The 64,648-nt window shown below is 56.1% G+C and overlaps 1 protein-coding gene and 2 long non-coding RNA genes across 3 annotated transcripts; 2 read left to right on the forward strand and 1 right to left on the reverse strand.

Moving 5' to 3' along the window:
* Nucleotides 1-22,688: 22,688 nt before the first annotated feature.
* LOC111772816 (uncharacterized) lies at nucleotides 22,689-45,960 on the reverse strand. The gene is made up of 3 exons (XR_011436958.1): nucleotides 45,677-45,960; nucleotides 23,386-23,931; nucleotides 22,689-23,146 (listed from the first exon to the last, which is right to left on the reverse strand). It is a non-coding gene; the product is annotated as an uncharacterized lncRNA (long non-coding RNA).
* Nucleotides 44,507-46,010, forward strand: LOC138923403 (uncharacterized). The gene is made up of 2 exons (XR_011436959.1): nucleotides 44,507-44,639; nucleotides 45,215-46,010. It is a non-coding gene; the product is annotated as an uncharacterized lncRNA (long non-coding RNA).
* Nucleotides 46,011-46,615: 605 nt separating this feature from the next.
* Nucleotides 46,616-51,459, forward strand: FOXF1 (forkhead box F1). Its single transcript, XM_023637446.2, has 2 exons — nucleotides 46,616-48,537; nucleotides 50,002-51,459. The coding sequence occupies exons 1-2, from the start codon at nucleotides 47,403-47,405 to the stop codon at nucleotides 50,160-50,162; spliced, it is 1,296 nt and encodes a 431-aa protein (XP_023493214.1). The 5' UTR covers nucleotides 46,616-47,402; the 3' UTR covers nucleotides 50,163-51,459.
* Nucleotides 51,460-64,648: the final 13,189 nt, after the last annotated feature.

Raw genomic sequence — 64,648 nt, forward strand, 5'->3', positions numbered from 1 at the left:
AGGGCCCCTCATCATTTTCTCGCCAGCAGGGAAAGGAACGTGAGTCCTTCGCGTGCTTGGCCCCAAGTAGAGCTTAAGGAGCCGCAGCTGCGACGCCATATGGGGGAAGTGTGTGGGTGGTTCCGGCCCTTCCTGCCTCTTTCGTTCTTGGTCCGGCCAAGTTCAGGAGCCCCCTCCCTCTCCCCCTGCCCGCGGATGGAGTCGCCTCCCTCCTTTCTCCCCTGCCCCTCGCTTCCCTCTTCCCAGACACCACGCAGCCTGCCCTCCGCAGCAGCCAGCCTCACTGTGGGAAGCGAACGGCCTCCAGTCTCGCTGTCGTCTGGGGGGTCTGCTGCTAACTGGGTTGTAAAAGATGACCCGGCCACACAGCCGTCTGCAGAGCTGGGCCCCAGTGCCACCGGACAAATGAAAGGCAGACGGCGTGGCGGGGTTACCTGCTGAAGCTCCGTGCACAGCCCAGACCCCGAAGTCGGACAGGGCAGCCTGGCACTTAGATGGGAGAGGAGCAGCGGGATGGCAATTAGGGACCCCTGGAGGACCCCCGTGGACTGCTAAGACCATCCCTCCTGGCAGCCCTCTTCATGCCCAATGGCCCCGGGGCCAGACCCTCTTTACCCCTCTCCAATCAGAACACCACTCCCCGAGCCACGGGCACACGGGGCCTGCAATCCCATGAGGTCCCCCAGGGTTGAGCCCCAGGTCCAGATCCCTCTGTCGGCCACTCATTCATTCACATACTCATTCAAGCATCACCTATTTACTGAGAACCTCCTGGCTTGAGACCAAGCATTAGGAATACACAGAAGGCAGAGACAAGATAGCAGCTCCCCTCCATGTCAGTCATCCCCGCCACGGTCCTAGAGCCCTGTGTTCAGTAGGGCGTGTAGCCACCCAGAATGAAAACTACATTTCCCAGCCTCCCTTGCAGCTAGATGTGGCCGTGTGACTACATTCTGGCCAATCAGATTAAGCAGAGTGTGGCTGACCCTTCCTTTAAAAAGCAACACAGCTGATCCAAGCCCTCTGCCCTTTCTTCTCAGAAGTCTTCTTTCCTGCTGGCTGGAATGCAGATGTGATGGCTGGCGCCCAAGTGGCCATCTTGAGCAAAGCTGGCTTTGGGCAAAGAGGCTCCATGTGGTAGATTAATCAGACAGAAGAAGCCATGTTCTGAGGACATTATGGAGGAGAGAGACCACACCAGCCCTCACCTGTCCTACTCCAGAATTTGATGGAGGAGAAAAAGGAAAAAACATCTGCCTTCTTTAAGCTACTGTTACTTTGGGTTTCTATTGTTTCCAGCTGTAATGACACTACATCGGGGGTACAGCATTGGCTCCACAGAGGGGCCCCCAGGCCTGATCTTGGGGATCAGAGGAGGCCTTCCCAAGGAGGTGGTGCATGGCTGCGACCTGCAGGGTGTGCTGGCCTGGGGAAGGCAGGCTGCGGGCATTTCGGGGAGGAGAAGGGCGAGGGGAAGACGGGCAGGTTGTGGCAGCCCTGCGTCCCTCAGGAAGGTGGGCCTCGCTGCTCTGAATTTACACAACACAAGCTAGGTCTTAAAAGATGTCATCCTTGATTCAAAGGGAGCGGCACTCTGCTTGGAACGAGAGGCGAGGCATTTTGCTGCCAGCCTTCAATGTGGCAGCTGATTTTAAAGACCAGTAAAAGCCCGACTTTGGGCTCCTGCAGAAATGCACAATTGTTGACCTCAGCCTCCAGGAGCAGTTTCTCGGCTCAGCTCAGGGCCTGAGGACTTACTCTCTGTCTCCTTAGCCCGGGGTTCACACGTTCCTTGCCTGAATGGTTAGCACCCTCCACTCCTTAGGTTCAGGTGGTCCCCTTCTGTCCTGAAGGCCAGCAAGTCCCAAATGCGCCGGGAACCGGAGGCGTCAGAGTGAGTCCACCCCACCGCCGGGCTCGATAAAACCAGGGGGAGTCCTCAGCCAAGTGCCAGACATGCTGTCCAAGAGGCCAGCGACACAGCAAGAGCAGGCTTCTTGGTCCTTGTGGTCCCCCCACGCTAGGCTCTGTCCCAGGAAACCCCAAGGCCTTCTGGGAAGGAAGAGCCTAGAACAGCATGGAGTGTGGGTGCAGGAAAGAAACTGGGGATTGGAGAGGAGAGGTCAGATGCTGGCCTTCCGAGCAGAGAGGGCTCCGCCCACAGGAGCAGCGGCTGTGGTGCACCCCGTCAGCAGGTGCGCTCTCCTCCTACGTCCTCAGCATATGAATTACTGAGGCCTGGATGCTCCCTTGAAGACCCGCGCAGGGTGCTGCCTCCCCGGGGGCTAAAAGTTGGTACCACAATCTCCTTTTTCCAGATGAGGAACTGTCCCACGGCTGCAGAGTGTCGGAGGGTGAGGCGGCCCAGGCTGTGGGACTGCAGACGCCCGTGCCGGAATTCTCCGCCGCTCGTCTGAAGATGAGAACAAGAATGGCCAGTGCGTCCCAAGCTCTCCGTGTGTGAGCCCCCAACACGGAGCCCCCAACCCTCCTGCCCAGCGAGGAGGGGCAGCTGTGGACTCTCCCTCCCTCGCTGGCCGAGAAATGCATGTAAGAACGCACGAGCTGGGGGCTAGCAGAGAGGACCGTGCTGACTGCCCCACAGCACACTCTCCCCAAAGAATAATCACGAGATTTGATTCGCTGTTCTCCTAACCAGGATTCCATCACACACGGTGACAGGTCAGCTCCCACATGGGAAGGGGCACGGAGGGCGCGTGCAGCAGAGTCGCAGTCCAGGCTGGCTGGATACCCAGCATCCGGGTACCAATCCATCCAGGGCCATCATCAGTTGCTGAGATAACAGAAGCTGCCCCGCGCTTAGAAATTCCCGAATATCGTGTACTTTCCCGTCACGTGCTCTGCTTATTGCCAGATGGCAAAGTTGAGTATTTGTGAGACCATTATAGACAGTCACTCCTCTGAAGATGCTTGAAGAAGCCTCTAGGAGTCAACACCATCGCCCCGTCCTGCGGCCCCCAGGGTCACCCAGTTCGGCAGACAGTGGCCAAGTGGTATCTAGGCTCCTGACTGGGGATGCCAGGAGGGCTCAAGATGACCACTGCCTCAAAGCCGTCCCTAGCCGGAGGGCAGCCAGCCACGTCCGAAGATAAATTCAACGCAACGCCGTGTGAGGCATCTGCAGGATGCTCTGCGGGCCGCCGCCCCAAGATCCTCCTTCATAAAGACGAGATTCAACACTGTCAACAAGCAAGAAGGTGTGGCTGTGCCCGGGCCGCCTCAGACGCACTATCCTTTTGCGGATTATTAAATTACATGCATATTTAACTGAAAACAATTATCTCCGCGCTGGTTTCTGAGGACGTATTTAGGGGAAGTATTTCAATTCTGTTGTTTAAAACTAAAGATCAAAACATCATTTTTGATGTTCAGGTCGTTTCTTCCGTAGAAATACACACTGTGGTGTGTTGCGATCATTTCTCCACCAAAGGCGCTTTGGATGTGCTTGTAGGTATGTTTATTTGCTTTTCGACTGCATTTTTCCCTTAAAAACCAGGATCGCATGTCTGATCTCAAAGGGGAGGATAATCCCAGCTGGGATGGGAATTTGGCAAACGTTCCAATTGGTTTAACGTCAACAAATGGCTTCCATGGGGGGAGCGAGGGCAATTGGAAATTTTATACTTTGCAAAAGATAGTTTTTTGTTGCATCCCCCATATTGTTAGGAACAAACTATTTTCTTATTTGAAAAAAAAAAAAAGAAAAAGCCAGCCCTGCCCTTTTATGGGAAAACTAGCTCAGCTCTGTGTATATTATGCCACATGAAAGCGGTTTTGTCTTCGTTTGTGGCTGCCTGATTACAAAGACAAGATCTTTAATTAAAATTGGTTTGGTTATGTGTATTTCTTTCAAAGAAAACCATCGAAATAGCATTTGTGACTCATTACGTTCTTAACGGGGATGTTATCCTATTTGCCTGGTTCTTTTGCCCGTTTTCATCGAGATGCCACCCTTGAATGACGGGGAGCGTGCCAACAAGAAGCCTGGTGCGCACCCTGAAGTTGCCCTTCCGGCCCTGGGGCTCTGCCCTGGGGAGTGGGTTTTGTCTGACGATATTTCAAGGGCGAGCAGGCCTCCGGGTCTTAAGCGCGTTCAGGAGGGCAGGGCTGAGGCTGGCAGCCCGGTGGGCGTCCTTTGGGCGGGCCAGGCTGAAGCACGGGGACGCCCCTGCTCTGCTCGGCTGGCGGCGAGGGGAGCAGGGGCTGATTTTCTCATTATCCCCACACGCCCAGGGAGGATTCGGGATCACACGGCTTTTGGGAACTGTTTCCAGCCGAGGAACAAGATTGCCTAGATCCGAAAGGCTGTCTAACATGTTAGCAAAATTAGTGCTTAGCCATGTTTTTGAGAATTCTGTGGTTTGGGTGTTTTGTGTTTTTTTCCTCTGCCAAAACAAGCTTGCTAACTTCTCTGCTTCTCTGTTGCTGCCACGAAAGGCAGAGGGACTCCAGCTCGCTTGCACAGCTCGTGTTGCCGGCGTCCTGTGCCAGCCCCATCCCAGAGGCACGTGCACGGGAGGCGAGGCTCCAGCTCAGCTTGTAATGACAGGGTGACCGGCGCTCACCCATCCGCTGGCATTTCCCACCCATCCCAGCAGCAGCTGCTCCCGTCCCCCCCTCTCCTGTGGACTGAGTACATTTAAAAACTGTACAGGGTAAATTTTCATCTTTGACTTTTCTAATTGTGCATGGTAGTTTCCAGGTCTCCTTCCACTTCATCTGGGCAAGACTAGCCATATTCCAATTCCTCAGGCAAGGGATGATGACAAAAGGCTCCTATCTCATGAGCACACTATGCACCAGATCCTTGTCAAAGAGCTGTATGTTCACTCATGCGTTTAACCCTCACAATAATCTGGAGCCAGATTGTTGGGATTGAATCCTAGCTCTGCAGAGCTGTGTGACCTTGGGCGAGTTACTTAACCTCTCTGTGCTTCAGAAAGATTTACCCAAGGGGAAAATAACGTGACCAATCTCAAAATGTCGTCACGTAAATGGGATTAAATATGCAGTGCTCTTGAGAGCAGCGCTGAGTCTGTAGTAAGTACCCCCCTCGCCACGTTAGCTGTCACCATCCAGTGTCCTAAAGCAGAGCAGCTGCCCAAAGGCGCACAGTAAAGTCGCAGCAGAGCTGGGAGCCCAGGCGTTGATTCCTAGACTGTAGTGCCGACTGCGGGAGCAGGCGCTGCGAAATGCCATCGCCATGTTCGGGGCATTTTCGCAAAAGGGCTCCTTTCCCTGACGCTCAGTGAGGAGTGTTTACCGTCACCTCGCCCACCTTCCAGAAGAGAGAGGGAGTTTTGTTTGCCTTGCTAGTTCCTGGGCTGCTGGGTGGAGAACGGGCCAGGGGGAAAGAAAAGTCTAGAAGCTGGACAGAGAGAGGCAGCACTGTGTGACCGCCGATGTGCGAACCCAGCCAGATGTCCCTCAGTGGGGTTGGTGCCATAGGCTGTGCTGGAATACCCCGCAGCTGTCTCAAGGAAGCCGGGCACAGCCACCAGGAAAGCAGAGCTAAGAGACCATCACGGGGAAAGTCAGACTGCAGAAGAGTCTGTGCAGCAGGCTACCTTTTGTGTAGGGGAAATGATGTCACATATATCTGCACTTCCTTTTTTCTTTTTTGAGGAAGACTGGCCCTGAGCTAACATCCATTCCCATCCTCCTCTATTTTATATGTGGGATACCCGCCACAGCATGGCTTGATAAGTGATGGGTAGGTCCACACCCAGGATCCGAACCAGCAAACCCTGGGCCACCGAAGCAGAGCCCACAAACTTAACCGCTACGCCGCTGGGCTGGTCCCCTGCACTTTCTTTTATGTACATGGAGAAATTCTGGAGGAATAAAAGCGGCCGTCTATGAAGGCAGCGGGGGAGGCGGTGCGCAAAACCGGACAGATGCGGCACAGAGATGGGAGTGAGCCGTGTGCATATATGTACATGTACCGTAAACATGTATCTATACTGCGTAAATATTTACATGTACAGTGTATCTGCCGCATTTCTATATACAGCATGCATGCTGTATATATATTTATGTACACAATGTGTATCACTGTATATATAGTATACGTGGTAAATACATACATTGTATATGTTACGTGTTATGTATAAATATTGTAACTTATAAATATATAATAATCTATGTGAATAGATAAATGTGTATACATTTAATAACAGTGTCAAATTATCATGAAGCAAAATTCTGTAGTTAAAAAGAGTCTAGGTAACAGGCTACCTTTTGTGTAGGGGAAATAGAGCCACATATATCTGCACTTTCCTTTGTTTTGTTTTTGAGGAAGATTGGCCCTGAGCTAACAAAGGAGAAACAAAAAGAGTCCACAGTCATAATTAGAGAATTTAAAATCCCTTTCTTAGTAATCACTAGAATAAATAGGCAAAAGAAATCAGTAAAAATGTAGAAGATTTGAACAGCAGTATCAACCACCTTGACCGCTGAATTTCTGGAATACTCGCGGCTGTAGCTTGCGTGCCCTTTTCGCGTGCACACAGATATCCCCACGACAGACGACACACTGGAGCACGAGACAAGTTGCACAACACCGTGGAGGACTGACAATTCATAGGGTGCTCTCCGACCACAGTGGAAGTAAACGAAAAATAAACAACAAGGAGATACTCGGGAAATATCTCAAAATACTTGGAAATTAAGGACCACATTTCTAAATAACCCGTGGCTCAAGGGGAAATTATAAAATATTTTGTAATGAGTGACGACGAGAGCAAGGCATACTGCGGCCTGCAGCTAACGTGATTTGTGAGAGAAATTTATAGCTGTGATGCTTACGTTTGTTGGTAAAGAAGAAAATTTGGAAGTTATTGGTCTAAAGATCCACGTTAGAAAGCTAAAAAGAGAATAAGTTAAACACAAAGTAATAGAAGCCTGAAATAATAAAGAGCTGAAATCAAGGAAATAAAAAACCAGTAACAGAAAAAAATTAAAAGCCAAAAGTTGTTTCTTTTCAAAGATTAATACAATTGATAAGCCTCTATCTCAAGTGACCAAGCAAAAAAATAGAGAAAACATATACTATCAATATCAATTATTAATATTGATTATTGGCGACCAATAATTATTAATTCGGTGGGGGAAACAACGATCTTTTAACAAACGCTGCTGGAACAACTGGATCTCCTTCGGAGAGAGAGGGAGCCTCGACTCCTCTCGGACGGCAGACGCACACCGGCCTGGAGCTGGGCCCTGCTCCTGAGGAAGGCGTGTGGGCAGAACACGAGGGCACGCACAACTGAAAGAAAAATTGCCAAATCGAACTGCATCAAAATCGAGAACTTTCACTCTTCGAGAGACACCATGAAGAAACGAGAAGGCAAGCTACAGATGGTGAGAAAACGTTTACAAAACATCTACCTAATAAAGGAGTGACATCCAGGAACAGGAACTCCCACAGCCCAGTAATAACCCAGACAAATGATTCGCTTTCTAAGACGGGGAAACCGTTTGAACAGACATTTCATGAGAGAAGATAGACGAGTGGCCATTTGTCACCTGAAAAGATGCTCAACATAATTAGTCATCAGAAATGCAAATTAATACCGTAATGAGATAGCGCTACACGTGCCAGAATAGTTACAATCGAAACGACTCACAACACCAGCTACCACCACTTGGGAGACCAGCCTGGCAGCGGCTTGTCAAGTAAAGCGGATGCCCAGCCTTCGTGCCAGCAATCCTGCTCCCCGGCATTTACCCAAAATAACAGATGTCCCTGAAAAGACCAAGACAAGAATGTCTGCAGCAGCTTTGTTCATAATAGCCAAGACGCGGAAACAAGCCAAATGTCGTCGACAGGTGAACGGACATACGTACGTAGCATATTTAAATTACGGGAGGAGGGGCGATAATATTGATGCACACAACGTGATGGGGGAAGCCCAAATGCATGTTGACCGAAAGCAGCCAGGCGCAGAGCACGTGCTCAGTGACTCGGTGACATGGGGCTCAGGACAGAGGACACCAAGCCGTGGAGAGGCGGATCAAGAACAGTGCTCGCCTCTGTGGGCGTCGAGGGAGGGCAGCCTGCAGAGAGGCGTGACCGAGATTTCTGGGATGACGGACGTGTTCTCTGCCTGGATACAGAGGTGATCGCAGGGCTGGAGGACACGTCCAACTTGTTGAACCGCACGTTTGAAGTCTGTGTATTCCGCTGTATGTAAAGTACAGGAATACTCGACAGAAAAAAACATCAGCAATAAAAAAGGTCCTTGGCCAAAATCCTTTGTCCCTAGTTGCCAGACGTTAAGGCCCAGAGACGGGGGTGGGAGGGAGGTGGATGTGGTTATAAATGGGCAACACAAGAGCCCCTCAAGGTGATGGAACTGTTGTGTGGTGGGCACAAACCTACACAGATGATAAAATTGCACAGAACTAAATACACACACATGCACACAAGTACAAGTAAAGCTGTGGAGATCTGAATTAGATTGGAGGACTACGTCAATGTCAATATCTTGGTAATATTCTATTGTTTGTCAAGGTGTTATCATTGGGGGGAAACTGGGTGAAGGGTACACAGGATTTCTCTGTATTATTTCTTACAACTGCATGTGAATCTACAAAATGTTTAAATTAAAAAAACAGCAACTGCTTTGCCTCTCTTTCTCCCTTTCTCTCCTGCTAACTGGAATGTAGATGAGATGGCTGGAGTTGAAGCAGCCATATTGGGCCATCAATCGGACTTTGGGAATGGAGGCTGCTCACATTAGAGCAACAAGACAGGAGGGGCCTGGACTTCATAGAGAAAAGCATACTGAACCCAGATTATCTCCAAGTGTTTTCATGGAAGAGAAACTTTTAATGCATTTAAGCCCTTGCTGCTCAAAGTGTGATCTGCAGACCATCAGCCTTGACATCACCTGGGAGCTGGTTAGAAACACAGAATCTCAAGCCCCACTCCAGACCTACTGAATCAGAATCGACATTTTTAGCAAGATCCTCGGCTGATCTACGTGCAGATTAAAATTTGAGAAGCGCTGATTTTAGCAATTGCTACTGTGCATCTCTGTCCACTTTAAGCCGATCCTAATTGTAACTATTCTAAGTATCTTAATACTAATACTCCTTAGAGGTTGAGCAGTACTTTTATGTCCTGAGAGCTCTCTTGAAGATTGAGCAATGGGAGTGAGAAAGGTCTGCAAAGAACCAGCATCTTCTCTGCCTGGTTGATGCGTCGGCCCTAATCCCCTTGGCCCACCTGGGTTTACCTGCAGCTGCAGGTGCACCTCTCGGCTCGTGGAGGGCGCCCCACCTCAAGCACCTGTGCCTCATCCTCCCCACCTGGGGGGATGTGGGGGGAGAGCTTTCTCTGGCCCCAAGGGAGTTGACGAGCCCCGTACAGGAGCAGCTGGAAAGTGTGGGGACACTAATGCCGCCCCCAGCGGGGGTGGATAATTGCCCCGGCCCTCCCACCTCCCGTGGGTGACTCCGCCAGGTGAACCACGCACCCAGGTCCTGTGGCAGCTGCCGCTTCCTGGGAGAATCGGGAGCCGAGCCCACGAAACCCGAGGCAGCTGGTTCGCTTCGCCGAGGCAACTACCGAGACCCGAGACCTGGCCAGCCGACGAGCCAGGAGCCGCTTCCGTCTCGAGGAGCCGGGCTGCCTTTGGGGAGACTTCACAGGGAGGTCACGCAGAATCCTGAGAGGCCCTGGCGAGCTGGCGTGTCCCAGAGGCCGCCCCGACGCCCCCAGGGCTGCAGCCCGTGCTGGAACCGCACGCCGAGCCGCACGGCCCCACCGTCGCGCCCCTTCCCTGCGAGCCCCAGGCATGGCCGGGCCCACCGCTTCCCCAAGGGGCCGGAGCCGAGACCCAGGCCAGGCCTGGGAGGCAGAGCCCAGACCCCCGCGGCTGCCGCCCTGCCGACCAGTTCCCACCACGCAGCAGCCGCTGGGCCGTCCGCGCCCATCTCACGCAGAGGCCGAGCAAAGAGGCCCGGAGGACCAAAAAGGCGGGTAAAGCCTCAGAAATCAAGCCGTTTTCTTTCTTTTCAAAAAGTCCTTTATTAAAGTCATCTTTAAAATGACAACGAACAGCAGAACAGCAAGGGGTCCAGCGACTCACCTCCCCCTTCCCACCTTTGTGTTCAGCCCCCTCCCGTCCCACGGGACCCTGCATTGACTGTGTCCGCTCACACTCTGCTCCACGTCGGCACAAACATGGACGAATATGCGGGGTTCCACTGAGGTTCGTGTCCACAAAATCGAGGTGGGGGCACTAGAGTGCAGCGGTCAGTGCACAGATCCCATGCTTCAAATCCTGGCTGGGCCACTTACAGCTGTGTGTCCTTGCCAAGTGACTTGGCCTCTCTGTGCCTCTGTTTTCTCAACTGTAAAATGGGATTAGGATCGTGCCTGCCCCATAGTGTGGTGTGGGATTGAGTATAGTGCCCGGCGTACACCGTACATGTATTTGCTAGTATTTTCATGGTGCAATTTTCCTTTCTCATTTCCAATACATTATGGCCATTCTTTCCAGGTTGATAGATCTGTATCTTATCACACACATCTCATTCCACCCTTGCAACATCTCTCCCAGAAGAGGTAAGTGTTATCGTCATCCATATTTTATATATTAAAAAAATAAAGCAGCTCAGAGACGTTAATTAATTTTCCTGAGGCCACTCAGCCAGAGGCCATTATGGGACAGTGAGAGGAAACAGAGAATAACTTTTTGAAAATTATTTTGAGGGACCGGCCTGGTGGTGCAGCGGTTAAGTGCGCACGTTCTGCTTCGGCGGCCCAGGGTTCACCTGTTCGGATCTCGGGTGCGGACATGGCACTGCTTACCAAGCCATGCTGTGGTAGGCGTCCCACATATAAAGTAGAGGAAGATGGGAACAGATGTTAGCTCAGGGCCAGTCTTCCTCAGCAAAAAAAAAAAAAAAAAAAAAAGAGGATTGGCAGCAGATGTTAGCTCAGGACTAATCTTCCTCAAAAAAAATTTATTTTGAAAATTAAGATGTTCCGAACCGTGCATTAGCCTTCTTTTTTATGCTGGGAAGGGAGAATCCAGTCCCTGTTCCCCCTCCCCACCCCGAGTCCCATTTCAAAATCCCTCCTGGAGACGGTTCGTCCTCTCTGTGGTCCTCGTGGACCCCGTTCCACTCAGGCAGCCTCCCTCCTGCCCAGCACTCCTTTACTTACATTTTGGGTCATTTTTATCATTTTTAATGATAAAAAGGGAGATGGATCAAACAGCAGGGACACCCGAGCCTCCAGCAGTGAAACATCGGCCTGGACAGTGTGTGTCCTGCAGGCGCGATGACCACTCGGTCCAGGCAGCCACACTGGCACGGGGCTGGGGCTGTCACCCTGGCAGGAGTCCCTGGGGCCTCTCCTCATCCTCGACCTCCCTCCTCAGCGTCCCGGAGAGCTCGGCTGAGCCAGCCCAGCGAGGCGGGCAGGGAGGGCCGCCCCCGTCCTGCCCTGGGAACCATCTTATACGGTGGAAATAAAGCCCCATTTATCCAAAGAGAGCAGCGTAATCAGCAAATGCACGTGAAATCACTTAACGGCCGGGAGCCCGCCGCCCCCAGGCGTCACGACAGCGGGGTGTGTTCTGGGGGAGCAGTTATCCCGTCGATGCCCTGAGCAGCACGCGCCCGGCCGCCGCCCTCGTGGAGCGGCCTGTGGCGGGATTCAGGGGTTTGAATGAGCTGTTTGTTCAGGTGGTTCCGTCTTCCAAGAGTCCAAAAGGACAGAGCGTGAAGGTCCTTCCCTCCCATCCTTTCTCCAAGCCACCACGCGCCCCGAACGCAGCCGGGGCTGTCGATCGCCTCTGTGTCCTTCTGGAACCGCTGACACCATAAATCCGCCCGTCCCCGTGGGGTCTTCCTTCCAGGAGGAAATGGCTTTTCCGACAGAGGGCCCTGTGAGGTTTCTGCATCATCTCTGTTGGCGTAAACAGCCAACACTTCTCTCCCCGACAAACAAGCTGGCCGCCGTCAGGAGAGCTCCCTGGTGGAAATGAAATAAAGCGTTTGTCTCCAAGGAAGGGCCGGTTCCAGGTACAGCACGGCGATCGTGGCCCCCGTGCCCGGTGCTGGCCAACGAGCAGGCCGTGCGGTCCCCGCCCTCCCAGATGCAGGTCCGCAGCCGTGAAAGGCCCCCTTTGTGGCGGGGAGGGGGGCAGGCACGAGCCACAGTGCTCCGTTGTCAGAAGGGCCTCTTGCAGCTGCCGTGGGGCGGGCCGCGCGGAGCAGCGCAGGAGGAAGCAGCAATTTCGTGCCGGTTTCCGTGGCCCGGTGGACCCGGAGGAGGCTCTGAGCTGGGGCGTGGGCTCCTCCCTCAGCAGACCCGGCCTCAGCCTCCCGGGGGCCAGATGTGCAAGGCGCGGGGATGCCACCCTCCCTGGGACACACACGCCAGACTCGAGGTGTGGGGGACGCTCTGCCCTGGCCAGAGAAAGCCAGGCTCCCCGGGAGGACGTGATGGCCAGGACAAAATTCAAATCCGCAGTTGCCTGAAGTCGCAGGCGATCCCTTCTTCCTGTTGCTCTGAGACCAGGCGCTTCGCACGTTTGGGACGTATTGTTAAACACAGGCTGCAGGACGGGCTGTGGGCAGAGCCAATTCCTTCCAGTCTGCAGAGCGTCGAGCTCCCAGCCCCTCCTGAGGGCCTGTTGGGATTGCTCTGCCGCAGCTCCCAGTGGGAAACGGGCCGCCACGCTTGTTTCTCCAGAATCCATCCCAGATCCGTCAGTTCTCCCCTCGGCGGAGATTCAAAGCGACGGCCCCGTCACTGCCAAGCTCGCAGAGCCATGACTTTTGTTCACTCCGATGCGAGGAAAGTTGGGCATCTGGCGATTTTACGTTGTGTTAGCCTCACCCCAAAGGCAAATCTATAATTGATTGAAAAAAAAAAAAGACCTGGCATTTAAAAAATTCTTTTCATGTTTCTCCAAAGCGTTTGACAGACACGAATTCTCGAAACATTCCAGAGAAGGGGGCAGAGGACGACGTCCTGTCTTGGATAAGGAGACACGTCCTCAATAGGGGAATGAAGTCTGAATTTGTCGAGAGAGGGATTTGGGTGGGGACTCAGCCCCCCCGGCTGTGTGTTCCGCCCCCAGCTGCCGCCCCCAAGTCTGACACAGGACCAGAGAGTGACATCCTCTGATGGCATGTGCTACAGGCTCAAGAGAACAGATTCTGGACCAGAGGGTCTGGTTCTAGCCCTGGCTCCTCCACCTACTCGCCCGTGACCTGAGCAAGTTACTGAACCTTCGGGGCCTTGGTTTCCTCGTCTGCAGACAGGGCGTACGACAGTCTCTAGCTGTCTGGTTAAAGGGTTTAGTAAAGGCTCTTGGTGCACTGCTAGCACTCAGTAAGCACTGTGGTGGGGATCATCTTTTCCTGTGTGGGTGACGGCACCCCCATCAGCCCCGGGCAGGGCCCACCTCTAACGAGAAGGCTATCCACGTGTCGACTTGCCCAGTGGCAGAAAGGCCAGCAAATGGTAAAGGTTCTGATTTTTTTTTTTTTTTTGTCAGTTGACAAACTTGGGTGTGGACAATGATTGGCTAAAACCTCCATGTGTCGGCCCATCACTTGAGATAATCCTGAGCAGGTGGACTAAGATGAGCCTGACAGAAGACACTGGCAGAGCTGCTCACAGCCTGGCCCGGTCCCCAGAGCCTGGGGCCTACAGGGAAGAGGGCCCCAGCCAAGCACAGCGTGATCAGCGCCTGCAATGGTCAGGTTTACATCTAGACTTGGCCAGGCTGGAGCGCCTGCTTATTTAATCAAACACTCATCTAAGTGTTACTTCAAAGGTGTCTGGGAGATGTGGTCAGCACTGACAATCAGTTGGCTTTAAGGAAAGGAGGTGACCCTGGAGAATGTGGGTGGGCCTCACCCAAGCAAGTGAAGGCCTTAAGAACAAAACGGAAGCTTCCTGGAGAAGGAGGAATTCTGCCTCAAGACAGCAGCCTGAGCTCCTGCTGGAGTTTCCTGCCCACTTTATGGATTTCGGACTTGCCCATCCCGTGATGGCATGAGCCAGGTCCTCGAAGTAAATATGAATATTTGTATAAATAAATATATATCTATATCTCATATCACATGATGATATCCCTGATATATATTGTATCTCACATGTATAATGTGTCTCGTGTGCATTATATTTACATACCTGTCTCCTATTGGTGTTGTTTCTCTGGAGACCCCTGACTGCTGGGTGGAGCAGGAGGGGCCCTCCTCTCACTGTTACGACAATAAGATGACCAGCCACAGCTGTTTCTTCAGCGCCGGGCACAGCGCTGAGGGAGTCCATGGATCTTCTCACTCAACCAGTGTCCTTCCTTTGTTTCTGGAGACTTCTGAGTGAGAGCCTGCTGCCTCTAAGGGTGTGTGCATTTAAAATTTATATTTCTATGGGCCGGCCCAGTGGCGCAGTGGTTAAGCGCCCATGTTCTGCTTCAGTGGCCGGGGGTTCACCGGTTCAGATCCCGGGTGCGGACATGGCGCCGCTTGGCACACCATGCTGTGATAGGCGTCCCACGTATAAAGTAGAGGAAAATGGGCACGGATGTGAGCTCAGGGCCAGGCTTCCTCAGCAAAAAAGAGGAGGATTGGCAGCAGTTAGCTCAGGGCTAATCTTCTCAAGAAAAATAAAAAATACAAAATAAAGTAAAATTTCTATTTCTAGACGGCGTTCCCTAGAGAGTCCAGCGATTGACATGCCCACCAATAACAGATTTCATCCAATGGGGAAGAAACGTTATCTTGGGAGCTTTTTCATTGTGGTAAAAACCACACGACATAGCATTTACCGTCTTCCCCGTTTTTAAGTGTCCGGTTCAATAGTGTTGAATGTACTCACATCGCTGTGAAACAGGTCGCCCTAACTTCGTCTTGCAAATCTGAAACTCTGCACCCGGGAACATCAACTTTTCTCTTCCCCTCCCCCGGCCCCTGGCACCCACCGTTCCGCTTTCTGTCTACGAATGTGACAACCCTAGGGACCTCCTCCAAGCATCCTCCCCCGACCAGAAAGGAACGTGGGGCGAGTCACGCATATGGGGCGGCCGCCTGTGGTCGTGGGACGAACCAGAAAGACAGCAGTTCTGGACGCCGAGGCGGCGGACTGCCCTCCGTCCACTCCCCATCCCTCCCACGGTGCACCCCAAAAGCCACTGGGGGCCAGATGCTGTTTCTGCCGTCGTCTAGACGCGCGTTGTTCTGGCCTCTATGCAGCCGCCAGGCCCAGGCCCTGCTAACACATCTTCCACCGCCCGCTCCAGATTTGCTTCCCAGGCAAGTGAAAGGGAAGCGTTTCCTACCACGACGCCCCCCATCGCAGCACAGCGGAGGGTCTCCGCACGGCCGCTGCCGGCTGAAAGACGGCCCCCAAAGACAAATGTCCACGTCCTATGAACCTGTGGACGCGACCTCTCCTGGACAAAGTGTCTTCGCAGGTGTGAGTTCAGAAGCTTGCAGGCAGCTCATCCCGGATGAGGATGGGCCCTGAGTCCCGACAGTGTCCTTCTAAGACAGAGGGGAGGACAGGCCGTGTGAAGATGGAGCAGAGACTGGAGTGACGAGGCCACAAGCCAAGGGACGCCTGGGGCCCCCGGGAGCCGGACGAGGCAGGGAGGACCATCCCCCGGAGCCTCTGGAGGGAACGCGACTCTGCCACACCTGGGTTTTGGACTCCTGGCCTCCAGGACCGTGAGAGGAGAACTGGCTGTTGCTTTAAGCTGGCCAGCTCATGGTCATTTGTCTCGGTGGCCCCAGGACACTCAGACGTGGGGTTACCGCCGTTCTCTGCCACCTCGGAGGTCTTGTCTCCTTTCTGCTGGGGAGTGTGGTTCCACGTAGAAAGCCTGGGACGGGGGTCCAGGGTCAGGGTGCTACTGGCCTACAGCTCTCAGACCCCCTGCGTCTCTGAATGCGCCCACCACACCCGCCCCTCAGGCCAGGCTGCAGCACCCAGCCGAGTCCCAGGGCCTGGCCTCGCTCCTCTCGGCTTCCCCCTCCACGCCCGGTCTTGGGTGCGGGCAGCCGCCCCTCTACCTGGGGCTGGCGCGAGGCCCCGTTTTGCTTCTTGACGTGCAAAGGGCGGTTAGCAGCAGAGACTCCGGGCCCTCCAGACTCCCGGGATGGGACGCCAGGGCCCAGACAGCCTGATTTGGAAGTCGAGAGTTTCTCTGCGCATTCCTGCCATAGCATCCTAATCCCCCCTGGTGAAACACAGAAGAGGCCCCACGGTCACCAGTCACAGAGCGGAGGGGACGGACCCCAGCACAGCGGCTCCCACGGCAGAGCGTCGGCGTCCCCTGCTCACACGCACAGAAGAGAAGTCAGGCAGACGGTTCCAGGATGGCATGGAGGCGCCGCGGGCTCCCAGACCTGCGACCTGGGCCCCTCTGCTGAGCTACCCTGTGCACATCATGCTTCATGTCACGAGACGCCCATGAAGCTGAGAACAGCACCTCACCCTGGGCCAGACATTTCGCTTATCCTGGCTTGTTCAAGACTCACAACCTCCAGACTTGGCCCTGTTTTCAGAAGAGAAAACAGGCCCAGGAGTGGTGGTGGCATAACACGCCCACAGTCACAACCAGTAATTGGGGGAGCAGGGGTTTGAACCCAATCTGTCTCCAGAATTGGAACTCACAACAACTATGCAAAGCCACGTGAAGCACCCTCCTGTGTGTTTCTTCCCTGATAAAAGCAAAGTCTCTTTTCCACTTGCCTCCTTCTTTCTTGCTTGGGGTGTGGGAGGAAGGGTGTGATGTTTGAGCTGTGGCAGCCATCTTGTAACCATGAGATGAGAAGCCAAGGGTCGACGTGTTGAAGACAGCAGAGCATCAGGATGAAGAAACCCTGGTCCTCAATGACATGATGGCATCATTGAGACACCACATCTGACCTGGCCTGCTCACCAGCAGATGCTTTATGATGTGAGAAACATACATGTCCTCATTGCTGAAGCCAGTTTTTCTGTGATGTGCAGCCAAAATGCATCCTAACTGATGTGGCAATGAGTGTGGGGCATGGCAAAGCAGGCGGTTATCCAGTGGAAGGACAGGTACGGAATTTAAGGAATAGGGAAGTACCACGCTTCCGGAAGGAACAACCTAGGGTCGCACTGGGGACCAGTGACCTCCCTCGAGATGCTTCCTCCGGTGAAGGCACAATTCCTGTGACTTGTCTTCTAACCCTGCGTGCGGAAGAGTCACCTGGGGAGCCTGTCACAACACAGGCTGCTGATTCAGTGGGTCTGGGGTGGAGCCTGGCAATCTGCATTTCTAACAAGTTCCCAGGTGACACTGATGCTGCTGATGGGGGACCCAATTCGAGAACCCCCACAGCCGGCTCCAGGAGGAAAGACTCAGATTGTCTCAACTAAGCTCAGCCGAGCAGCCCTGGATGTGTCAGCTGCTGCCCGGGACCAGACGGAGCTCCTCCCTGAGGGGAGAGGATGAGTAAGCCGGGAACCTGCCCGCAGCCCCCAACACTGGGAGCCCATGTCGGGAGACACCCATCCTCACTAACAACATCCTTATTCTGAACCCAAATCCGAACCCCAAGTTCCTCCCGTCCATCCTGGTTCTGCTCTAAGTCAACACAGAAAACACAGACTTATTTTGTGGCCATCATTTTTAACCAAACGTTAACTCATTAGCAAGAAATAAGACGGTTTATGACAACCAAGGGATCGCACTTTCCCTCAAGCGCATTTTGACGTTCTCCTGGGACTCGGAGGGTGACACCGGGTCAGCGTGGGGGAGGTGTTCCCGGGGCTGGGCGTGGAGACGTCCCTAGGACGCCATCAGCCCCCACCGCGAATCGTTGCACCCAGGAAGGGGGCGCCTGTTGCCTGCGCTGGAGAAGCAGGGCGGGCCCGGCGAGGCGGACACGGGAATGGCATGCGGACGCCCCCGTGGGCAGCAAGGCCGTGTGGGTCTGGGGTGAACACCGCGGGCAGCATCACCCCACAGCCTGCGTGCGGCCTGGAAACAGCAGCCCCGGCCGTCCGCGGGCCATCAGGACAAGCCCACGTCCTCCCTGAAAGGCAAAAGCGATGGGCGCGAACAGGGCGAGGCTGCTCGCCCGAGAGGAGATGGGCCCACTTCCCGGGGAGGCCACCCCGCTCTCTAACCACAGGCCCGGGAGCATCTCCTCTGGAAGAGGAACTCGGGGCTCCACTTGCTCCCATCCCGAAAGGCTGCCAAAGCAGATGGGGGTTCCTCCGGCCGGGTGAGGACATCTGGGAAGGGCCATGAGGGAACTTTCTGGAATGATGGAAATGCTCTCTCTCTTGACTGTGGTAGTGGTTTCACGGGTGCACGTGTGTCCAAACTCATTGGAATGCACACACAAAATGAGTGTGTCTTACTGGATGTAAACTAGACCTCAGCAGAGCTGATTTTTAAAAAATGAAACACAAGCAGTGTTGCAGCAAATATTTCTTACTGCCTGCCCAGGAGCCATCCTTCCTTTTTGATAGTAGGAGAGCCCACCTCCCACCAGAGAGCCTGACAATGCCAGCTTCTCATTTCCTGTTTCCTTGCAGCCAGGAGAGGAACGTGTGACCCAATTTGGGTCAACAGATCCTAAACAGAAGGGCTTCTAGGAAGATTGTGTGTGTCTTCTTTCGCACTCACATGGTTGTATCTGATGTGACAGCTGGAGCTGCTGCCCCCATTTTGTGAGCTTGAGGAAAGACTTCCCCGGCTGAGCAGCATGATGGAAGGACCAGATTCCAAGGTGTTATCAAGAACCACGGAGCTGCCCTGCCTGTAGGATTCTTGCTGTGCAAAGGGACAAAATCTGTTCCTTTTTTCAGCCACTATTGGTTGAATATTCTGTCAGTTTATGATACAAATGCTAATATCACCCCCAACCAAAATAAATAACAACTTTTCATTCCTCTGCACTCGACCCGTAATTCCTCTGTATGTGCCTCTAGGCCACGGTCCTCAGACCGGCACCCCCTGGTCCCCTCCCTGACGCGAGCTATGATTTATCAACGCCCTTCACAAAATGCAGTGCCCAGAAGCAGACGCCAGGTTCTGCATGTGCGCAGACAGGCACAGCACTGGGGCAACACTAATTCCCTTGGCCACACCCAACCAAGCCTGAGGTGGGTCCTGGTCATCAGCGTCGTCCTCTGGGTTCTGATGACCCTCGGCCCCGCTGGCCTCCGCCTCCTCCATCTGCCCGGCTCTCGCTGTGTGGACAGGCTCTCTTGCTCACTTTCCTTCTCTGCCCTTGGATCTCCCCAGCTGTTCCATTCTGGGTGGGAGAGGAAAATGCAGCAGCGAAGAGTCCAGACTCTGGGGGGAGCCTGCCACGGTTCGCTACTTCCGAGTCGTGTGACCCTGGGCAATTACTCATCTCTCCGAGCCTCAGTTTCCTCTCGAATAAAACGACAATGAAGGAAACGCCTTCTGACGTCGACAGCTCTTAGCAGAGTGCCTGCTGCACGCTGACAGCTCCGTTAAGAACTAGCGGCTGTCCCTATGTGTGTGTTTGGGGCCTAACAGACCCAACTGTCCAGAACAAGGTTGTCCAGACGGGCCATCAGAGGCAGCAGGAGGATGAAAGTTCAGTGTCACAGGAATGAGATGGAGTCCCAAGGCCGGCAGTGGGCCGCCGTGAGAAGCTTATGAAAACCACATGGCCGCGTATGTCTTTCCAGAGACCTCTGCTCTGGGACCACCTGTCTGTGGGCAAAATGAAGACCGTGGTTGTTTTCATAGCTACCTGATTACAACGCCTAATTTAAAAAAATGTTTGCCAAAGCCCAACCGAAATACAGCTCTGATGGGATCTACACGGAACCTGCACCTTTTATAGACATACTTTCATTTAGAAGCGGATGCCTTAACGTAAAAATAAATCTGATATCTTAATCTAGGTGGAGTGATCGCAAATCAAATTTACCATGATGTGGAACTAATTTTTGCAACGTGTCCCTTGACGCGCGGTCTGTCAGAGTCAGAGAGAGAAACACCCCACTGGAGCGAAGTCGCGTTTCCAGGTGGAGAATCCTGGGCCCAGGCTCTCAGCCTTTCTCTTCTTCGTTCAGTTTTGCTGAGAACAGAAGCTCTTTCCCTTCTGACATTAAGATATTCTTGTGGGTCTCAACCTTCCAGACATAAAACTTCTGGAATCTTGTCCTTAGTTTCCGCTTCACCTTCCACCGTCTGTGAGAAGGCCCCTCAGAGCAGAGTTGGGCAGGAGTCTGCGGGGCGCCGGGGAGGCCTGGGCTTCTGTGTCCCCAGCGGTCCCCTCCTGAGGACCAAACCGCCCCGAGAGGCAGTGGCTGCAAACGGCCGTCGTTGACCGAGTTCAGAAATCTGCAGTTTGGGCCGGGCTCATGGTGAGAGCTGGTTTTCTCTGCGGTCTCGGCTGGGAAGGTTTCCTGGGGCTGCAGGACCCACATCCAAGACGGCATGCCCACGCAGCTGGGTGCAGGGCCGGCTGTGGGCTGAGAGCAAGCCGGGGCTGGGGGCCGGGGGCCTTGGGGCCTCTCCATGTGGCCTCTCCCAGGCCACTTGGGCTTCCTCGAAGCATAATGGCTGGGTTCCAAGAGCGAGGGTCCCAAAACCTTGGAAATCCCATCCCGTCACTCATGCTGTCCCCTCGGGTAGGGCTCGTCACAGAGCCTGCCCAGAATCAATGGGAGGGGACACAAGCTCTGCCCCTTGATGGGAGAGAGGCAAGGTCTAGAAAAGCATGTGGGATGGGAGAGATCGGTACCCCCAGCATCAAAGAGACCTGGGTTTTAGCCCAACTCTGTCGTATGTTAGCTGTGTGGCCTTGGGCAAGCTCCTTAACTTCTCTGAGCTTCAGTTTCCCCAAATATGAAATGGGGTCACTCTTCCTAATGTTTGGAGAACTAAAGGAAGTGAGGGGTCCGACAAGCTGTAGATCGACACACGTCGGTGTCCTTTATCGTTTCCCCACTGAGAGGAGTGAGATTTTTCATTCACAATTATAGAAAAGTGCTTTAGAAACTGGTGACCTGATGTATAATCAATAGTTTTTGTTGCAAATCCGTTTCATGAACCGAACAGGACTCGACAGAGAGCAGGCGGAAGCAAACATGCCCCCTGCCCTCTCACCCCCCTGAACTCTGTCTGGGACCACGTGACCCGCTCCCGGGTGAGCTCGCAGGTGTCTACCGGCTCCCAAACTTTCTGACCCAAGTGGTACAGTCCCTCTGTCTTGGCTTCATCAGTCCTGCTTGGCGGGCGCTCTGCTGGGGTGGCCTCGCTTTGTGGGGCCACCTGACACCCACCGCCTGGTTTCTGGGGCCTCTATCAGAACCTCAAGACAAGGAGATGCGGCTTCAGCATCCTGTCACAGCATTCTTGACTCCGGACAACAAGGGGAACTGTCCTGGGAATGTTCCTAAAACCCGCTCCCCAGGCTAGACTGCAGGCGGGAGGCTGGTGCCCTGGCCATGTGGCTGGGGGGCTCCGGGAGCTGGGGGCCAGTGGCCAGTTCACCTCCTACCGTGTGACTCGGCTTCTCCCCACCCCAACCTCCTCGTGTTGGACGGGGCGGCCGCGGTCTTCCCACTGAGGGCTGAGAGCCGAGCCCTCGGCGGGCCCCGTGCAGACAGAGCGGCTCGGGGAGCAACGTCTGTGCACATGTTCTCTGCGGATCCTGAGGTCAGACCCGATTTGCTCCTGTGCCCCCAACAGCGCCCGTGGCTGGGGCGTTCCTTGCACCAGGCTGCAGGAACCGGCACGTCGGAGCCCACTCCGTCCAGGTGGCAGGAGGTGACCTCTGAGAACAGGACAGAACGCTCCCCACCCTCAGGACACGGCCTTCGAGAGGGCGCTTTAGACACCAGGCAAACAGCACAACTGCGGATGGCGACGAGCGAGGGAGGAAAATGAAATGAGGGGGCGTCCGTGACGGTGTGGCAGGGGCCTTGGCGGTGGGGCGGCCGCTCCACGCAGGTGAGGCGGGGCGGGGCCTGAGGAAGAGTCCACGTGGGCTGCTGTGTCTCCAAGACCCCCTCGCCCCTCCTTACCCCTTCCCATCCTTCCCCAGCCTCCAAGAGGCCACAAGTGGAGAGCTGGACAGTGGGTGCAGTGGGGAAAGTGACTGGACCTCTCTGTGCCTCAGTTTCCCCCCTGTAGACTGGGGATGATGGTGAGAATAGTCTGGCCTCCTAGAATTGCCGAGGGGACTAAATGAACGGTTGCCCAGCGAGGGTCGAGAACAGGATTCCCATCACTTTGTTTCCAAAGACATGGGTGCTGAGCACAGGAGGCCAGCGCCACTGGAGGCCCTGGGATGGAGGAGGTCACAGGAGTGGGGGCCTGTCCCGGAGCGAGGCGGCTCCCGCCTGCAGCCCGGCTCGGAGGGGCAAACCCCGACCCAGTCCCGGAGCAGCTGGCCCTGCGGCCGTCCGGGACCGAGCGCGCTGGTGAGCACTTCTGGGAAAGGCCCCCTCCCCCTGGAGATGGGCAGAGCCCCAAGGTCCACAGACGCCGCCACACACGCGCTGTCTGGAGCCCCCACCCCACTGCCACGCCGGTGGGATGGTTAACCCACTGAAGTCACTGAACCCTTTCTGTTTGTTTCATAAAAAAATGTTTTCTCTTGGTTTTAGCCACATTGTTGTTTAAAGGAATGAAATAATTGAAACACGAGGAACTCTATGAAGGCTTGGATTTTTATCTCTATGAGCACATCAATTATATAGACAACATTCGGTCTTTTTTTTTTAACCAACACAATTTAACGAATTTTATTCACTGCCACTGATTTATAATGCCATCTCTTTTATTGAACAAATACATACATATGCACGAAAAATGAGATCTCTAAACCTGTACGCGGTCCTGGGGCTGCCACACCCGTGTACCGCTCACTGGGGAGCTTAAAACAGCAGAAATTGAGTCTCTCGCGGTTGCGGGGTCAGAAGCCTGGAATCGAGCGGTCGGCAGGGTCGGTTCTTTCCGGGGCCTCTGGTGGAGGATCGATTTCAAGCTCCTCTCCCAGCTCCTGGTGTGGCCGCCGTCCTCGGCATTCTACTCCCTCCAGTCACTGCCTCTGCCGTCACGTGGCCTCTCCCCAGGTCTCCGTGTCTTCACATGGTGTCCTCCTCTCTGTGTATCTGTCTCCATCAATTTTAAAACCAATTTCTTTGCCCATCTCTGGCTAAGCTGGATGAAAAACCCTTTCTCCATTTCTATGGAGTCCACACGCTGCCACTGTCTGGGTTGTGGAGGAGGGTGTGCCCTTGGGAACCCAAGCCAGAGGGAGCAGCAGGGTCTGTCAGTTGGGATGAGGCCAAGGGAGGTTGGGATTCTCCCTCAGTCAGTGCTCACCCCCAGGGGCCCTGGGAGGGCTGACCTTTAATGCAGAAGTCGAGGTGAAGATGAGGAGGGCATGGAGGTGATTCTTCAGTCCCAGGGGACTCTGAGCACACACTCCTCTCTGCACGGCAGCCAGAGTGGTCCTCCTCGAGTGGCAATCAGCCCCACGGTTCGCTCCTAAGCTCCAAAGATGCTCCCCAACAATGCCACCCGGCCTGAGGTGCAAGGCGGGCTCCTGTCCAGAGATGGAGCCCTCCCCTCGAGTCCAGGCTGGGCCTCTACTGCTCTGGCCAATAGAATGGTGGTCTGGGACATCTGAACCCAGGTCTTAAGAAGGCTGGAAGCTTCCACATCGTCTTCTGGGGATCCAGGCACCCTGTTATTAGAAGCTGGAGCCACGTGGCGAGGCCACAGGGAGAACTCACGTGCTCCGGTGAGAAGTCCCGGCTGAGCTCCCCGCAACGGCCAGCACCAACCAGCAACCAGGAGACCCAGCGGCCTGGACGTCCAGCCCAGCTCATGCTATGGAGCATCACACAGAGCAGAAGAACCGCCCGGCGGAGCCCAGGCCAGCCACGGAAACCTGAGGAAGAAGAAGATGGTCATTGTCGTAAGCCACTACATTTTACGGTGGTCTCTTACACGTCAAGAGACATGGCAACAATAGCGAACAGAAATACAGATCTGTGTCTGCCAAAAGTCAAGCGCTACAAAATTTGTAACACCACGATTGATGATAGTCTCAAACTGGGACTGAGGGCAAGTCCCTCGATAGCAGGACGACCAACAGCCTGCATCCTGTGTGCGCTGGGATGCCAGACAGTGGTGGAGACGAATAAACCACGACTCCATGCAATGACCCGGACAAATCGCACACGATGCCACAGAGGGAGGGATGCCAGGTCACAGCGCGCATTCTGAATCATGGCATTTACACCACGCGCACGAGGAGGCAGGACTCCACTGCGCCTGCGTGGAGAGCGCTCCCCTTTGGGTGCGTCGGAGTCAGCTCGGGCTGCTAGAGCAAAAATACCGTCGACTGGGCGGCTTAGACACCCAGCACTTATTTCTCACAGTTCTGGAGACTGCGAGGTCCCAGATCAAGGCGCCAACAGACTCGGTGTCTGGGGAGAGCCCACTTCCTCGTCCATCAACGGTGCCTTCTTGCTGTGTCCTCACCCGGCCGCGGAAGGGCCGGGGAGCTCTGCGGGGTCTCTTCTGTGAGGGCATGAACCCCATTCAGGAGGGCTCCCCCCTTGTCACCTAGTTCCCCCTCCAAGGCCCAACTTCCAAATACCTTCACACTGGGGACTAGGATTATAACATACGGACTTTGGGGTGACACAGACACTCGGTCCGTTGCAGGGTGGTGGTGATGGCAGCCGGGCACGAGGGGCTGCCGGGGGAGGCGGATGATGTGTCTGCGTCTGCTCGCCACTTAGAGTGTGCGTTGCCTTTGAGAAAACCCATCGAGCTAATTTGTGGACGTCTCTGTGTACATGTTCTATTTCAATAAAGAGTTCGTTTTCAAAGTGTAAATAGAATTTTTTTCTGGTTATCTACTGCTGCATAACAAATCATGCCAAAATGGAGTGGCTTTACTATTTCACCCAGTTTCTGTAGGTCAGGAATTCGAGAGGGCTGGGCTGAGTGGCTCTGGCTGGAGGGCTCTCCTGTGGGCGCAGTCGCAGGGGGCTGGGCGTGGGTTGTCTTCTTCACTCTCACTTCCCACCTGAGCTCGGGAGACTGGAAGGGTGGGGTGGGGGCCGGGGTGGCAGGGGCTCTGGGCATCTCTCTTATCTTCATGTGGCCTCTGCACATGGTCTCTCCAGCACCGGGCCTTCTGAGTACCCTGACTCCCTACAAGGCCATCTGAGCTCCAAAGGCATGTGTCCTGAGACAGCAGCCACCTCCTTTCCTCTCCTGGCCTTGGAAGTCACACGATGTAACTTCTGCCACATGCTATTTGCAGTCTCAAAGGTCTGCCCAGGTTCAAGTGAGGGTCATACTGACCTTGGACTCCCTCTGAGAGAAGGGGTATCAAAGAATTGCAGACACATTTTTAAAACCACCAAGACACCAACTCACTCTCCTTGTCAAAAACCACCAACGGTTGGCCATCACATTTAGAAGAAATCCACACACTTTTCCTGGCCCTCCAGACCAGCAGGGTCACCCTAGCCCTGCCCACCTTTCCCAGCCCTCTCTGCCTCCTCTGCTTTCTACTCCCCGCACCCCAGCCAGACTGGCCTCCTCTTGGATCCTGGAAGACAGCACACTGCTTGCACCCCAGGGCCTTTGCACGTGCTGTTTCTTGGTAGAACGCTCTTCTTCCTGATTATTGCCTGTCCCACTCCTTGTCCTCCAGGCCGTAGCTTAAATGGCACCACCTCAGATGTGCCCTTCTTTCCCACCCCTCTTTTCCCACTGCCTGGTTTTGTTTGCTTCATCACACTTCAGTCTCTTGGAAATTAGCTTTCCTGTTGATTTGTCCTTTCTTGTTGTTAATCGTCTGCCTCTCCCAACCAGAATGGAAGCTCCTTATTAACCACCAGGGCAACGCCTGGTGCTTAGTAAATATTTACTGAATGAATAGATGGGTGGATACTAGATGGACTGATGACACAAATACAGAACTAAAGCGTCCTTTTCATGTATGTGCTTGGCACTGTGCTGGATGCTGGGGACAGACGATGGCCGAGGTGCAGGGAGACGGAGGCCCACACCTCCAGCCAATCACAGGCAGCTGGTCGAGTGCTCCGCCCGTGCCATGAACAGAGCCCTCTCTGGGCACAGGGAGGGACTGTGCTGCCGTGGTGCTGCATCTGATTGGCTGTCAGCATGCACTCCTCCGTTCTCACGTGACTTCCTGGTCTGCAAAGTAAAGAACTACATTTCCCAGACCCCCTTGCAGCCAAAGTGCTGGACGTGAATGAGATTCAGCCAGCGAGATGCCTTCGCACAAGACCAGGAGGCAGAAGGGAGGCACCCTGGCATCGGGGCGGGGGGCTGGGCTCTGTGGGCGCGTGCAGGCCTGGAGACTCGGTGCTTTCTGGGGCGGTGCTCCAGCCTCCAGTCACCTGTCTCCGGGGGTCAAGAGGCCAGTGGGGTGGGGACTTCCTGATCCTGGACCGCAGGCACAGCTCTGTTCCTTAATTGAGTAGATCCAGGGGCGACTTCCTGCTTTGTGTGTGAGAGAAACATGTGGCTCTCTTGGCAGGTCAATTCTGTTTTGCTCCAGAGTCAGTTCTGGAGGCCCAGTGAGAACACACTCCTCCAGCCTGTCGATGGTTTTGGAATCCCCTAACCCCCAGTTTTAAGACCCAGTCTATGTAAATACTTGGAGTGCATATCACCTGCCACGACTGGGATGGCTGAAGAGATGAGGAGAGTGTGAGGGAGCAACGTCCAGCCACTGCATTTACAGATATTTCAGCAGATCCCAAAACATCCTAAGAAAACGGAAGACACAGCCCGCCACCTAGAAGCTCCAGCCACGAGACAGTGCAGCATCCTGATAGTTGGTGTCCAGGTGGCTCGTTGCTTTGTTCACCTTTTTATCCAGGTGTTGAGCATAAGATTTTTTTTCTTGAGGAAGATTAGCCCTGAGCTAACATCTACTGCCAATCCTCCTCTTTTTGCTGAGGAAGACTGGCGCTGAGCTAATATCCATGCCCATCTTCCTCTACTTTATATGTGGGACGCCTACCACAGCATGGCATTTTGCCAAGCGGTGCCATGTCCGCACCCGGGATCCGAACCAGCGAACCCTGGGCCGCCGAGAAGTGGAACGTGCCCACTTAACCACTGTGCCACCGAGCCAGCCCCCTGAGCATAAGATTTGGTCGACTGCCTGCTTCAGTGATTTTATAGAACAGCAAATACTCAATTATTTTCTTCTGCTCCATGACACAGTTAAAAAAAAAAAAAGGACCAGAAGTCTATGTTGTTACGCAGTCTAGTCCTGACACTACCACTACCACTGCTGTGCAAACTGGATCAGCCGCTTACCCTTTCTGGTCTTCATATTTCTCACTGCAAAATGAGAGAAGGAAACAAAACCACATCAAGTTTCCTTCCAGCTTTAAATGTCTAGGAATCCTTTCTATTCTTCTGGATGTGTGAGTGTGTGTATGTGTGTGTGTGTTGTGTACGTGCATGTGTGCATGGGTTTAATTCATCCTTATAACCAGTGAACTCTGCACAGCTCCCTGGCCCACTACCTACCTGGCCATGTTGGTTCCTATGAGCTCAAGAAAGGTGATTTTAATTAAAAAAAAAAATTGACCATGGAAAAAAATCAAGTACACAAAAGTAAGGAAAACACCATAAGCAGCCCCATCTGCCTTTTGTCGGCTTCAACAACGTATCAACTCATGTGCAATCTTGTCTTGTCTCCATCCCTTCCCAGGTCCCCTTGCCCCTGGGTTATTTTGAGGCAAGCCCCATCTGTACGTATTTCACGTAGTATCTTTAAAAGACGAGGACGGAGCTGTTTTTGATGGTGATGCAATTGCCGGTCCAAGTAAACCTTTTCATCCCAAAGTTAGCTTCAAATTCGGGTCACAAATTCTCTTTGCAAATCCTGCTTGGAAAAGAGCCCTTCACGAGCACAGATGCTCCAGATGTCGCACAAACACTAAAACACGAATAAAAACACCCTCCCCCCATGCATTTATTCCTTAGAATGCAATTTTTAGAGCATCAGGAGTGATTCTCGGGTGGTCTACAGTCAGCCATTTTTCAGGAAACTATAAACTCAATATGGAAATTGGGCAATTCATTTTAACATCCACCCTCGCCAGGCGCCAGCCTCCGCACTATCCCCTGCAGCGCCTTCATCTTGCACGGGCAGAATTCCTCCTCCTGAGTCTGATATGCAGTGTCAGTGGCGCTGATGAGTGGATCCCCAGGTCCCCTAAGCACAGAGGGAGGCTCTGGAGCCCGGTGCCACACCAGCCCCTGGCTCTTCCACTCAGAAATGTGTGACTGCAGACAAGTCACGACAGGTCTCCAGGCCTCCATGACCTCATCCACAGAACAGGGATGGTAATCTCCAAGTCACCCTTGGAATGTTGCTTGGAGAGTAAACGAGCTAACAGAACACTCAGCTGGGTGCTGCCACGCAGAGAGGCTCTGCAAACACTGTGGTCTCAGCATCTTCATCCTGTTTTACAAACTGGGGTGAGGGTTCCTGAGGCCAGACGCCAATTGTACTCAGCGTCAGTCTCCCCACAGGGCAGCTGTCAAAAATCTGTGTTAAACCGAGAGAACAGACTCAAATCTGATCCCAAAAGGGAAAAAAGCTGTCTGAGTACACCCCATCCTTCTGGATCTTCTGCGATTTCCTCCATTGCTTGAGCAAGCCGGCCACAAGGAAGGCATTCAGGCTCATGTCCACAGGGGGAGAAAGCAGAGAAAAACTCTTTTTTCACAAAAAGGACTTAGTTTGTGCAAGAACTGCAATTTCGAGGCCCCGGACGACACAATTGGAGTATTGTACTTCGGGCTCCTCGTCGGGGCAGCCAGCTCTCCCGACAGTAAACACGCTTCTAATGAAATAAAAGTTTTGGGCAGCAGATTCTCCCGCCGTGAGTAACAGGCAGTGTGCTTCCAAGAGCATGTCAGACTGAATGAATTTGTCATCTCGGATGGAGACCCTCCCAGCAACAAAACAACCTGAACAGCGGCAAGGAAGCCAGCCCTGCATATGGATCCCAGCTTCTGATTCAGTCCACAGTTTGTCGAAGTCAGCGCTTTTGGACCCACCTGAGGCTAATGAACACGAGTGGGATCACCCAGCAACACGTTTATGCCTTTCCTGCCCAACCATTCTTTCTGGGTTTTGTTCTTGGAGCTCCTGGGTAACACAATGTGCAGCCCAAAGAAACTCAAGCCCTTAACGCACATTGTCTTAAAATAACAAACCACATATATATTTCTATGAATCAACAAAAAATACATCTTGCAACATCATGTCATAGGAATTCTGCATGATTAAATCTGTTGAGTTTCTCCCTGTGTCCCCCACCCCCCTGAGTCCCTGAGCCTTCAAAGAAGCCTGGGTCCAGAGTGACCTTGGGCTTGAACACCTGTGAAGTACCTGGATCATGCTTCGTGAAGGTGATGGGGCTGGGGACGGGGATGATGCCCCCACAAGAGGCAAGCCAATCAAACTAAGGAGCAGGGTCACACCACCGAACATGAGAGGTAGACGGCCTAGCCTCTAGAGAGCCAACACGCAATCCCCATTTCCCAGAAGCAGCAGCAGAGGCTTGGAGACGGGCGGGACCCGGCCAAGGTCACGCAGCTGTGAGTGACAGCACAGCATCAGCACACAGTCCAGCACTCTCCCCTTGGAACTGCAAACACCTCCAGAAATGGCCACGACGCGTAAAGATGAAGAAAGAGCGTTGGCACCCCTCCCTTCGCAGGACTCAAGTTCAGAGGGCCCCGGGACTCCCTGCTGTCTGTTTCCAGATGGGCAGTGGGCAAGAAAGGAAACAGGTGAACCGAAAGGACAGCGCCCCAGGACAGTGGGAGGCTGCCCTAAGAAGGCAGTGTTGGGGATCTGGTTGGTGTGTGTGTGTATGTGTGTGTGTGTATGTGTGTGTGTCTGTGTCTGTGTGTGTGTATTTAAAGGGGGGGTCAAGGAGGTCTGCACTTGCCCCAACACAACCCACATCTATCTGGCAGGAGCTCCCAGAATCTCCGGGCAGGACGTCCACAGGGAGGGGATGGAGGCATTGGTGTCCCGCCCAGCCTGGAAGCCAGGGAAGTTGGGCCTTGGCCAGCAGGAGTTGGGGGCCACAGCGCCTTTCCTCTAGGACACACCTGCCCTGCCTGGGAGAGGGGCCCATTAGCCTCATGATTAATCTACTCCCTTGGAGGTCTTGGGCAAACATTTAGACTGGGGACTCCCTCGTCTCATTTGTCCAAATATTTGTAGCTTGTGGGTCACCCGGTCACTTCCTGAGAGGCTAAATTTGGGGTGGTTTGGACCCACACAAATACCCATCCCCCTAGCATTGCCAGGACCAAGCCGAGTGTCACCAGTGTTTCTGGAAGCCTCTGGTGCCAACCAGGGCCACCATGACATCCAGGATGTTGGGCGGGGGGGGGGGGAGGCAGGGAGTGAGATAACATTTGGGCATCTTCTTTCACGGGGAGCTCCTCACTGGAGACCATGCAGTGGATCTCAGCTACTCCTGGCAACTGTGGGTCTGGTAGTCTTCAAAGATGAGGACGATGGGGTCCAGACAGGGCAAGTAAGTTACCCAAACTGGTGGGCACAGCTGGTGAGGGCCCAGGCCCCATCCAAACTTGGGTCTGTCCAACCCTGGACTCAAACCTCCCACACCTTCTGACATAAGTGGTTTCATTCATTCATTCATTCCATCAGCCTGTAAAGTTGCTTTTTACCAGCATCCTCCTGGTTTTTCTTTTGGCCACCATTTACTGATCTTCCAGCCTGAGTCAGGAGCTAGGCTCCAGCCTTCACATTAATATGTGATTTGATTCTCTGAGCCTCCCGGAGTTGGGGGGGGGGGGGGAGATATGACTTCTCTCTCCATTTATAAATTAAGCTACTGAGGTTCAGCAAGGCTGGGTAACTCATTCAAGGCTGCACAGTGGAAGTAGACCCACTCTAGAAGTCACATGTGTTGACCATACCAAGCTCCAGACCATTCCTCGCATGGCTGCTGTGCCACATTCTTACAACACTACCAATGGCTTTCTCCTTGCAAACCAAGCAACGGTGCCGCGGGAACTCGGAATTTGGGAGCCAAGACCAGACGCGGTGGATGTAAACGATCTCTTTGCCACTTAGTGATGTTGCTCCTCAGCGGCCGCAGACCAGTGCGCACGGAGGCGGCGCCTTCTGGCCCTCGGGAAGCAGCACGGAGGCCGCACCCGGTGCCAGGCGTGGGGCGGGGGCGCAGGCGAAGCCGGAAAGGGCCTGGAAGCTCAGCTCCGTCCTGCCTGGGGTCGCCTGGAAGCCGAGCCTGTACTTAGTTCTCCCTGGTAAATAACAGCTCTGGTTTCTGCTAAAAGGATTCATTCCCAGAACACAATAATTTTCATCTCCTCCTCACTACAACCCGTAGTTTACGGCTAAATATACGCCATAATGAGCCGCCGGCCTGATAGCGTCGTTAAGGAGATATTTGACCTCGGGTTTAATTGCAGGATGGAATAAATGGTTGGGACGCGCAGAAGGGGCCCCCTGCCAGCCTGAAGGCGAGTTCAAGGCTCGGCTCTGAAATCCACCAGCCCCGGAGAAAGTGGTGGTGGTGCGGGTGGGGAAAGCGGCTCCCCCGAGCCCGGGCCAGGCCGCCAGGGCGGTGAAGGCTCAGCAGCCAAGTGTGGCTGATTTGGCCCTTGGCCGGGGCTGCCTCTGGAACCCTTCTGTGTGGGTGGACAAGGGAGACAGCTTAACCCTGGAGAGCAGCCCTCACGGGACCCGCTCCCTCTTTTCACCTGCCCCCCTGCTTTCCAAAGTCCCTCAGAGCAAAGCCACTCCCACCCCCACGGGCAGAACACAAGGTCAGCTGGGCACACGGCTGGGAATGCACATCGGCCACCAATCGTGACAGACTAAATGCCAGCTTGAGGTGGCTGGCCAGAACGCAAGGGGAGCCGGGTATGCTGACGACCCGGCACCTGCTGAAGGCTATTGAGCGAATAAAACACGTGCTGGCAGACAAATTGGCGACGTGGAGCCCAGCAGAAGCTCTGAGAGCAACTGCGCCGGGGTCTCTCACCGCTGGGCCTGCGACCCCAGCGCTTCTGCATGAAAAACGTGGCCGGCCAGGAGCCTGTGACCCCGTGCCCAGAGGAGAGGGGGCGGATTCCGGCCTGCAGCAGCGGAGGGTGCTGTACGGCACCCGGCTCCCCTCCTGGATTTTTCCCTCTTCTGCTCAATGTCAAGGCTACAAAACCCGTCAAGGGAGTGTCAGCGGAGTGCACGAGTTTGACAAATGGCAACTCTTCGAAAGAAAGGGGTGCCAATAACTGACTTAGGCCCAATTTGTCGGATCTTGGTGGTTCTTACTTGGGGGGGGGGCAGTTGTTAGGGATTTTGAGAGACCAGTGAAAGCTATGGTGCTGCTATTCCCCCAAATGCACCCACACAACTGGTTTTGCACCTCCCACCTCCAGATGCTTTGATTTCAAGTTAAGAATGCTCCCCACACGCACACACAGCAGGGTGATGGACTCCATCACCTAAGATGCAGGAGGCACACAGATCCACCCTCCCAACCCCATCAAAGGGGTCCCACGTCAGTTTCCAGGAGTTGGCAGGGAACCCTGAGGTGGCAGAGGAGAGAGGAGCCACCGTCCTCAAACAGAGGTCCTCTCTCCGTGTAACTCACCCTCACACGTGCACACACTCCACCTAAATCTAGGGGTTAGAATGAATCGCCCTAAGAACAATTCTCCCCCAGATGGGAGAAAGTCTACACGCAGAATTCTAATTCAGCTGAGTAATTATCCTCCTAATTCCCTCTTCCCTGAGAGAATTTTTTTCCTTTGGTTCTCTCCACTTCTTTACTGCTGGGATCCAGGCAGATTGCTGAGTCAGAACGAGCCTGGCCTTCCAAGCCTTTTTGAGTAATGCGTCTGCTTTGTAGTGATGGGGGAAGCAGAGATTCAAACTGGGGGATGTGGCCCCAAGGCTGCTGGCAGAGCCCACTCTCCAGGTTGGAAGCCCCAGGCCAGGGTGTTCTCTAGGCCGCCGCCTTCCATCTGCAGTGGCCGGGCACCCTATGTGACAAGTCCGAAGCGGAGCTGATTGGAAAGGGCGGCCAGCAGCGTCTACACAAGCAGAGTGTGGTGAAGAGCTGTGGAAATGTACCGGGAAAAGCCAAATCTCCCCAGAACGAGGTCCTCTAGGAAAAGATTAGACAAGGCCCTGAATTTTCCACCGGGCTAGCCACTCGCCGGTGTCTGTTTCACTTTGCCCGTGGAGACGCAGCCGCATAGTGTTGGGAAAGGGGCCGGGGATGCGTTTGCAAGAGGAAGGGCGCTGCGCATCCGCGCGGGGCGCGGTCCCGCATCAGCCCCGCTCCCCTGGCCCAGGCGACACCCGTCCCGCCGGCCACGGCAGGCCTCCCGCGCCGTCGGAATCTCTCCACCGGCTGCGGGCGCGCTCTCCTTCCAGCTGGGTCCCGCCTGTTTTTACTCTGGGTTCTCATTTAACTAAAGACAAGGAGTCACAAGCCGCCAGGCGCCGCCGCGGTCCTTTCCAACCAAGGGAGGAAAAGAGAGCGGTGGGTGCTGAGAAAGAGAGAACATTTCCTCTTGGGATGGGGGCCTTGGAGCGGCCTATGGAAACACAACTGCTTTTCCCCAGAAAAAAAGTCATCCAGGCCGGAAAGCGAATGTCAAAGCCAGAGCTAATTATATTATTTTAAAATAAAGAAAAGAAGAGGGAAAGGCGGCCGTGAGAGGGAGGAGGGAGACTGAACCCCCACCCGAGTGACCCGCCCCAGTTATCTGGGTGCGCTTTAAAAAAAAGGCGCTGCGGGACTTAAATTCGGGTTTTTCTTATCCAGAAACCTGACTGTGCTACTGCGGGGTGGGGGGTTGGGATGCCAATTCCACTCAGTTAGAGGAAGGGGGAGGGAGGTCCCGCCAAAGGTCCGGAGCGGGCCCAGCGCGCGCGCCCCTTTGATTGGGCCTGGACGCAGCACCGCGAGGCCCCGGCGGCTGCAGCGCGATCGGCGGGCTGTTTGTAATTCCATCCTTTTTTCATTAACATAAACACCACTTGAACAAAAATATACATGGCCACCTACTTCGCCGGGAAACACGGCCCAGCGCCCACCGGCCCGCGCTCGCCCGCCGGCCAGGCCCCTGCCCTCACGGCGCGCCCGGGCGCCCAGGTCCACGCGGTCCACGCGGCGCGCGGGGCCCAGGCCGAGGCCGAGGCCGCCTTGGGGCGGCTTTGAAGCCTCAGGCCTCCGGGCTCTGGGGCGGCCCCCCACAGCTCAGCTTGTCATCCCGGCTGGCCGCCGCCGGAGCCCCGACGGAGGTGCTGAGTTGTCAACGTAAATTCCTAGTTAAGCCACTTGTTGATAAAGCCCCGGGGCAAATTGGTTCCTCTTTACCTGCGCGCCCCGCCCCCGCCCTCGCCGGCGCGGCCCTAATTGCAGGAGGAGCTCGTCGCCGGCGGCGGCCTCGGCAGCGAGTTAATTGAGTTGGAACGAGCGCGGTCTCCGTTCGGCGGGACGCCTGGCGGGGTGAAGGAAGGAGCTGGGGGGCGGGGGGAGACGCCGGTGGGACCTCCGGCCTCGGAGGCTCACGCTTGTCCGGGTGGGCTTTCGGTGGAGCAATAATGGGGGCGAGGGGGTGGACTCGGTGACCATCTGGCGGCTCTCGTTTGTGTGCGGGCCTCCCCCGTCCGCGTTCACGCAGTCCGGATCTCTAGTTTGCAACCCCCACACCCCGCGCGGGTGCGTATGCGCGGGTTCCTCGGGCCCAGCCGGATCTCCTCCAGCCCCAAATCAGAGCTGACCAGCGTCGGCGGGAGTCCTGGGTCTGTCTGGGCTTCGCCCTCTTCCACCCCCGTCTGCAGCCCCACTGCGGCCCCCACGCCCGCCCGAATTAAGAATTAGGAGAGTTTTGGAAGCTGCATTGAGAAATCAGCCCGACGGGTCCAGTGACCCCGCTCCAGGCTCGTCTACGCAGGCACGGGCAGGTGGCAAACAGAGCCAGTTTCCCGCATACGTTCCGGTCCCAAGCCACGTAGCTGGAATAGTCCAAACAGTAGACCTTTGATGTGCATTTTGCCCTTTGCATGACTGCATAATCTTGGGCATCCGCTAGTTCCCATTACCAGTATAGACACGTCCCAAACAATCTTGCACTCAAAAGGCATTTCCCGGCTTCGCAGGGAAAACCAACCAACCAACCAACCCGGTTGGAGGCACCCAAGCTTCGGGGACCTTAGACTTCGATCCAGGCGTCACCCTCTAGCGGCAACCCGGGTTGCATCCGGAGTCCAGCGCCCAGAACCTTCCTATATGCCCGTCTTCTTTCCTGCGCCGGGCGGCCGCGGTATCCCAGGCTGGGCAGTCCCACCACGGTCAAAGTGGGGCGTCGGGGCCTGAAGACGCGCGCAGACTTGGTCTCCAGAAGGCGCCCCTCCGCGAGCGTGAGTCCCAGGTGCGCCCCGCTGCCCAAGGCCCCCCAGCCTCTGCTCAGACGCGCGCTGGAGAAGGCTGAGCCCCCCGTCACCTCTCACCGAGGCAGGGCCCAGCGAGTGAGAAAGGGGTGCCCACTGCCCCCACCCACCGAGACCCTTCCCCAGCCTGAGAGTTTTCCCATTTGCAGCTCCAGCGTCCCTCACCCGGTGCCCAGGCGCGCGCCCCCTTTCCCGGGATGGTCGAGGTAAAATAAACACCGCGTTCACGCTAGCAGAACCCATCATTAGCCCAAACCACGGGGAAAATAATTGCTTCGTCGCACAACGAGAGCGGCAGTAACCAGCCGGGTCTGCCCGGGACCCTCCCGCCGCCGCCGGGGCCTCGGGGCCCGCGGAGCCGCATCGCAGCCAGGGCCAGCCCCGACCTCGGGGGACGGCGCCCCCAGAGCCCCGCCGGGCCTGGTCCGCGCCGGGAGAAACCCGTTGCGCGCTTCCGGCGAGTCCCAGGCACCGCCTCGGCCGAACGCCAGCCGTCGGCGATTCTTTTCTGGGAGGCAACGTAAAGAATGCTCGAGTCAGACTCGCAAACCGGAGTGAGTGTCGGCTGCCTGAAGAGGGGGGAGAGAGAGAGGAGTCCGGGGCAGGTGGGCGGTGGCGAAGGGCGGCTGCCCCGAAGCGAAGTCCTGCGGAAAATGCTGCTGGGCGGCGGAGAACCCGGGGGCGGTGGCGAGGAGGCTGTTAGAACGCTTATTGCTGGTCTTTGAAAAAAAGAGTGAATTTGATTCCTAATTGCGTTAGTTTTCATGGCGAATTAAATGGGTCTTAGCCCAATTTGGGGAGGTGGGAATGACCCCGGGGGGTGGGGGTGGGGGGAAGCTTTGCCTGCAGCTGCCACGTGGACCTAACTCACTCTCAAGTTTTAACAGCCAAAAGGGAGGTGGGAGGAAAAGCGAGATAAAAGGATCAATTTTGACCTTGGGAATCTAACAACATGTTTAAAATACTTGGAGGTTTATGCTTTTTAAAATAGCGGTCTTATACATCTTCCCATGTCAGAGGGAGAATTTTTGCTGGTAATTATTAAGAAAAAACACCCAGGGTAAAAATTAATTGGTGCCCGGGTAGAGAAATGAAATGCACGTCTGAAAACCAGGCACCCCAAGGTAATTACTTTTAAAAACGAACCCCAGCTAGCGTGAGATCAAATCGTTCACGGATTTGATCTCAAGCATCGAGAAAAGACGTTTCAAAATAAAAGGACTAGAAAGTTTGAGTGGCCGCTTTAAGTTTTCACCTTGGTTTGATTTTTAAATTCTACCGCATGGAAAGCCACTGGCTGGTAAGAAGGTGACACTGAGCCAGAGGCAGAAATAATAATAGTAAAAAGGGACAAAGCCACATTTTCCACGCAAGGAGCTCCAACCGTTAGGCAGAGGAGAGCAGCTGGCGGGGTGTTCAGCAATCACTCCAGAGGGAGACCTGGTGCCCGACCCCTGCTCCAAGGAATCCCCCTGGAGGTCGGCTCCCCGGGGGCTCAGGGACCCCACAGCCTCCAAGGCGCTAAGTGGGGGCTGCTCCAGTGTCTGCATAGCCATAAGCCCTCTTGCCCCAATTCTGTGCCACCAAAAGAGGGAGGTGAACATTTCCCCTGAGCACCCTGGGAGGGGGCAGTCTAGGGGCTACGAGCCCCCCAGCAGGATGCAAGCCGGGTGCAGGTCCAGGCCAGGCCCCCACCGCCCACTGCCCCGGCCTTTCTCAGAAACTGGACGGTCGGGGAGGGTGCTGGGAAGCGGGGTGGGTGTTGGGGGGGCCTCCACGGGAGCCCTCAGCTTCACCCCCCCTGCCCGGTGGCTCGGGTGGGGACAGGGCGGGACACGGGCTGGAGGCTGTTATTTTGGTATTACCTGTGGTGGAAAGCTGGGGGCTTCGTTAGGTGGAGCCTCTGAGTTTAGGGGGGTGACAGTCTCCGTCTTCTTCCTGGATTTGCCAATGGCAGCCCAGGGTCGGGAGGAAGGAGGGAAGCGTCTTACAGCTGACGGCACAATCGTGGAGCCCTCGCTGTACCTCGCTATCGAGTCTGTGAAGTGGGCTCAGCAGCACCTTAGCACAGGCCGGGACACTGCCGGGCTCAGTGAGCCTCTAAGGACCACGCTGCTCTCATTTCATCTTCCCAACAGCCCTGGGCGGAGGCACCTTTACTTTGACTGTCGTGCAAATGAGAAAGGGGGCTCAGAGAGGTCAAGAAGCTGTGCAGAGGTCACACAGCAGCTAGGGCTGGGAAGTGGGATTCTAACCCAGGTCTTCGGCCAGGCCAGGCCCTGTTCCAGGAGGCCACCCTACGAGGGGAGGTAGGGGCTCTGTTGACTGCAGAGGGTGACCAGGGACCAAGCCTGGCCCATGTGTGAGTGGCGAGCACACCTGAGGCTTCAGGATCCTTCCACATGTCAGGAAGTTGGTTCCTAGTCATCAAATGGCCCCGGGAGCTGCCTCTCCACCTGACACACAGCTCTCTCAGTCCGTGTGGGGATTTCAAGCTACTTGTCCTTCCATACTGCCTGGGGCGGGGGGCTGGGGGGGGGGGCGTGTGTCACTGGAGCCCACAGACAAGCGACTTGTCCAAAGTCTACATGGGCTGATTCCCCTGTTGTGTTCACTCCCCAGGCTGGGGCCCCACAGGTCTTCGGGGACTGCAGGAGAAGGGGTGAGGAGTCCCCCCAGCACCCCAACCAATAACAACCAGGCTAACAATGACTCCTTTACTGACCCTTCTCAACTACCCAGAAGGGAGGGACTATCACTGTTCTTGTTCTGCAGAGGAGGAAACTGAGGCACAGAGAGGTAAGGCCACCAGCCCTGGGCCACGCAGCAATGGAGCCAAGTCTCCATGCGGTTTTGTTTGTTTAGCAGTTCTGCCATGGTTCCGTTGACGGTGTCCACTCCCACCCCACCGCCACCCTGCATAGACCCCTTCCAGCACTTGTCCTCTGCTCCTCAGGCCAGCTCTGTGCATGGGTACTGACGTTATCCCCCCTTAAGATAGGGAAACTGAGGCACCCAGAGTTTAAATCATCTGCCAGGGCTCTCCTGGTCTGCCTTGCCCTTGGCTTCCTCGGCCTTTACTCACAAACCTCCCCTGGGACTCTGCAAATGGCCCCTACAGAGACCCTGCCAGACTCTCTTGGGAAAGCCCCACCCCAGGGCTAAATAGGATGAGGTCCTGGCCCCCCCAGGAAAAGTGGATGCAGAGCAACTCCAAGGTCAGAGAGGTCAGAGCGGCCACTGCCTGCCCGAGGGCCTGGAGCCCCAGAGAGGCTGTCCAGGGTGTGCCCAGCAGGGGCTGCGCCCCAGACATCCCCTTCTCCCCCTCTCCTCCTCCCTCCCTGGCCCCTCTCTCTGTCTCTTGCTTCCGCCCTCCCTGTCCCCTGCTGTCTCTCTCTCTGTCTCTGTCTCTGTCTCTCCCCACCCCTGCCGCCTACACACACTCCTCCCTGCAGTCTGGGCCTTCCTGTCTGACCCCAGCCATGGCCCCTAGCTTTCTAGCTGCCCCCACAGCCCGAAGCAGACCATGGGAATCCATCCATCCATGTGAGTTCTCTCTCTCTCTCTCTCTCTCTCTCTCTCTCTCTCTCTCTCTCAACCTTGGCTTTGCTCTGGTCTGTTCTTGTCTCTCTCCCTGATTTGCTCACAATCTCTGTGTGTCTCTTGGGGCCTCAGTCTCTGCCTCTCTGACCTGCTTGTCTCTGGGTTCTGATGACACAGTATCTGCGGTCTCTCTCTGGGCGGGGGATGAGGGGGGTCTCCGTGTCCCCTGGCCATGTGTGTCTCTGTTCCAGTACACAGGGCAGGCTGCCCAGCACCCAACCCGGCCAGCTGACTTCCCGGGAGCTGTGTCGCCCTCACCCATGTCACGCACACACAAGAGCTGGCTCTCTAGTCAACTGTGCAAAAAGCAGGCCCAGCAAAGCCGTGGAAGCCCATGCATGCCCAAGTGGAAATCCTTCCAGGGGCCCTGGGGCAGCGAAGTTACAACCCGGCTGGCACAAAAGGACCCACGCCAGACCTGGGGATGGCGTGGGAAGAGGGTGTCACCTCCCTTTTCTCAGCAAACCCTTGGCTGTGGGCCACGCCCTCCAACAGGTAGAGCCCGTCCTCTCTCCCCCATCCTGAGCTGGGCCAGGGCTGAGCGGATTTTGGTTTCTCCCTAAAAATAACACTTGTTTTCCTCATTTTTAACACCCTTTAAACGGGAAGAGACAGAGCGGTGCCAGCTATCAGAGACCGATGGGCGCATTTCAAGACACACGGGCAGGTTTCTGGGAGAAAATTGCTGCTTTTCATTAAGACACAAATCTGAGCACACCCCCCTCCCCTCCCTGTCTCGCCCAGCCCTGTTTCCCCGGGTCTCACTCTGTTCTAACTCCCTCTTCCCTAGGGGGTTGTATGTGTGTCTTATTTGATCTCCCCCTCAAATCTGAGAAACAGAATACCTGGCCCTTGAAATTTAATTTATATTTTCCTTTGGGTTTGGTGGGGATTTTCTTTTTTTGGAAACGCATTCCTTTTTCATCTCTCTCAACACTGTCCCCCACTCCCACCTCAGAAGGACAGATGGCCACTGGGAGAGTGACAGTCCCCATGTCTCTGTTGCACCTTGAGCACCCGCTCTCTCCTTCTGTGTGGACCCTTTGCTCAGAAACAAAATCTGAGGGACACACGCTCCCCCCACACACATCCTCACACACCCCCGTGCTGGCAGGAACATCCCGCCATCTTTCTGAGCATGGCCGTCCAGGCAGCGGGGATAAAAATATATCAGGATGGTTTGGAGGCTGCCTCTGTGGGAAGGGGAGCTGCAGCCGCGCCAGGCATCCGTCTGGGAGCCCAGGACGCTCATGTCCCCAGAGCGCTCTGTTTCTTAGAGCAGTATGCACTGCTAATGCCAGAAAACTCCCAAAAATCTCGCAGGGAAGAGGGCTGTAAATTCCTGGGCTGCAATGTTGTCAAATATTTCATTGAAGAACGTCATGGAAAATGCGTGCTTTCGGGTAAAAGGGCCAAGTGGAGGCGGCAAGCTCAGGCTGCAGCAGCGCACACACCAGCTGCTTTTTTTTTTTTCTTGACCAAAATATGAACCTCTCTCTAATGTACAGCTGACAGGGGAGATTAACTGCCAGGGCCTGGGTGCAGGGTAACCCCTGCCCCAGCTGCTCCCCAAACCTGGCCCTGGTGGTCTGCACAGGTGGGGTGCTGAGGGCATCTGGTAGGGCTGGGCAAGGCCAGGGGTGCCGCCTCCCTCTCTCCCTCACCTTGGGATACCCTCATGCAGAGTCTCCAGGGGCCCTAGAATCTGGCTTGCTACTGACAAGAGGGGACAATGAGACTACCTTGGTTTGAAGTTTGCTTAGGTAGCAATGGGCACACGGGGGGACAGCGCCCCGAAGTGTGGGTGTGCAGCTCCAATCAGGAGCTTTCCCAAAGGCCCTGGCACACTCGGGCGTTGGGGACCCCCAGGATTCAGGGCCCCCTTCCGGTGCCCATTCTATACACATCTCTTGTCTCTGCATCTTCTCTGCGCCTAATGCAGACAGAGGGTCACCTCGTCCCCAGCTCACAGCCTCTCCAAGACCCATACAGAAGATGCCCCGTCCCCACATCTCCATCCCATTCCACGAACCGCCCACTCTCTCCAGCACGACAAAGCGAGGAAAAGTTGCTCCGACACCACAAAAACAAAGTGGGAGAGTCATTCTGCTTCCTCAGGACCTGAGATCAAAACAGACCCTGCCTCACAGGGCTACAGTGGGGGTTTCATCTGCTAGCAGTGACCTCAGGGTGCCTCTGAAGGGCACAGCCAGGCCTCGATAACCGTTAGCTGGGCGACCACCGCGTCTTTATTTTTGTGTTAGATCGCATGCAAACCTCCTGACAGCCTTCCATTCCCGTCGCCATGCTCTACTGTCCACACGCTGCCTGACGCCTGGGGAGACAGGGTGCCACCATGCAGACCCCTCTCCTTGCCATATGTGGTCCCCAGGATGCACACCGCATCGCCTACAATCACCCACGCTGTTCTGTGCCACAGGCGTGGAATTGTGCGTATTTTACAAGGTTCGTGTAAACCCATACCATGTACGATATAACCCGTTCTATCACACACGCACCCTACAGCAGTCTGTGTAATGCTATATCATACGGTCTGCAGAGCCGACAATATTCTAGGTCTGGAATACATTATGTTGTACACACCCCCAGACTATACCCTATGTGTGACCTGCTATGCTCCACACGTTTAGAATGTCCTGTGTATGGAACACCTCACAGTGTGCACGAATATTCTGCATACACAATGTGCTATATTGTTCATATCTTAAAACACTCACTATGCACGCAGTCACTGCACCGGACCCACGTCTTAGAACGTTCAGCGTAGGAAATGTGTTCTGTTTGCATGCCTCACGCTATTCTGGGCGCACAGCCCTTATGCTGTGCACCCGCCTGAGTCTTCAGTGCCTCTCTCGGTCCACAGTTCTTGCCCCTCTGGGCAATATCATGCATACTGGCATGCACGATATGTGTGCACATCTCGAGTGTGTAGAGAAATATCCTACTTATTTTGTGCACAGATCATTTTATAATCCGGGGGAGGGAGCACGCTCTGTCTCTTCCTGACCCTGACATTTCTCCGCCCAGTCCCCTGTCCCCAAAGCCACATCCTCAGCCACAAATATCCCACCCTATCGGCCCCTCGGTTCTCCCTATCGACGCCCCCAGGCCAGGCGGCTTTCTGTACTGCCCAACGCCCACCTCAGGTCTAGGGCCCGGCCCGCCCTACCTTGTGTCGCCTTTGGACGTCGCCTGGAAGGAGTTGGAGGGAGCAGGGGCGAGGGAGGCGCAGGCCGGCGCTAATGCAGAGCAGGGGCGGCGGCGGCGGCGGGCAGGGCGGCTGCCCTCGCGGTGGGTGGTCGGCGGCCGCCCCTGCCCCCGCCTGCGCGGCCGGCCCGGGCACGATCCGAGCTGGATCTGGTTCCCTGCTCGGGTTACGGCGGCGCGCTCTCTGCCGGGGCGGCTTCAGTTAAGCAATTAGCCAGTAAAAATACCTTGGGCTTGGGGAGTGGGAGACATCCAGGCGTGTCTGTTTTTACACCCCCCTCCCCGTTTTGGGATTCCTGGTGCCCGCGCGGAGGCGCAGATTTGCTGTGGGACGGGATGGGGTCTTCACGGATTTTTAAGTGAACACCGAAAAGCTGGCCCCCTCCCTCTCCGCGTTTGCTCCGTTCGCCCCTCCAGCTGGGCCCCGGGTTTTGCTGGTTCTGTTGGACTGTCCACCTTTCCCTGCCGCCTTGTCCAAGGCTTCCGGAAGCCCTAAGAAATACATCCCACTATTCGTCCCATTTTTTTTAGGTGAAGGTTGGCATGGTGATTAGAGCTAATAACACTGTATCATATAATTGAATGTTGCTAAGAGAGTAGATCTTAAATGTTCTCGCCACAGAAAAGAGATGGTAACTATGTGACGGCATGGAGGTGGCAGCTAACTCAATGGTGGAAATCCTTTTGAACATATAAATGTATCAAACCAATACATTGTACACCTCGAACTTCTACAATGTTATGTGTCAATTATATCTCAATAAAGCTGGAAAAAAATTAATCAACGAACAACCCCTTCCCCCCAAAAGAAACGAAGACACAAGGAGCTTATGCCACATCTCTGCACCGTGGAGGCTGTCAGCCTCCACGGTGACCGTGAGTCTGGGGGGAGAGGGTCTCTCTGCCTGGCCTCTGCTGGCGTGCACCCCGCGGCCCCAGGCTTCATCCCTGGTCCTGCTGTCAGTCCTGGGTTTGTATCCTGGCTCTGCAGGGTGACCTAGGACATGGGTAACCTTGCTGAGCCCCATCTGTAAAGGGACAGTAACGATGATCTGGTAGGGGCTTCTGTGAAGATTAAACAAGCATCTCTGGGGCGTTTAACCAGGGTCCTGGGTCCAAAGATGGGAGGTCATGGGCTCGTGGGTGGGCTCCAGGTGTTTGGAGAAGCCTTTAAAATTATTCCACAGACGTCGCAGGTGTGAGCCTCGCGGGGGATAGGATGTAATTTTCAACAGTTTATCAAAGGGATTCACGGCCCAGAGAAAGGTTAAGAACATCCAAGGGGGTGTTTGTAAGGCAATGACCAGTACGTGGTGCGTGGCCAGCAAGTGAGAAGTCCTATTATCACTATCGTGTTTGTGGTGGTTGTTATTTTATCCCCGTCAGTTGTCGGATGGGTCTCTCTGTGCCCTTGAACTTGGGAAGCCTGGGGTGTGTGGGGCGACAGAAGCTTTTCCAAACCCCACTCTCTCCACTCCTGGCCTGTAATGAGGCATCCGGTAAATGCAATGATGGTCTGTCCTTGGAGTTAGAGAGGAAATGTGGAGGGAGGTTCACCTGGCAGCCCTGGGTGACCCAGGCCAGGGCCTCACTGGGTCTCAGTTTCCCCATCCCCAAAATGCAAGATCAGGAGAGCTCTCGGGGCATCTTAAAAGCTGAGAGCATAGTCTCTGGGCCCGTGGGAAAGCCTCTGTGCTGTGGCTGTGGTTTTTCCCAGAATTGAGGGGGGTCCCCTCCAAATTACAGAGCAGGAGCCCATTCCTTCTCCCTCTCTCTCAGGCCCCCACCTCTACCTCCCCCCTCGGTGGGGATTAGGGGCTGGGGAGAGCCTCCATCTCCCACATGCCTGAGGCTCCGCGGCCACTGGCTGGCCCCCTCTCCCTGGACCCGGTGACTGCTGTCCCTCCCCTGCAGAGTCTGGTTTGGTATCAGAGCCTGAGGGGTAAGTGGAGGCCAGGTAGGGCCCCGACTTCACACTTCCTCCCCAGGAAGGTGGAAGCACCCTCACCCCACAACACACAGGAGCCCCCAAGGGGAGCGCGTGAGAGACATGATGTGCAGGAGGGAAGAAAACTGACCTGGGGCGTAGCCACAGATGGAACCTGCCGGCCGCTCCCTCCCAGCTGGGGAGGGCCTAAGAGGAAAGGCGGCCACTGGGAAAAGGGGCCCCCAACTTCACGCTCTACAGAGCCCCCCACTTTGGAGGGCTCCGTTGCGGGGGCGAGCGAGAGAACGGGAGCCATGACTGTCACTTTCTGGGAGCCGCGGGGGTAAGCGATGCTGCCCCCAATTTAGCTCGGGAGCCGGGCTGCCTCCCCCGCTCGCCTCTCTTCTAAAGGCCAGATGTGCTCCCAGCAGCTGGCGGTAGCGACCCCTTCGCGGGAACTTCCCTCCCGGCGCCGCCGGGGCCTCCTAGCCTGCAGCTGCCGTTTGGCAAAAAAAAAAAAAAAAAAAAAAAAAAAAATAGCGATGGAGGGAGAGAATGTGAGAAAGTGTGTGTGCGTGTGCGCTCGTGTGGAGCGGCCGCGCGTGCGACTGTCTGCGCGCGTGCGGCTGGCTGTGCGTGGGCGAACGCCCGGGGAAGGAGTGTGTGTCCTTAACCGAAAGTGTGCTCTCCGCGGTGGGCAGGCTGTGCGCTCGTGCGAGGGTTGGGGGCGCCTGAGCTGTGCGAGGGGTGTTCTCTGGGAAGATGTGCTCGAGGCCGTGCGCGGCGCTCGGGGTGTCTGGTCCGTGGACGCTGGCCGGACTGTGTAAAGTGGAGGTGGGTCCGCCAGCGCGCAATTACCTGCGTGAAGACACAACCACACACAAGGCAGTCACGTCCCACACTCGCTCTTTCCCCTAGGCCTGCCGGGCTCTCTGCGCGCGGAGCCGAGGCCCGGAGCGCCGGGCGGAAGCGCAGCGCGGAGAAGGTGACTGTCATCTGAGAGCGCGGCTCCACCGGGGAAGGCGGCGACCGCCCGGCAGGCTACGCAGGCGAGCCCCCCAGCTCCTCGCAAGGACGTGCCAGGCGCCCCGAAGGCGACCAGGCGTCTACCACCGACGCTGCAGGCGTCCGAGCGAGGAGAGGAGTCAGCGGGGGACGAGGAGGCCAGAGAAACCCGAGAGGCCGGTGGGCTTTGAAAAGCGCCGCGGGCCGCACTCCGAGCCCGGCACAAGCCTCTCGCCCCAGCTCGCGCCAGGACACGGCGTCCTGGCTCCTCGCGACGACCCTCGAAAACATCCCTCGGCTCCCTCCTCCCAACCCTGGGCCCTGGCCCGAGAGGCCGGCCGGGTGCCCCTCAGTCTACGCGCGAGCAGCACTCACCTGGGTCCCTGCGCACCGCGTTGCGCCCGGCTCCAGCGCCGTCCTGCGCTCGGCGCCACTGTCCCCCCTCCCCGGTCCTAGCCCGAACCCCAGCGCTGCGAGGTTGGCGGGGGAAGGCGTGCGTGGAAGCCCCTGCTGCGGGCAGCCAGGCGCGCGAGGGCCACCCAGGCCCGCGCTCTCCGCCCGCGCAGACTGCTTTCCGGAACCTGGCCGGGCGCGCAGTGTCAGAGGCCCCCGCGGCGGCGGCAGGCCGAGCCCACAGGGGCATTAGGCCAACTCCCCCCGCGCACGCGGAATTCTCTATTATTATTATTAAAGAACCCCCCAGAACGTGTTTACGTTGAACCGTATAAACTTCCTGCCAGGGCCTTTACCATCTACGAGAAATCAGAACCTGCTCTCGGAAAGTGGGGACACCGGGGCTCCGGGGCCAAATAGGCGGGTTTTCAGTGTGTGTATGGGGGAGGGGGTCAACTGGGTTACTTGTGGGCTCGGATCCGAGCGTGGCTAGAGTACACGTGAGTGAGGGTAGGCGCGAATTTACGCTCCTGTGGACCTACTGTGTGTGAGTGAGCCTGAGCACTGTGTATGCGTGAGTGGGAAGGCACGCTTGGGTGCGAGTTTGCACATCTGAGTCTGCGTAATTTACCGGGTTTGCATGTGCATCAGTGCCTGCGCGTGTGTGCATGCATACACGAATGCACGGGTGAGTGAATGAGCGGGGCCGCTTGTTCGGGGAGCCTGTGCGGTTTTGGTCCCCGCAGGGCCAGCTGCTCTCACTCGCTCCCGACCGGCCCGCGGCGCTGGAGACAAAGCGGCAGCGACCCGCCCAGCGCTTTCGTTTTCCGCCCGCGCTCGGCTCCGGCGGCCGCCCGCCTGCTCGCGCGCTGCTGGGCGAGTCCGAAAAGTCCCGGGCGCGGCGCAGTCCTTCCCGGGGCGGGGAGAATGGGTAGGCGGTCCCTCGCGGGAACACACGCCCGCTGGCCGCGGGGACCCGTAGCCGAGTTGGCTGTGCCCGCGATGGCCAGGACCCGGAGGCCGCCGCCGCCGCCGCCGCAGTTGCGATTTGCCACCGGGCTGTATGTGTCGGGGAAGGCCAGGGACCCGGGGTGCGTTTCCCTCCGCGCCGCCCGAGCAGGGAAGGCGGGGGCCTGCGCGCAGCGGGGCTGAACCGCGGGCCGAGGGCGCTTTAACACTTGCTCGCCAGGTTGGTGGAGGCGGGGCGGGTTCTGCAGGCGGTCGCTGGGCGGCGAGGGTGGGGGCCCTTTAAGCGCCCACCAACGCGGGGGCCGGAGGGGGGCAGGGAGGGGAGGGAACTCCTGGAGGGTCTTACGCCGGCCCGCGAGACGCTGCCGAGAAGAGATGCAGAGAGGGCGGCCCCGGCTGGAGTCGTAGAGCCGAGCGCCGCGGGTGGCGGGGACCTAGCGCTGCTCCCCGCGGGGGCGCACGGCCGCAGGCCCTGGAGGTGGTGCCTCCCCCAAGAAACCGGTGGGGGGGCTTCCTCGCGGCCTCCGCCCGGGCTGCCAAGGCGCTGCTCTCAGCCTCCGCTCGGCTCCTTCCCTTGTGGGAGGGCGAGAGGGAAAGAGGGAGGAGAGAGAGGTGGGGGAGGAGGGAGCTGGAGAGAGGGGGACTCTGCGCCAACCGCCGGCGGATCCAGCAGCTCCTCGAGGAGGACGCGCGGGCGGGGGAGGGCGCGCCGAGGCTCGCTCGGGAGAAGTGGCCGCCGATGACGGCAGAGGTGCAGCCAGCCCCGCGCGCGCAGCCCCCTCCCCCTCGCCCTCCTCCCCCTCCTCCTCCTCTTCCTCCTCCTCCTCCTCCTCCCGGCTCGTCCGCGGCGCAGAGCAGCGGCGGCAGCGGCGGCGGCGGCAGCAGCCACCCGATGTCTTCGGCGCCCGAGAAGCAGCAGCCACCGCACGGCGGCGGCGTTGGCGGCGGCGGGGGAGGCGGCGCGGCCATGGACCCCGCGTCGTCCGGCCCGTCCAAGGCCAAGAAGACGAACGCCGGCATCCGGCGCCCCGAGAAGCCGCCCTACTCGTACATCGCGCTCATCGTCATGGCCATCCAGAGCTCGCCCACCAAGCGCCTGACGCTCAGCGAGATCTACCAGTTCCTGCAGAGCCGCTTCCCCTTCTTCCGCGGCTCCTACCAGGGCTGGAAGAACTCGGTGCGCCACAACCTCTCGCTCAACGAGTGCTTCATCAAGCTGCCCAAGGGCCTCGGGCGGCCGGGCAAGGGCCACTACTGGACCATCGACCCGGCCAGCGAGTTCATGTTCGAGGAGGGCTCCTTTCGGCGGCGGCCGCGCGGCTTCCGAAGGAAATGCCAGGCGCTCAAGCCCATGTACACCATGATGAACGGGCTGGGCTTCAACCACCTCCCCGACACCTACGGCTTCCAGAGCTCGGCCGGCGGCCTCTCCTGCCCGCCCAACAGCCTGGCGCTCGAGGGCGGCCTGGGCATGATGAACGGCCACTTGCCGGGCAACGTGGACGGCATGGCTTTGCCCAGCCACTCGGTGCCCCACCTGCCCGCCAACGGTGGCCACTCGTACATGGGCAGCTGCGGCGGCGCGGCGGCCGGCGAGTATCCGCACCACGACAGCTCGGTTCCCGCCTCCCCGCTGCTGCCCGCCGCCGCCGGAGGGGTCATGGAGCCGCACGCCGTCTACTCGGGCTCCCCGGCCGCCTGGCCGCCCTCGGCCTCGGCGGCGGCGCTCAACAGCGGCGCCTCCTACATCAAGCAGCAGCCCCTGTCCCCTTGCAACCCCGCGGCTAACCCCCTGTCCGGCAGCCTCTCCACGCACTCCCTGGACCAGCCGTATCTGCACCAGAACAGCCACAACGCCCCAGCTGAGCTGCAAGGTGAGTGGGGAGCCTCTGTCCCAGCCCCTGGGGGACGGGACATCTGTGAGCACTCTGGCAACCCCAGACGCCCAAGCCCTGACCGCCCTGGGCAACAGCCGGCACCACTTCTGTTGGGTGCCAACGCCAACGCTCTGGGCAGGCATCTGCGCTCCAGGTTGTCCCTCTGCCCCACCTCACCCCCTTTGAGGGGTGAATGCAGCTTGGGGCCCCCAGTCTGGGCCAAAGTCTCCTTATTTCTCTTTTTCTGTTTCAACTGCCGGCTGCGGGCGGCCCAGAGCCTGGCCAGGTAGGCCTCATTCTCCCCAAAATGTCTCCAACCGCAATATTCTACATCCCTTCCAGTTCCTTAGCCCCCTCACGCCTCAACAAGTCCCCAGGATGGAGCTGGGACCCCAGCCCGGGCCAGCTGGCTCACCCTCCTAGGGAGGTCACCCAGAAAGCTGCCAGGAGCGCCACCTCTGCTCCGGCCTGGGCAGGGCGGCTGAGTTAGGCCCAAGGCCGCCTGGCCCAGCACTTGGACCCCCACGCCGGCCTTTCAGGGGACCAGGTCTGGCTGTGCCAGCCTGGAGTCAGGGACACTTTGTGGAGACGGGAAGAGGGGTGCCGTGGCCAGGCCCAGAGGAGGCTCTGAGTGGCAGGCCCCACAGACTCTTTGTTTCTCAGGATCCAGGTTTTCGGGTCCCCGGGTCCCACCCCATCCTCTGAGAAAGAAGATTCACGACCATCTCGGCTCCTGAGCTCTCCATCTCAGCACCCGCCAGCAGCCCTCGGGGCCTAGTTCTGGAAAGAGCGTGCGGGGAGCTAAGCAGGGCCTGTCGCGGGCAGCTGTCAGCAGCCTGCGGGAGGCAGGAGCCAGGCTGGAGGCCGAGGGCTGCCTCTCCTCAGGGGTCGCCCTGCTGGGGCTGCTTCAAACTCCTGGCCTCCATCTGCCCTGTCCTCCTGGAGGCCGCCCTCATCCTGGACGGTCCCGCCGCTTCCCTGCTCCGGGCACGGCCTCGGCTGCACCGGGGCCTCCGCAGCCTTTGGAGCTGGGAGGCGGCTGCCTGGCGGCCGGGTGCAGGCCGGGCTGCCTTTGGGGGGGAGGCCGCCGGAGCCCTCGCTGGCGTCTGCCGGTCCGCTTTGGCCCCTCATCGCTTCCCCTGCAGCCTCCGGAAGCCCCCAGGGCCGGGTGGGTGTCCCAGGCGAGAGAGGCTGAGGCAGCGGGTGCTCTGGGGAGCAGGGATCGTCACTGGTGTCCCGGAGCCGTCCGTTCCTTGGGGCGCACAGGCGAGGGCCGAGCCCCGGGGCTGCCTGGTCCCGACCCAGGGCCGGGCACGGCGGGAGGGCGGGCGCCCGGGCCCTGCGCCCCAGCGGGGCTGGGCTGCCCGTGCGCCCCGCCGGCCGCGCCGCTTCGCCGCCTTGAATCTGGCCCCAGACGCTAACTCTTGACTCCCCCACCCCTCTTGTCGCCTCGCCTTGCAGGCATCCCGCGGTATCACTCTCAGTCGCCCAGCATGTGTGACCGAAAGGAGTTCGTCTTCTCTTTCAACACCATGGCGTCCTCGTCCATGCACTCGGCTGGCGGCGGCTCCTACTACCACCAGCAGGTCACCTACCAAGACATCAAGCCCTGCGTGATGTGAGGCCGCGGGCGTTCCCGGCTCGGGCGCCCGCGCAGGGACCTCGGACCCATCGCCAGAAACTGCTTTATTCTCGAGGTATAACCGTCGGCAGAAGAAAAGGGTTTGACCCCTCCCCAACCGGATTATTCGGAAAGCGGTCCCCAAGGCAAAGACCCAGCGCGGTGGTCGGCACCTCCTCCCCCACGCCCTCAAAAATTCAAAAAATGGTGGCGGCGGGGCCTGATCTGACTGCAGCTGTTGGTAAATAAATATCTATTTTTGATCCAATTGAAACCGACCGAGAAGGTGCTGCATTGGGGAAACCCTCACCATCTACACAAGATTCTGCTGCGGTCTCTCCCCCTCCCCACCGAAGGCCAAAGTGGGGAGGTTTATAGGAAAAAGGCAAGCATGTGAGACCGTCATTATCAAATACTTTATTTTTTGGTTGAGTATTTATCTTTTTATTTTTAATTTTTTTTTGGAAAGAATGTCTTGGAACGCGCAAGTCTCCTTTTAGAGCCGTCTTTGCAGGGAAGGGGGGGCACGAGACACCTCGCTCCCCCCCCACCTCAGAAGTCCTCCGTGACCACAGGTGGATCTTTGTGCAAACAACTTGCATTTCTGAAGCCACTGTTCGTCTTAAAAAAGAAACCAGAAGGAGCCCAGAAGCGGGCGGCCCTCGGGCCTCTGCCGTCCCCCTCCGCCTTCCTCTCCTGCCTTCTCTTCAGTCTTTCTGGTTTTGTTTCGAATTTTCTTTGGACTTTCTTGGTGGGTTATTCCTCCGGAACCCCGGCTGCCTCCCCATCTCTACTGTAAACCTTCCGGGGCGAGAGCGAGGCGAGCAGGGCGCCCGCCGCGGGGACTGGGCAGGCCCGGCGCGTGGAGTCAGCGTCGCGGGAGCAGGAAGGTTAAGGCACTTTTAAAACTCTAGCAAGGCTCATCCTGTTATTTATTCTACTTTCTTTCCCTAATAATCGAAACACCGCATAGGCTCCTCCGTTTATCAGTATTAATGGTGTAACTTTGTTGGCAATATTTGCCGAGTAGAATTTTTTTTTTAGATATCCATTGTAAATTTGAAACAAAGTCCGATCTGTGTAAAAACAAATTTCCATATGTTTTATATAAATATATATATAAAATGAAGGACTACCCCCCCCTTTTTTTAGTATTTTGGCTGCTGGGGTGCAGCGTTTGTGACACGTATTTTAAATTTCCTTCTGCACTGTATAAAATGACAATTTGAGGATGTTTTGCCTTTGTGTATTTTTTCCTAAAAAAAAAAGAACAAAAATAAAAATGTATAACATTTGTATCTGGCCTTTAACATTGTATCAACTAGAAATAAAATCGCATGAGCATCTGATGGGGACTGGGTTTGCCCAATATCTTCCAAACTCCAAAGTGTAGACAGAAACCGCCTGGGACCTCCGGACTTTTTTCTTTTTTTGGTATTTAAAATATGGGTGATTCTTAATACTTTTTTTTCTTTTTCTTTTTTATTTGTTGGCTAACGCTCCTCTTTTCACTCTTCATTTCACATTGAAGTGAAATGTGGATAAGAGTAACAATTTTTCTTGGCTTCTGTTTTTTAAGAAAAGCCCTCCATCCCTCTGAATGTCATTGCTCGTTTTAAAGAAATAATCAAACGTTTAAAGAAAAACTGTAGTCCTCCTTCCCGCAGGGAAAACCGTATCTATGTAAAAAAATATATATAAATATATACAAATTATATTTTTTACCTTTTTTGCCACTCCAAGACCAACGAGCGTTTTACTTTGTTTCAGACTTTACGTTCCCATGTTCTATCTTTTATAAATGATGAAAGGACTTTAAGTTTTGTGGTGTTCTGTTTTGTTTTGTTGGTGCTCGATGTGTGGTTTCCCCCGCTGGAGAGGAGACTACAATTTGAGCGAGAAAAGGGCCTCCGATGGGAGAGCAGGGTGATGGGAAATTTTTCCAATCAGGTAACATTCCCCCCAAAATCATTAGGGGAGGAAACATTTTTTTAAGCCTGTGTCGCCTCCTGGCCACCCTCTTTCTATTCCAATTCCCGGCTACCCAGGAAAACAAACAGTGAAGTCACTTTGTTGACGCGGCGGTTCGAGACCCACCGCAGTTTCTCCGCGTCGTGGGGTCCTGAGTCTCTGAACCTGGTTCTTCTCAAATTTGACATTTTGGACGTGAGGGCAATCTCTCCGGTGCTCTGTAACATCAAAATTATCAATAAACTCGCCCAGGCAATTAATGTCCCTAGCTAACAGCTGTCCATAAAACGGAGTGGGGATAGAAAGGCCGGTGACTCGCCCCTCTGGGTCTCGGGCGGGACGAAGCGGCGGCCCGGAATGTCCCGGGGTGTCCCGGGGTGTCCTGGGCGCAGCGCAGTGTCGCCCGCACGCGCCTAGCGCTGAGCTCTGGGAGCAGGTTCGCAGAGGGCGGAGAAGGCACCGTCCCCGGGCGGAGGCCACCTCTCTGCATCCCCGCCTCCGACGGTCGCCCTGGAAAACAAGACCAGAGAAAAGCCCCCAGGCCTCCAGCGCGGGACATTGTGCTCGTTCGCATGCAGACCACCTCAGCAGGCGAGAGCGGGGCCCCTCCTCCCTCCGTCGGAGACTGCGCCCCAATTAGGCTAGGACGGAGGCTGCGGGGGAAGTGGGGCTGATTAGGAGAAACCCAATGCCAGCCCAGCCGGCGCGCTCGCTCCCTGGTCTCCTACAGCGACTCCAGGCCCCGCGCCCACTCGCTCGGCCCCTCGGCGCGCCAGAGACCTTCGTGCGCCTGGTTGTGCGTGGCTTTGGCGCCGCTGGACCAGAGTCCGGGGCAGCGGTGAACCCGGCTTCCTGTTCATCTCCCTGACGGCGCCTTTATTTCGGCGGGATCTCCCAGGGCGCCCACATCCTGGCCGGCCAGGCTGGGCGGGGGGCACCCAGAACGGCCTGTGCAGGAAAACCGGCCCGGGGATGCTCCTGGCCTCTGTCTCCCGGCCTGACCCGGGGCCTGGAGACGAGAGAAAAGTCCAGCCTTCCCCGCAGAGACAGCTTGGCTCCAGGCAAGCCCGAAAGCGCCGGATTCCGCAGGCAAAATTGCCTGCGCGCCCACGTCGGAGATTTCTCACCGCCGCAGCTGCCGCGTGGAGACGGCGCTCGCTTGGCTTGTGTCTCCGCAGGGCCCATTTCGGCCCTGGCTCGCCCGGGGGCTGCGGGGCGAAGCGCCCACCGCCGTGCGCTGCCACAAAAGCGTGCCTGGCATGTGCAAGTTACAAACGAGCTTAAAATGTAAAGGCCCATCTGAGCCTGGTGCAAAATGGCGGGCCCTGCATGCGTGACCAGTATCTTTCTAGCATCCTCGATAGAATTAATTCAAAATCTCTGCACATACCTTTAGAAGGTTTGTCTTGGAACAATGCGGTCAAGATGCCCTAAGTGTATGAATCCCCAGAATAATATAAGGCCCGGAGGCGGGAAAGTGGCAAGGATGGATGGACGCTATAGGGTTTCTGTTTGGGATTACACGTCCTGAGGACGCCGCGGTTGTCGATTGGGACTGACGGGCACGCCAGAGTCTCTGCGGCTTTTGCCCCTTGCAGCCCAAGCAGGGCAGCAGGAGTGCCTCGTTGCGGCTGCCGGCTTCCTCACTGCAGGCGGACCGGCCCCCGGTTGCCTGGGGCTCGCTGGCTCCCAGGTCCCACGTCCGGAGCTGCAGCGCTGGGTGGGTGGAAGGCACACAGGGTGTGCGCTTCTGATGGGAGGGTGACTGGCCCGCCAAGGCCCGCTCTATCCCACTGTTTTCTTTTCCCTTTGGGGCTGAAGAGCTGGGCACGATGAGGGGGATGGTGGTGCGGGAAGGCCTGGCTCCCCGCCTTCCAGCAGCCCTCTGGCAGGCAGCTCTCCCTGAGTAGTAGAAAGAGGAAGCTAGAGTCCCCGCTCTGCCAGCGTGTGACCTGGGCAAGCCGCACCACCTCGGAGCCTCGGTTTCCTCCTTCAGGAATACTGTCCTTGCGCTCTGTGGGGGCAGGGGCTGTTTGAGGAGGTGATGCTGGTCAGGAGTAAAAGGCTCGCCCAGCTCTGTGGTACCCAGACAGGAGTGGCTGTGAGACCCACCCATTTCTCAGCCTCCTCTCCTAGAGGTCTGCTGGTGTGTGCGTTTGAGGAGGTGGGAGTGGTGCCACACAGGTTCAAGAATTCATATTTTACAAGGTCCCCTGCTCAGGCGCCCGACGAGCAACTAGTTTGGTAACTGGTACGCTCTTGATCTTCCAGTATGACACGCCTGGACTTTCGCTCCCTCCCCAGGGAGAAGGAAGACATCCCACAGGACTCAAGAGATGAGATTTTGACAATGGGGTTGGGTCTAAGGCTTGGACGTGGACCCACCCCCAGGATCTCCTAACCTCCAGGCCAGAAGCCCCCAGAGCCGACGACATCATTTTTGATGGTGGTGCGGCCCAGGAACGGCTCTCATCAGGAATACTCGGGGTGTCTGCTCAAACTGCAGATTTGAGGGGCGCGGGCACCCAGAGCCCCTGGTTTAGAATCTCTGAGGTGGGACCCAGGGACCCACAGTCTTCACAGATTTCCAGATGGTCCTGGTGAGTGCTAACGCTTAGAGTCTCTGGGCTCCTGAGAAAACCCTGGAGAAGGCGGCTCAGCGTGGCCTCTGCTGCCCCCTTCTGCCCATCGGCCCTGGGCCGGTTTGTGAGTCTGAAAATCAGCCCATTGAGAGAAGGTGGAGGCCAGGCAAGCAGACACATGGCTGACGTTTGCAAGGCCAACCGTGTGCGAGGCCCTGTGCTGAACCCTCTTCACACACCGTCTCAGTCATCCCCACGGCGGTCCTCTTAGGCAGGTGCTGTTACGATTCCCGCTGTCCAGATGCAGAAACTGAGCTCAGCCAGCTTAGGGGACGTGCTCTGGACACTGCTGATAACAGGCGGAATTTGGATTCAGACCCAGAACGTTCTGACCCCAAAGCCCCTGCACCTAACCATTGTGATACATGGCTCCTGAACGGCCATTTTCCTCCAGCCCCAGGGCCTAGTGAATAAAGAGGAAGGCTGAAGAGTGGTCCATGCTCCAGCCTCTGCCGGCTGCCAGCCGGGAGATGGCAATGGCAGGGGCCACACCTTCCAGAGCCCTCCCTGCCCTTGAGCTGGGGGCACTTATGCAGATGAGGTGGGGAGACTGGCCCAGCAGGACCAGCTCAGACCCCTGACATTTGCCTCCTCTCTGGGGTGCTGGACTTAGATTTCATGGGTTTCCACCACGGCTCCCTATGAAAGCTCCCTTTGCCTCCTTGGGACCCCCTAGTCCAGCGGAGAAAAACTCAAGTCAAAGTTGAAGCTCAAGGTAAGAGATGCCAGCTAGGGCAGTGCAGGTGGCTGTGCCTCCCGGTTCTGCTTCTGGAATCTTCTGGGTATCAATAGCTCAGCGTTCTGTGCTGTTTTAAGGAGAGAGGTCCTTGCTCAGCATCTCCCAAAGGCAAGCCATGTCCATTCACGATGGGACACTGAGTTATCATAGGACCGAGACAAATCACGGCCCTTTAACAATCATACTGATTTATATGCTTTGGGGATGGGCAGGGCAGAGGGTTGACTGATGTTTGCAAGTATGAAACATCGTTGGCATGAAACAACAGACAGACAGAGGAGGAGCGCCTGAGATTCATCCCCTCGAGGCATGGAGCGCCTGCCCCAGGCTGCCATTGGACTGGACTAGATCCAGAGACGATATCACCAAGGCCAGGGCACCCCGACCCCAGCAGAGGCAGAACACTGGCGCTGTTAGAGCCCCCGGTGTGAGCACGGTCGCCAGGGGAGCCCCTCCAACTCCTGCAGCCTAGGCTGCCTGTCTGGGGCCTCTGGACTGGTCCACAGTGGACAAGCTCGCTGGGGTCAGGCGTAGGCCATACCCAATGGCTTGTTCCCCCAGTGCTTTGTGTCAGCAGGACGGCAGTGCAGGGAGAAATAATGCAGCCCAACAGTGGTGACAAGGCCATTAGAGCATCTTATTAAACCAGCGACAGCACATAGGGAGAAGGCATAGACCATGCGACCTGCTGTCTACCGCCACAGGGGAGCGTGCAGGTCCTCAAACGTCCCCTGGAAAAGGATGGAAACGACTGTGTCTCTGGAAATTTCCCCCAAAGCAGGCAGCGTGTTACTGGGTCCCCCCGTGACCCCTCCACGTGGTTGCAGCTCTTGTGAAGCTGGGAGGGCTGGGCCACCTCTGTCCAAAGGGCCAGAGGCTGGCAGGACGTGGGCAGTGGGTCTGGTTAACTTTCCAGGGGCCTTCACCGTGATGCCCTCAGCAGGGACAGACCTCAGGGTCAGGGGACCCTCCTTGGGAGAGGAGGGGCAGCCCAGCGGGCATCCCACCCACCCCGGGGAGGTCGGCCGGCTCTTTCTCTATGAGGCGGCAGCGCCACCTGCTGTCCGCTTCGCCGTTCGTGTTGGGGCGACTGCAGAGACTGACGCAAAACTCACCAAGGACGAAGGGTTTCACCCAAACGTGCACAGCAGAAGATGTGTACAGACGAACCTGATTGCTGTGTTTCAGCCCCTTTGACCTTTGTTAAGGGGTAGCTGGTTCTTGGGGGGAGTGGATCAAAGTAAATTAATTTAGACTTTTCCTAATTACATAAATGATAGGGCTATTTAAAATAAAATAAATAAACCCTAGAAAAGTGAAAAAAAACAAACACTGCCTCAAACTCTGGCCCCGAGACAGCTGTGTGGGCCCAGGAAACGTCTGCCTGCACACAGACCCCCGCTGTTCCGGGAGAAGCAGAAAACCAATGTCATGGTCCAGACTGTGGGAGCCCAGGACCAGAGTCTGAGGTCTGGCTCCACCCCTTCCCAACTGTGTGACCTTGGGCAGGTGCTTCCCCGCTCTGTGCCTCAGCTTCCCCATCCATAAAATGGAATGATGGTACGAACACTCTTCTCAAAGCATTGTGGTGAGGCTTAAGTGAATTAAAAATCTATGAGGCACTTACAGGTGAAGAAATCAAGGCACAGAGAGGGTAAGCACTTTGACTGAGGACACACAGCTAGGATATGTCAGAACTGGACTCGCTGCAAACCCTGCTGTGAATGGCTTCAACACCACGTTCCTCAACCACTGAATCATCTCTCTGGCATTCCTACAAGCCACTGTGGCTTCCTGTCACCCCCGAGGCCCTGCTGGTGGTCAAGAGATGATCAATCAGTGTTTCTCCGGAGGATGAGCTCCTCCCTTGCCAACCGGGAGAGGCCCTGGGGCTGAAAGCCAGCTTTGCTGTGTGACCTTAGCATGTCACATCACCTCTCTGAGCCACATCTTTCTCACCTGGAGAGTGGGAACATATCAGAAGCCACTTCGTGGGATCCTTCCAAGGGTGAGTGAGTTAATCCGCCCTCCAAAGCGGGGAGGGATGTCGAGTTTGCTCACAACTCAGCACCTCAGGGCCTGAGCTTATTGCTTCCAAAGTGCAAAACGTCCACATTGCATGGTCACACGTCAGCTCCCATTTTAACCTTTGTGATTTATGGACATCGAAATAAAGGGTTCCATTCACAGGAAGAAATCCTGCCCCCTGGAGCACCAGGAGGGTGGGCTCCTCCGTTTAGAAGTCTCTGCCTGTTTGAAAGATCGCCAAGGCGCTCTCCAGGGAGAACCTGGGAAGATGATAAGGACCGGCAAAGGATGGGGACTCGGGGGGAGAGCGTGGTGGGGGACGAGCGGGGCTCTGCCAAGCAGAGGGAACCAGCCGCCACAACTGGTGCCTTGGTTTCCTCATCCTCAAATGCAATAAGGTACCGGACTATTTCCAGCTACAGAGGCAAGGCTGGCCCAGCGCCCGCCGCGTGATGGGCTCCCAACAGGGGCGGCTGCTTAGCAATGTGCAGGTCAGAACTGAAGGCAGGACAGGCGCACACGGAGTGCGGACCAAACCCGCTGCCAGGGGCCCCTCCTGCAGGCTTCTGCACTGAGCAGACCGGGCCCACCACCCACCCCTGCACCCCTCTCCCAGAAAATGCCCCGGGTTCGTCTGCCCCTTTCTCCCTTGGGTGGCAAGTGAAGACAAGCCACGGGGAGGGAGGACACACGGACGATTCTGGCTCAGGCTGTGATCAGCTACGATGCAACTCTTGGCTTCAAGACGGACCGGCTGGGGGACTACGGACAAGTCAGTTCCTCTCTCTGCACCTCGGTTATCAGTCCGTGGAACAGCCAGGCCCCTCAAAAGTGACTGGGAGGATTAGGTAAAATTACGTATTTGCATATTGATGTTTATAATTTATATTTATATATCTTCAGTAATATACGTGTTTACAAATAAATACGTATAATTTATATATGAATATTATCTACAATATAAGTGAAACTATGCAACTGATTATTAATGAAGAACAAACACCCTCCAAACTGAAAGCAACAAAGTCACTCATGTCCCTCGGGGACGCAGCGGGAGGGGCTCAGAGGAACGGCCCGCCTCCGATCCAGGAGGCGCTGGCCGAGACAGCTCACCCGGGGCTGGGGGATCCACTTCCAAGATGGCGCCCCCACACGGCTGGCCAGGGGATGCTGGCTGGCGGTCCTCTCCGGGGGGCAACTTGGGCTTCCTCACAGCATGGTGGCTGGGTTCCAAGAACCAGCGTCCCAGGGAGACAAGGCGGAAGCTGCTGGTTTCTCAGCCTCCTCATGTGCGCTGGCACAATGTCACTTCTGCGGCAGCCTATCAACCAGGCTGGCCCAGAGCCCAGAGGCAAGGGGATGGGGCACAGACCCCTTCTCCGGATGGAGGGAGCGTTGAAGAACTTTGGGGCCGTGTTTTACAGCTTCCACAGCATTTAAAACAGCTCAGGAAATTGGGGCCATTAGCATCAGAAGGGAAGTGCAGCTGGCACCAGATGCCAACCCAGTTGAGGACGTGGCCCTCCCTGAGCTGCAGGAGACGGGGGCCAGGGAGGCAACACCCCGGAAAGAACGCTGTTGGGAAGCCTCACACATTCACCCGCACGCTGGCCTCTCCTTTGCTTTCCCGTACGGGGTTCTGTGGAAGATTTATTCTGAAGAAAGGCCCCCCGAGGACCCCGCCTCGTAAAACATTTTGAAAGTGACTAGAGTCCGTGGTCCTTCAGTTTTAGGGTTATCTGTTCCGTTTGGAGCATCGGTTGGATTGGATCCAGATAAAGGGGAAGTGAGTGTAGTTACCCGAGTCCGGCTGTTTCTGCCTGGGGCTGGGCATGTGGGAAGCAGAGTGGAAATGCTGGGAGCAGAGCCCTCTTGAGCCAGGCACTCCCAGGGGGCCTGCGGGGGAGGGAGGTGATGATGCACGTAATGCTCCCCAGGAAGGTTAGAAGAAGCGAAGGGAAGGAGTCCTCATTTTTGCTCTTTGGCAGAAGTGCAGAACCCTTCATTATCTCAAGCCAAATAAGATCGTCTGGGCCTGGTTCCTTAAAGCGCAGAGCGAAGGTTTCTCAGGCTCAGCCAGCAGGAGTGCAGGGGTCGGTTACTGATGTCTGCGGGGGGCAGGATTCCGAAGGAGGAGAGCTCACCTGACTTTACCAGCCCTAGACCCGTCTCTGTAAATGTTGCTCTCATCTGACGTTTTATCCTCTCTCCAGTATCTCTTCACCAAACGTAAGCGCTTTTGTTGTTTTAGCTGCCCCGGCTCCCTTTTCCTGGGTAGTTTTGTTCTCAGCCTTTCTTAGTTATGGTCTTGTGTCATCATCAGTTTCTCTCTCCTTATGCAGTGTCCGGGGTGAGGTACACATGGGTCACTGGACGAGAACCAGGTAGGCCAGATTATGCCCAAAGGATAACGGGAGGGCGGGCCTACAGAGGAGGTGGGTAGGACCCCTCTCCCAAGAGTCTAGGCTCAGGGGCTGCTGGCTGGGTTGTGGGGGATGGGATGTAAATGGCGCTATCCTTGCTCGTCACCTGGCAGAGAAAGTAAGTAATGGAGGGAAGTGGGCACAGCTCTTGGGGGCAGAGACCAGGGTCTGAGCACCAGCTTCACCTCTGCCTGAGTCGGAACCCTGCCCAAGTCCCTCAAGCCTTCTGAGAACAGCTCTTTCTGTTTGCAGCCATCCTTTCATTCACGCGTGTAAGGAATCCTCACCAAAAGGCTGGGCTTTCGCCCACGGGCAGGTGCAGCCCAGCCTCAGGGAGCCTCCAGCCCAGCAGGACCCAGAGGTGAGGACGGGGTGCAGAAGCGGGAAGAAGTCTGGAGCGATTATCTCTACGGGCTCAGCTCTGCCAGAACCGGCTGTGGCGTCGGGTGGGGGAGTCCCTTCCTCCTGAGCCGCCTCAGTCTTCTCATTTGCGAAAGTGGGGAGAGCATCGTTTCCCACTTCACGGGGCTGAGACGGTGTGTGCTGGGGCCTGGCCCACAGGGAGCACGTGACACGTGCTAGTCCGCATGGGCAGCCAGCCGCCGAGGACGAGGAGGGACATGCTCACCTGTGTGTATAGAGGGACCCGCCCCAGCCCCGCCTTGAGCGTTCTGGAGGTTGATTTTAGAAGTGGGAGACAAATGGAAGGAACAATTATCCTGCCCATCATTCCCAAAACGATTTAAGTAAAACGAAGTGAAGTCACCTACCCAGAGTGACGAATATTAGGAAAGAGCACACGGAAATTACCATGGTCTCCGAGGGGGTGGGACTGCTCTTTGCCTGGCATTTCCTGAACATTCTATCACGCTTGTCCTTAAGAGTCCTCTCCCGCCGTCATGTTCTCATCACTTTGAGGCATGCTGGGAACCCTATGCACACAGTCTTTTCAACCAACAGCAGAGCTGGGTCCCTGAGTGAAATACTTCGAATGGAGAACAAGGGTTCGGGGGACTTCTCCCAGGACCACTGCTGCTCTTTATCTCTCTGGGAAAACACTTCTGCGCTACTTGCATCGCTCAGGTGCCGCCGCACAGAGACCATCGGTGCAGAAGCCCTGCAGTGTCACTGCGGAGCCCTGGCGCTTCAGTGCCTGCATCACGGCTCTGCTGCTCAATCAGGCAACGGAGGAAAGAGGCCTCGGTCTTGTCCGGCCGGCCAGCCGCGTGTCCCACCCATTTCATCGGGCCGTGTGGTGGCCTTTAGGGAAGATGGGAGCAAGGAAGGAAGGTGGAAGAGACTGAACACCCAGGAGTTGGGGTTTCCTCCTGAAGACGGAATTCTTTTCCGGACGATAAACTGCATTGTGCTATCAGCTTCCCCCTCCTCCGCCAGGAATCGGTGCCCGTCCCCAGGCACCACCGAGAGGCCGAGTCGTCTACGCCTGCGGCTTTATCAGCCGACTCCGGGGAGCAGATTCGCGGGCCACGTTTTTGTACAGCTGAAGTTAAGAGGTTCTTTATGGGCTGCACTTGGCAGCGTCAACAAGGGTGATGCTGAGTAACGGCCCAGGACGCACTCGCTGACTCTGCTCCTGGGAGGGCTCCTCAGCGAGCGCCTCCTGGAGGCTCATGTGGATTCCGTACCATCAAAACCCGACATCCTAAGGGGGACCAAGCAATCAGTTCCTCCTCACATTCCGAGTCCCGCTCAGGAAGCCCGTCCCTATCCCGACACTAGAAGCCTCCTCCTGCACTATCGCCAAACTCCTTTCTGCTTCTCTGTCTGTTTAGACACTTGATGGCACCGGGTCTCACTGTTCTGTGTGGGATGATTCAGGAACCCGAGTTGATTGATTCACCCTTCAAACAACGGCCGGTACATCTCACTCCATTTCTTAAACAAACCCTTCCCCCTCTGAAATTACTCTTATGTTCTAGATCCCCGCCTGCTTTGGAACTTTCTATTCTGTTCCGCCGATGTGCCGATTTGCTGACGCCATCCTGCTCTAAGTACTGAAGCCGTGTAGTAGCTTGACACCCAGAGGGCAGACCCCTTTTCCTCGCACTTCACTATCCTTGAGCGATTACGGTCCACCTTATTGAGTGTCGTGAACAAACCCTGTTGGGATTTTGACTGTCAGCTATAGAGTGTCTTACCGTCTTCACGATGTTGAGCCTTCCACCTAGAACACAGCACGTCTCTCTATTCAGCTCTCATCTTTTTCCGGAAAGTGTTGTAATTCTATCCATATGAGCTCTGGACTGCCACGAGGTGTATCCCCAAGTACTTAGCAGTTTTTGTTGTTACTACATTAAAAACGAAGCTTTCAACCAGTTACTGACACTGGATGAGAAGGACACTCATTTATCTGCTTCCCTCGTTTTGGACTTTGAGGACATCTTCAATCTCAGGTCAAATCTGTCTCCAGCTGACGAGAGTTTCAATTCAATTACTTGCCCGCTGTTTCATACCTGTCGTCTCCAGCCCCTTTGCACTGGTGTCAGGAAGAATCACGTGGCTTAATCTTCTGACTCGCTGCGTCTATGTCGTCTGCTTTCAGCTTGACTCCTAAGTTTATTCTACGTTATTTTCTAAAAAGTGTTTTTTTCTTTCTCACTAGTTTTTCTGTTTGATGGATACGATGGCTTTCTACTTACCTTCTGATTCCTGTTCTGACATTTCCCCAAGGGTTAGATACTGTTCTGAGTTGCTGATTTTCCTCAAATGATTGGTGACTCAACGTCTGCTCCCATGCGTAGGTGAGGGCCTGGGTTGGCGGTGCTGGTGAATTCCTCCCCACTCCAGCATCCTGTTATGGGAAGTACACGCAGGCTGAAGAAGTCCGTGCTCCGATGCTGCCTTCCGCAGCCGAGGGGCGCTCTTCTGTGGCTTTGATTGTCACGTGCTCTTGCCTCCTGTTGGCCGTCGCTCGCCATTGTCTCTTTTCCATTCTCTCTCCTGCTTGCTGTCTTTCTTCTCTCTCCTCCACATCACATCTTCTAATACAGCTGCCAATGTTATACTCACACATTTTTCTTTTTAAAAATACCTTTACTATCCTGCTCAGCTCTTTTCATTTTGGCCTACTTTTGGCAAGCTCTCTTTGGAGCATGTTGACCGTGGGACTTTTAATTTGAGAGCCCACCATTCCCTGTGTATTTCGAGATCAGAGCAGAAAAGGGCAACATTTGACACTTTTTCACAGAAAAGTGGAAACTATCTTCTCAGGTTTCTCAGGAGCACAGAGCAGATGTTGCCTGAAGTTTACTTCCGTGCCCAGGAGTAAATCTTTCTCACAAATGCTCTTCCTTCCCACCTTGATGGTGTGTCAGGTCCTTCAACTCCAAGATGGCCTTCCGAAGGTGTCTTCAGCAGCGCTCAGGGTGTGTCTTTCGGAGCACACAGCCGGCGCCCATAGGTCCTGCCTTTTCACTTGAGCGCCGTCACAGACGCTCCGATCTCAAACCAGCCAGTCCAACGACCACGCCACGTACAGGCGGCTCCTCAGGCAGGGGAACATAGTTGTGCGCACCTTCTTCTGTCTTGGGTGAAACCCATAAGCCAGAGGCCAGACCCCATGACACCCAGCCTCCCTCTCGAGCAGGATTACCCGCTGCTTCCAGGCTTTTCCAGCTGCTGTGCTGACCCACCCCCTCCTGAGATGCTCTCCAGCAAGCTCAGAGCCGCTGTCACCACTGCCCTCTTCCACCAGGTTTCAGTGTTCATGACAACTTTCTCACCTGAGAAATGGCTCCAGGGCCGTCACCACCATCGCTGATGCCCGAGCCCAGGGCCTGCTATGGGTGCTGCCTCAGACCCTTGTTCTGGACACAAGGCCATCAGATGGGCACTCTGGGGCAGTCCCAAGGTCTGCCCCCCTTGGAGCTGCCCTGCTCCATCTGAGAGGCGATCAGTGGGGTGTATGAGCAGCCGGGCCCCAGTGCCCTCGACAGTGAGCCCACGGTCAGAGCACTTGCCACGTGCAATCCATGAACTTTCAAGGCGCTATGTCATCTAACCCCCACAAATCTCCAGGGGGTACTGTTGCTATGCCCATCTACAGACGAGCACATGGAAGTTCAGCGATTAAGGACCTCCCATACCAAATGGTGGCAAAACTGATGCTCCCAGCCAAAATCTGTGTGATTCTGAAGCACACGTTGTTTAAAACCACACAGAAGAAAGACTGGAAATAAGTAAGGGGCGATGTCAAGGCTGCTTAAGTGGTGGGGTGATCTATACTTCTGACATGCCAAAATTTCCAGAATGGGTGTTTATTTTATAAACAGAAAACAGTCTAAGTGATGGTGTGCAGTGGGCCTCAAAAGAGACACACAGGCTGTTAGAACTGGCTGGGCCTTAGAAATCAAGTTCAACCCTTCTGTGCTAAAGGTGAGGAAGCTAAAACCCAGACAGGCTACGTGCCTTGCCCACAGCACTGGAACTGGGGGCAGAGACGCAGTGGGACAGGGCTCCGGGCTCCCGGGGTGCAGCGCTCACTGTGTAGAGCGAGGGGTGAGCTGCTGGGAACTGGGCAGCTGCACATTCGGCAGGAGTCTCCTCCCTGCCCGCTGGCAAAGCCACCCACCACGCAGGCAAGTAGAGGACGGGCCCAGGCATCAGACAGCTCCCCGTGGAGGGCCCGCAGATGCTCAGCACTCGTCAGGTGGCCATTGCCCGT

The sequence above is a fragment of the Equus caballus genome, chromosome 3 (genome assembly GCF_041296265.1).
Source record: "Equus caballus isolate H_3958 breed thoroughbred chromosome 3, TB-T2T, whole genome shotgun sequence".
Taxonomy (NCBI): Eukaryota; Metazoa; Chordata; class Mammalia; order Perissodactyla; family Equidae; genus Equus; species Equus caballus.

Coding starts and splice junctions, on each gene's coding strand:
- FOXF1 (XM_023637446.2), top strand. CDS start 47,403: ATGACGGCAGAGGTGCAGCCAGCCCCGCGCGCGCAGCCCCCTCCCCCT. Junction 48,538..50,001: donor CGCCCCAGCTGAGCTGCAAG/GTGAGTGGGGAG, acceptor CTCGCCTTGCAG/GCATCCCGCGGTATCACTCT.